Below are 61,854 nucleotides of genomic sequence, written 5' to 3'. Positions count from 1 at the left end.
ACAAAACAGATGATGAAATGAAATCTATACAGATTTGAGATAGATTTAGATCTAAAAAACACAAACTCATACCTTAGTCAACAGCCTATTAACTAAGCTATAAGATAATAGCTTTAAATAAACTTAGGGGTTCTTACACGACTGCATTTTCAGACCATACTGCTTCATAGATTTCAAAGGCAATTTGTAATCCCATATCGACCAAATCTCCACGATCATCGTTACAGCAACTGCACATGTAACACCAGACCATATTTTTCTTGATTGCAATGTTGTCATTTTAACTGTTCCAATAGGTAGATCCCATTGTCCGGCCCCTACTGTGCATCCATATTCTTCAAGATATTCTAGGGAAAAACCTTCTCTAATGCTCTTTTTGAGTCCTCCAATAGCCAATTGAGATCTCTGTAAAGAGGCGTTGAGGCCATTGTCTAAGTGAAGAAAGGTGGGGCTAACCGAGGAGGTGAGAATTTTGGTCCAGGTGTACCATTTTTTGAGGTGTGAGAGAAGGGTTGAGTGGGGTTTTGGGTTTTAGAGAATAAGAAGATGATGAAAAGGAAATAGGTTTATGCAAAGTAGGTCAGACGGTGACTTGGTGCTGCTGACGCAGTTAGTTTTGGCAAACAGGTGGAAGAAGTCAAAGATTGAAGATGCCGAAGTCCTAGTGTAGATTAGGGTGTCGAATGAGATTGAAAAAGGGATTTAGAATTTTTTATTTTAGGAATTGAGTTGAGCCAGTTTTGGCACAAAATCAGTTGGACCAATGGTTTATTACAATAACCTCGATCCAACCGCAGGTCATAACAGGTTAATTGCAATTCCTGGTTTTCCATCTCAACTTACCTGACTCAACCACCAGTTCTCAGTTCGATCAGTTGAACCGACAGGGTTTTAAAACCTTGATTCAATCCCTCAATATCCCAATTATTTTAAACATTTTGGCAGACAGAATCCCTTTGATATAGTACACAAGAGCCACTACGTGGATAACAATGAAAACATGCAGATAAATGACATAAAGAAAATATCTTGTATTCAAAAGATTTAAAAGATTCCTACTTTCATTTACGTCCTTGTTTTCCAGGTTTACAATACTAGTAACGCCATTGAATACAACTTTTTAACAAGAATTCCCGAAAATAGGCATCACAACCATATAAACATAAAATTTATAAGGCAAACCAACAATAAGAAGAAAATAAAAAATTACTGATAAATCTCATGCACCAAAAATGATGCAAAATGTTTTGATGTCACGACTGACCCTGTACTTGTAGCCAATACTGAATGACCCTTTACATGTATTTTTGCTGCATGCTTAATTGATGACAAGGACATATAGAGGGCCATCAATGCAATAACTAACAAGCTTAACAACATTTTCTTTTTTAAGTCTTGATACCATAGAAACCTGTAAAATCATGAAGGACAAAATATTTATTGCAACACAATAGAAGAACTGAAGATAATGCACAATAATAAGCCAAACCTGTGCTAGCAATTCCAGGTCTGGTTGCTTACTGGAATCTAATTTCTTGACAGCTGCAGACTGCCCACTTCTCAGAGCATCTTCTAAGCACTTCAAAATTCTAAATAAACTCAGATTAAGATAGATTAAAGTTCTCAATTACCCTGTTTTAACATGCTGCCCTAGATGATATTACTAATTTTATCGTTTTTCTTTTTTTTAATTTAAAATTAGTAAAAGCAAAAAGTTGGAGGGTCATTATACACTAAAATTATTGAAACAAGAATATATTATTACACATTGCTAAAACGTAATACTCAAGACCTTAATTCAATTATCACACCAACATAAAGCATATGTATAGCAGAAAACATATTTCAATGGCAATTTGAAATCCCACATCGACCAAATCTCCATTAAAAATCGTTACAGCAACTGCATATGTAACACATACCATATTTTTCTTGACCACAATGTTGTCATTTTAACTATTCCAACAGGTAGATCCCATTGACCAGCCCCTGTTGTGCATCCATATTCTTCAAGATATTCTAGGGAAAAACCTTCTCTAATGCTCTTTTTGCTTTGTCTTCATCAACTATTGTTGAAAGAGCACATGCTCATGCATAACTATAATAGAGACAGACCTGGTAAGTTCTAGTCTTATCAGATCTGAACTAAAAAAGAATATATATTGAGAAACAGAAACATGTGAAACACTATAAATAAATCAAGATTTATTAGGCCTGGATAATTGAGAATATCAATGAATGAAGTTAATCAGTTGCAACATATCGTTGTCCAGTAAACTGATTAGCTTGAACATATGAACTTGAGTGGCTACCATTATTGTCGTAGTTGAAGTAAGAACCATTCCACAATTCCTCATATACAAATTTTGCTTACTGAAATTTATAACAAAAATAATCCTCAAACCCTTAAGATCTACTACATGTGCAAATCCAAAAGCAACCTGCAATGCTGCCACCTCTAATATATGTACTTACAACAGAGACAGATCACGTATCATTTGTTTGATCAGGAAAGCTATCATTCTCAATCATCGCTAGCACCATCCTTATCAAATTCGAACAGATGAAAGTGTTTATTGAACCTTCCGCTTACCGTAACCAATATTGAGCATTTGGGCAGCTGGATGAACTTTTGCAGGATTCTGCTCCGAAAAAAAGTTTAATACTCACTAAAGTTTTATCACGTAAACTTCAATTTCTCTTTTGGACAGGAAATTGAGGAAGCTCGTTCAATCATTCACTATAATTTTCGGCCTTCATTAGTAACTGCATGACTAAGGACATTGTACATTCAGTTGGCTTCACATTTCTCTCCACCATCTTATGAAGGAGTTCAACAACTTTTGGTATCTCATTATTCTTGAGGAAACCAAACATAAGCGTACTAAATGTGACTACATTTGGAGCAGAACCTTTTTCCTCCATATATGACAACAACTCATTTGCCATTTCTAGTTGTCCATTTTTACATAGCCCATCGATTAAAATGTTATATGTTACAACATCTGGCACCAGGTTTCCATGAAGGGAAAATTTCTGAAATAGGTACCAAGCAGTTCCCAACCTCTTTGTTTTACAAAATCCATCAATGAGGAAATTCAAACCTTCAATGCTAACTGTGAACTTATTATTTACTAGAGCATTAAACATTTCCACCGCTTCCAAAACATATCAATTCTTGCAAAGTCCATTAATGAAAATGTTATATGTCCAAGAATCAGGGAAAACATTGTTAAGCCGCATCTCACCAACTAAATTCCGTGCATCTTTCACTTTTGCTATGAGAAAAAAGCCAGTTAACAAGGTGTTATATGTAATCACATCAGGCCTAATTCCTTCTGAAATCATCTCTCGATAAAGACTAAGAGCTTCATTGACTTCTTTATTCTTGCAATACCAATTGATTAAAGTATTGTAGCAAACAACATGAGGGCTATATCCCTTTCTAGTTATAGAATCAAACAACTGCTTTGCATCACCAATTCTATCAGATGTTCATTAAAATGCTGTAGGTATAAATGTCAGGAACCACACCCCTTTGAACCATATGTTCCAAAAACAATTGTCTAGCATTCTCAACCAATCCAGCCTTACAAAGACCATCAATTATAGTATTATAAACAACAACATATGGCCTACAAATAACACCAGATTCTTTATTCCCATTAGCCATCTCTTCAAGCAACTTAATGGCAACACTTATCTTCCCTGTTTTACACAATCCACCAATCAAAGTGTCACAAGTGATCACATCGGCCCTACAACCAACAGCAACCATTTTCTTAAACAATTCCATTGATTCCATAATCTTTCTCTCTACACACAGACCTTTAATCAAACAAGTAAATGTCACAATATTTGGGCTAAAACCCAACATCAAAATCGCCCCAAAAACCACAAAACCATCAGAACCCCTTTCAATATTACACAAGCAATTGATCAAAATATTCAAAGACATAAAATCTGGAGACAACCCAGTTGAATTCAACAGCTTATACAGCGAAATCACTTCATAATAATGCTTCTTTTTAGCTAGTGCACCAAACAAATTAGTGAATGATGAAATTGGAGAAAGGGGTTTCGAATTAATCATGCAATAAAAAAAGTACAATGCTTCATTCAGAGTAAAGCTACCTGATCGACAATTTTCTTCGAGGAATTTAGCAAGTGAGGATCGTTCAAAGGGTTTTTTGAAAGAATGCGAAACTTCATTTTTGGAGCTTGAAGATGTGAGGTTGTGTAAGTGAGCTAACAAAAATAAAACATTAACTTTCGAAGATGGGTTTTGAGAGATTGAAGACGAACGAAATGAGGATCTGAATCTCAAAGCCATGTATGAAGAGTGTTTTTGTGGGTCGTTTTTTCCGAAGTAAGGTCATTGCAAAAGCCAAATGCATTAAAGAAATAAAGAGAAATGTTTTGACAAATTTCACAAACAATCTTTAAGGTTTTCAAAAGTGCAAACTTATGTCAAGTATCGATCTTTCCTACTCAAACCACCTCTATGATTTTGAAAATTGTTCATTTGAAGGTTAAAATTGTAAATCCACGTTCAGGTGTTTTTCGGTTTGAGGTGGTTTTCTACTAAATCCAAAATTATCCGTTGATTAAACAAACCAATTTATATAAGCATTCAATTTTACCTTTTTTTAATAAAATTATAAGGTTTAAATAAATCATGCTATTGAAATTTGTATTTAATTTCATTGTTTTTAAACCCGGCTCGGCCTAGCTGGTTTAACCTGTCGAACTGGGACCTGGAAGCTTCAACGGGCCAGGTTTATGTTTTTCCTATTCACCCAAAACCCTAAGATTTAGGAGGATGATTGGCAAACAATTGCCGGCCAGGATGTTGGGGCTTTCGAAGAGAAACTACCGGTGAATGGAATGGTGGTGACGGCGTTGATTTCCGGTGAGTAAATCGACCGGAAATCGAACAAATTTGGCAGCGGCAACAATGGGATTTTGCCTGCTATTGGCTATGCTAACGTGTGTGGGTTTAGGTGGGTTTTGGTCAGAAGGAAGGGGGGAGTAATTTCTTGGTGATGGGGAGGGTTGTTGACGCTGGCATCGATTAGATATGGCTTGGAATGCCGACGCCGGCGTCAATGAGATTTGGTTGAAATCAAACCTATTTCGACCAGATTGTGGGTATATTTTAAGAGGAATGGGCTCAAAGGACGATTGGGGTTGCATCTGGGCTGTCGCTGCCGCCAATCAATCGCTGGCCGATTTGTATTTGGGATGTGCTTGCTAAATTTCAAACCTATAGGTATGCAACAAATTTTTAGCGGTGTATTTGCTTAATTTTAAAAGTTTTTATCAACCGGTTTGACCAGCGGTCAACCCGGGACCAGGCAACTTTGCTGGGTTTCACCTTGGGTTGGGTTTTAAAACAATTTTTAATTTACAATGATATATAATTTTTTTTTTCTATTTGTTCTTCAAACTTTTAAATATACCAAAATCGATATTTCACATAATCGAATGTGATATATTAAAAATTCAAGGGATATTGTTTTTTACTTTTTAGAAGTTACATGAATAATATTTCGTTATCATGTTAATAAGATTATTATGCTAATTGTATTACTGAAATATCTGTATTACTAAAATAATAGTACGTATAGTTTAATATAATTACTAGTTTAGTATTATACAATAGAGTTATATTGACAGCCTTGAGGTTTAATATAATAAAAATAATCAAATTTATAAAATAATGAAAATCTCTACTGTTAAATTATAGGAGTTAAAATAATAGAATTAGGGCAATTTAATAAATATTTGTTAATTTTGTAGATATATGTTCTAGCGGACTAATATTTTATTAATAACGAGGGAAATTTTATTATTTCAAAAACCTTAAGTGAATTTATGTAATTATAATGAAGCTCAAAGGAGTTGATTTGATGTACTTAACACTTTATGATACTATTGTAATGTTCTACATTACCTTATCCACAATGTGCACTATACATTAACATATATGATCAGCACATATCAAGTGATTAGATTGTCGTACATACACATATCTCAGTAAAGAGCTTCTATTATGAATGTGTTTCCTATAACATTGTAATCTCTCTTATGACCCCAATTGCTTGTAAAATTTGGTAACAGTGGTATCCATCAAAACTAAATTCTAAAAACAATTACGAAATTTCTGACAACAATGTTTGGCACTAGGCTTTCAATGAGAGAAATTTCTAAAATAGCTACCGAGTAGTTTCGGATATCCCTGTTTTACATAATCCATCAAAGAGGGAATTCAAGCTTTCAAGGTCAACTGCAAACTTATTATTTACTAAAGTATGAAACATTTCCACTTCTTCTGAAACATATCCATTCTTGCAAAGTCCATCAATGAAAATGCTATGTGTCCAACTAATTTTTGTACATCTTTTACATTAGCTTTAAGAAAAAGGCACGTTAACAAATTGTTATTTGCAATCACATTAGGCCTAATTCCTTCTAAAATCTTCTCTTGATAAAGACTAAGAACTTCATTGACTTCTTTATTCTTGCAATACCATCTGATTAAAGTATTGTAGCAAACAACATTAAGTCCATATCCCATTCTAGTTAAAACTTCTTCATTTATAAGATCAATTTTTATGTTGTTTATTAGAGACTATTATTAAAAGTGCACCATGAGGCAGTGAAGTTGGATTTGAAGTTCATGAGAGACTATACTTCCAATAATAGATGAAATCAATTAGAAGAGAGAAAAATTTTATAGCTATAAGACTTTTCTATTCCAATTTTTCAACGCATCATATTCTACGAGAGAATTATGAAATATGAGACAAAATCTTGAACTTTTCTCTCAATGTTTTGACATGCTAATTCTTTAAATTAATTTCTCTTATTCAATGGTAGTGGATGGATCATTATGTACTTATTTAACATTCGTTTGTTGTTTATTGATTAAATTTTCCATCTTCTCCTCTTTGTTTTTATGTTAATCCTATGAACCACAAATTTTATGAGATAATTTTAATAATGTTTAATCATGATGCTCATTGAAGCCAAGTTAATTTCAATGGAATCTTTGTATTTTAATGTTAAACATTTATAATCAGTGTTTGCTTATTGATTAAAATTTTCTTACGTCAATCGAGAACACAACTACTTTTATAACTTCAATAATGCTTAATCAAAATGATTACTATAAATTTAATCGCCTTTATAAAAATATTATTTAAGTGCAAAATATTTAACTTTAAGCATGCAAAAACTAATTACTTATATTAAAAGAAAGAAAGACCACAAGAAATTGAAATTATAACAAAATTTCAACAACAATTTTGTTGATAAACAACTTGACCTTAAAGCTTAAGCTGAAAAAGGTATTAAGCTCTGTAAGAGGCATCTTCACGTGTTACATAAACCAAGCCCAAATTCAAACAGAAAGACCAACCTAAATATAGCAGGAAGTAATACGTGGGAGTTTCAAATCATGACCTCTACTTTAGTATCTGTTGTGTGTGATTTTTGTCATAAGCTCAAAAGTCTTGGTAGCCCGAAAATCAGTAGATCGACGTGATCTCAAGGTCATGGAAACTTGAAGTCCGACTCAGCATAACCTCGTCGCTACCATCCAATATAGCTATTCGAAAAACTAAGGGATAACGTTATCTCGAACATCTCGAGAGGGATAAGAACGAATCAATATCTGCGCGATCCCAACGCGCAATCACTAAAATCATGAAGTCGCTTGCCAAGTCAGATGGCAATCTCGAATTTCTCTTTACTTCCTTTGGTGTAAACTTGTATAAATACCCCTTCCAAATATGAGAAAGGGGTTAGAAAATTCCAAATATGAGACTCATGGGCGTGAAGTTAGAAGACAAGCTGATTCCAGGAGGCGACATGGGAAAGAGCCCATGGGAGAACAAGTTAATAATGGTCGCCGGGGGAATCTTGCACTTAGTGACTTAGTACATATAGGAAACAAAAAATGAAACATAATTAATAGATCACTTAAACCCTCTCAAGTACTCGCTTAAAATTAAGAAGGAATATCATACAAATACCATGGAATAACATTTAATCCTATTCATGGGGATTGTGTAAATATTCCATTCTGAAAATAGAAAGTGAAACAATCAGATCTTTTTTGAAGATTGGTACTAATTCATGATCTAACATATACAAAGCAAAAACCTCATTCTTGATTCTACAAGAAATTTTATGAAAGCATCCAATAGAATCATTAAGAGTCAAAGTGAAAACAAACATAATCATATGAGATATGGATATTCATTCAAAACAGACAACAAAAATGAATATATGTGTGTGGAAATTTTAATCAGGCGAGCATACATATGATATTCTTCACATTCTTCCTCAGACAATTTCCAGAACAAAGGCCTTTTTTCACATTTTCCACAAGCATGAGATGCAAGGCCATTGTTGTTCCAGTACACAAACTTAATAGTGCTCTAGTGGTCCATCTTTCTGCATTAGGATTTTTATCTATGATAAATAGTAAAATTGATTCTCCGGTAGAATAGAATCAACAGTTACAGAAAAGAAAAGAACCTAATAGTTGCACTGTGAGTATTCAATGTTATTTTAGACCAAGAATAAACCTCTAACCCATAAAAGTTTTCATGATCTTGTTGGATCCTATACCATTGGTCATTTGTCACATAAAAAGGAACTTGATCGCCATCTAATTGGCTAAAATTTCTCTGAATCTTTGGGTAAGGTATTGAGGCTATCCTCATCACAAATTGGATGAAATATATGTTCCACAAGAAACATATTAGAACTTTACCCTTTTGAATAAAATGGGTATAAACTTTGACATATCTGGAAGAAAATTTACAAGAAGGGTACTGATATAGATTGATCTCAATAGCACATATATTTTTCGTACTCAAAGAGGTATCTTTTGTCATAACCTTGTTTACAGAAACATATTAAGGCAAAACCTTACGTTTTTTTTTATAAGAAAGAGAAGTTTGTCAATTACTGTGCTATGCTACTTAACATGTAACATGTAACCCCAGGAACAAACCTCACTTCTTAAGGAACATTTCTCTGAACTCATTATTTGACTTCGACTTCTCATCTTCCACTTCCCCGGCTTTTGGATTTTTCGAGGGGACACCAAGTGGTCTGAGTTCCTTAGGATTGCAAATGTATTCCTCCCCTTCAGTTGAATGTTATCACTACGTTTATTAGCAGCAAAGTGTGGCGCTCTAGACTCCTTGAAAATCTGATTACTACTTTGCTCTGCCATTTAACCCAAAGGAGTAAGAAAATAAAAGGTTGAGGTGGGAAACACAAACATGGAAACGTCTATAGACTGCATTGCACACAAACAAAGACACACAAGTAGATAACAAAGATAAAACATAATTCCACTTAGCCTACCATGTTCTCCAGAGGCCCCATGACCAGTAGAATCCTTCCTTTTTTGCTTCGGATATGATCTTGCAATGCTTGTCCTTCCAAGAATTTTTTTTATTTTTTTTATTTTTTATTTTTTGTTCTTTCCTACAATTGCAGCAAGGTGTGCATCATCGGCAAAATCCACATATGCGAGGCCCTTCAAAAATCAATCAGAGGATATTAGAAATTAGTGTGCAACGATCCCATACAAATGCTCTATAGTTTAAAGGCAAGCTAGAATATGGGTAAATCTGTATGGGACTATGGTTGAGTCTCCTAAGCATATCACTTGCTAGCAAAATGAAAAAAATATGCTCTTAGACAGTTAGACTCTTTATACTTAAAAAATTAAGCAGTTTTACCATAATTATGGAATTCAACGCTTTCTGCAGGTTTATTTGAGACTGCATAATCGTCTCTGGAAAAGACATTCATCCTAAAACAAAAAGCATAAGAACTAAATGATTTATTGATTGCATGCAAGGAAGAAATCAAATTGAAGTTTCAATGAGCACCCCTAAGAAATTTGATCAAAGAGAATGGACTGCAATTAGCAGTTTCTATCTCCTTGAAGCATCGGCCATGCTGATCTCCCAATCTCATTAAAATTAGTTTCTTAGGGCTAATTTATGTGGTACAGTCCACATTATGTGTACATATGTTGAAGTTTAAAGGTCAGGCAATGTTAAATAAGGATTTGACTATAAGACTGATTTGCATATGGAAGGTCTAGTGGATAGCTTCCCCTTTTTCATTTGAAGCATAAAGGACAAAGAACATTGACAAATAATGAATGAGAGAAATAGAGTCATACCCTTGACTTTTCGGTGAACTTGTCCTGCAGAATTCGAACAGATCCAACCTACCAACATCGCTAAAGAATTTTTTCATATCTTCAAAAGTTGCCTAAAAAAAAATTAAAACCATCAGAATTATCTCTCTGTATTTGCCTGCCTAGCGTCGAAAAAGAATAAAAAGCAATCTCTCTTTGAAATACGAGAGAATCTCTACTTGCCTTGAAGTTAAGGTTTGATAAAAATGTAGTACACTCGTTAGTGTATACTTTGGCTCTTCCAGTGGTGGAGTCTTTGATGTGTTAGTCATTTGGATGCTCTTCAAACTTGGGTTTTGCTTCTTCTACTTCGTTTTCTTCAGCTAAGTCCCGTGCTTGTCCCTTTTCTTTCGCATGCACTTTGTTTTGGGTTTTGGGCAGTATTTTTCTTCCGCTTAGCTGGAGACTGTTCGTCAGTCATGTTTGAATATATTTCACTCTTTCCATTAACACTTTTCTTATGTGACTTCTCTTTCTGATCTATTAGTTCAAGAACATATTTGGCTTCCTACTGTAACCTAAATAGTTGCAGCTCTTCCAAGTAGGGTGTAATCTGAGAAAGGGCATCTTTACGCATTGAGTTAAAATAGCAAGGATTGCATACATTCAATAAACCAAGCAGATTTATCATAATTCAATAACATCTTTAACAATGTTACGTAACAACTTGATTTAAAAGCTTAAATTGATAGTTAAGCATTCAACAACCATACTTAAAATTTAACACAATCTCGTGTGCTGAACAATCACAATCACAACTATAAATATAACATAAAAACATATACAAGTTTATAATCTAAATAAGAGCCTATTTGTTATAAATTTTAAATAGTGTTTTATTTTCGAAAACAGGGAATATAAGGAATTTTATGAAAATAAGTTTTTATAAAAATAAGTTGAAATGTTTTCAAAACAATGTTTTTGCATATAATCCTAAAAATTAGTGTAAAACTAGAAAACAAGAAAAATATCATTTCTCAGTCTTTATATAGTTTTTAACTTCAAAAACAATTTTTAATACTAGATATATTTTCAAATATTTAAAATATTGAGATAATGCTTTTAAAATTTTTAATTGTAACTTAGTTTTTTAAAATTATTTTTGAATCACAAACCAAACTGGCCCAAATCTCATAAAGAGATTTAAAATACAAAATATATTTTCATATATTTAAAATTTAGAGATAAAACTTTAAAATTTTAAATTGTAACTCACTTTTTCAAAATTATTTTTGAATTACAAACCAAACTGGCCCAAATCTTATATAGAGATATTTAAACATGAAATCAGGAGAAAACAAATCCTGATGATCTTTTTATTTCAATCTCTTAAACTAGATAACACTTAGATAAATCTTAAATTGATCATATTCTAATCAAGAAATTTTACACTCCCCTCAAGCCAGTGAATAGATATTTATCATTCCCAGCTTGGAAACTGGATTAACAAACAACTGTCTAGGTAGTCTTTTTGTAAGAATATATGTTGTCTACTGACTTGTAGGCTAGTAGGTAACACACAACAACTTATCTTCTATCTTTTCTTTGATGAAATGTCTATCTATTTCAACGTGCTTGGTCCTATCATGATGCACTGGATTGTGTGCTATCCCAATCGCAACCTTGTTGTCACTGTACAGCCTCATAGGCTCCACACTTTGGATTTCAAGTTCTCCCGAGATTCTTCTTAGCCATATTAGTTCACAAATGCCATGAGCCGTAGCACTAAACTCAGCCTCAACACTACTTCTAGCTACCACGTTCTGCTTCTTACTTCTCCAAGTTACTAAATTTCCCCAAACAAAAGTGCAATAACCTGAGGTCGATCTTCTATCATCCACAAAACCAACCCAGTCTGCATCCGTGAATGCTTCTAATTTCTTTTCATTCTTTTTACCAAAAAACAGCCTCTTCCCAAGGGTCATTTTAAGGTACCTTAGAATCCTACTCACAGCCTCATAATGCTTCTCTTATGGGTTATGCATATGCTGACTCACTACGCTCACCGAAAAGGCTATGTCAAGTCTAGTATGAGATAGGTATATCAACTGCCTAACCAGCCTTTGATACATACCTTTATCAACCAGAACATCACAACTCATTTTCTCAAATTTCATATTTGGTTTAATGGGAGTCTCAATTGGCTTGCAACCTAGCATACCTATCTCCTTCAGTAAATCCAACACATATTTTCTTTGTGAAACTAAAATTCCCTTTTTACTCCTAGCAATCTCCATACCAAGAAAACACCTCAACTGCCCCAAGTGTTTCAATTCAAAATCCCAAGCAAGAACCTTCTTAACAGCCTTCATTTCTTCAAAACTATCTCTAGTAATGATAATATCATCCACATAAACAATTAGAATAGTAATCTTACCTACAGAGGTTTTAAGGAATAATGTATGATCAGTCTGCCCCCGAGTAAAACCAAACCTCTTAACAGCCTTTGTGAATTTTTCAAACCAGGCCCGTGGAGACTGTTTTAGGCCATATAATGATTTCTTCAATTTGCACACTTTTCGGTCTTTTCCACTCCCTTCAAACCCTTGTGGCATTTCCATGTATACCTCTTTTGCAAGTTGACAATTCAAAAACACGTTTTTTCACATCTAGTTATTGTAAAGGCTAGTCTAGATTTGCTGCAAGAGACGAGCACCCTGATAGTATTTAACATAGCCACCAAAGCAAATGTCACCTTATAGTCTACTCCATTCGTCTGCATAAATCCCCTTGCCGTCAACCTTACCGTCAGCCTTGCCGTATACATTTCAACTGTTCTATCTGCCCTATACTTAATAGTAAACACCCACTTACACCTCATAGTTGTTTTCCTTCTAGGTAAACTCACCAGCTCCCAAGTCTGGTTTTTTCTCTAGAGCCTCCATCTCCTCTATCACAGTCTTCCTCCAATTTTCATCCCCTAATGCCTCATGTATCGGTGTTGGAACCTTCACAGCTGAGAGATTAGTTCTGAATACCAAAAAATCATCTGCTAACTTATCGTATGCAACATACTTAGCAATAGGATACAACGTACAAGATCTAACTGTTAGAGTAGATGCCCTAGAGCCAATCAATTATTGTAGAATTGACTCTTTGTAATAATGTTCATTAATCAATAATAAAAGGCATTTTATTCTATATCGCGTAAATCATTATTATTGCAANTCTTCTTAGCCATATTAGTTCACAAATCCATGAGCCATAGCATGAAACTCAGCCTCAGCACTACTTCTAGCTACCATGTTCTGCTTCTTACTTCTCCAGGTTACTAAATTTCCTCAAACAAAAGTGCAATAACCTAAGGTCGATCTTCTATCATCCATAGAACTAGCCCAATCTGCATCCGTGAATGCTTCTACTTTCCTTTCATTCTTTTTACCAAAAAACAGCCCTTTCCCAAGGGTCATTTTAAGGTACCTTAGAATCTTACTCACAGCCCCAAAATGCTTCTCTTGTGGGTTATGCATATGCTGACTCACTATGCTTACCGGAAAGGCTAAGTCAGGTCTAGTATGACATAGGTATATCAACTTCCCAACCAGCCTTTCATACCTACCTTTATCAACCAGAGCAACACAACTCATTTCCTCAAATTTCAAATTTGGTTCAATGGGAGTCTCAACTGGCTTGCAACCTAGCATACCTATCTCTTTCAGTAAATCTAGCACATATTTTCTTTGTGAAACTGAAATTCCCTTTTTTCTCCTAGCAATCTCCATACTAAGAAAATACCTCAACTGCCCCAAGTCTTTCAATTCAAAATCCCAAGCAAGAACCTTCTTAACAACCTCCATTTCTTCAAAACTATCTCCTGTAATAATAATATCGTCTACATAAACAATTAGAATAGTAATCTTACCTGCAGAGGATTTAAGGAATAATGTATGATCAGTTATCCCCCAGTAAAACCATACCTCTTAACAGCCTTTGTGAATTTTTCAAACCAGGCCCGTGGAGACTATTTTAGGCCATATAATTATTTTTTCAATTTGCACACTTTTCCGTCCTTTCCACTCCCTTCAAACCCTGGTGGCATTTCCATGTATACCTCTTTTGCAAGTTCACCATTCAAAAACGCGTTTTTTCACATCTAGTGGTTGTAAAGGCCTGTCTAGATTTATTGCAAGAGACAAGCACCCTAATAGTATTCAACTTAGCCATTGGAGCAAAGGTGGCCTCATAGTCTACTCCATGCGTTTGCATAAATCCCCTTGCTGCCAGCCTTGCCTTATACCTTTCAACTGTTCCATCTGCCTTATACTTAATAGTAAACACCCACTTGCAGCTCACAATTGTTTTCCATCTAGGTAAACTCACCAGCTCCCAAGTCTTATTTTTTCTCAAGAGCCTTCATCTCCTCTATCACAGTCTTCCTCCACTTTTCATCCCCTAATGCCTTATGCATCGGTGTTGGAACCTTCACATTTGAGAGATTAGTGGTGAATGCCAAAAAATTATCTACCAACTTATCGTATGCCATATACTTAGCAATAGGATGCAACGTACAAGATCTAACACCCTTCCCTAGTGTAATAGGTAAATGTAAATCATCATACCCTGATTTAGACTCATCAGAAGATAGTTGTTCCTTACCTTATGACTGTGAACCACTGGTTTTTTCTAGTTGGATGATTGCTCATGCAGATCATTACGTTTCCTTCTACTTTGATAGTTAGTTCTTTGAGAATAACATTAAAGACTGGACTGATTTAATCTCTCCAGACCTCCCCTTGGTTCCAATCTTTCTTGAGAGTTTGGTTTGCCAAGAGTGGGCTATATAGTTAGAGTAGGACCTAAATTGGTAGGCTGACTGACTCATCCTTATGGAACTAGTCTAACCTACAAGAACCTAACCTAAATTAGGTTGACTAGGAGACTCACTTATTCTTATAGGACTAGGCTGACCTATAGGAAACTAGGTGACTTTGAACTTGGACCTGGACTAGGAGACTACATTCATGGTAAACATTAAGACTCTAGCTACCTCTCATAGGTGCCTATTCTTTCTTTCAGCTATCCCATTTTGTTGAGGGGTATTAACACAAGAGCTTTGATGTACAATCCCATGATGTAACAGGTAGTTTCCTAGGATAGAGTAAAAATATTCCTTACCATTATCAGTCCGTAAAACCTAGATTTTTTCTCTAAACCAAGTTTCAACCATTGAATGAAAGTTTTTGAACAATTGACCTGCTTCAAACTTGTTTTTCACCAAGTATACCCAACATACCCTAGTGTAACATCAATAAACGTAACGAACCCCTTTTGAACTCTTGGAAGGCCTGTGATAAAATCCATTGATATACTTTCCCATTTTCATTCAGGAATGCTGAGTGGCTGAAGCAAACCTGATGGTCTTTGGGTTGACAAACCATATGAAAGGCGTTCTCTATTTGGTGAGAGCTGTAAGCAGCTTAGCCAACTGAGCAAACCCTGCTACAAATTGCCTATAATAGCCTACTAGCCCCAAGAAACTTCTAACTTCCTTTACTGTCTTCAGCTGTTGCCATTCCAGAATTACCTTTACCTTACTTGGATCCACTGATATACCCTCTTTTGAGACGGTATGGCCCGGGAAGATAACTTGATCTAGTCAAAACTCACACTTAGAAAATTTGTCAAACAGCTTCTTATCTCGCAATCGCTGAAGCACAAATCTTAGGTGTTCTTCATGCTCCTCTTTTGTCTTAGAATAAACTAGGATATCATCAACAAACACCACTATGAATCGATCAAAAAAATCTTGAAACACCCGGTTCATTAAGTCCATAAAGACTGTTGGGCCATTAGTTAACCTAAAAGGCATCACCACAAACTCATAATGCCCATATCTGGTTCGAAAAGTAGTCTTGGCAATATCTTGCTCTGCAACCTTTACTTGGTGATAACCCAACCTCAAATCAATCTTTGAAAACACGGCTGCTCCTTTCAGCTGATTAAACAAATCATTTATGCAAGGTAACGGGTATTTATTCTTCACTTTAACTTTATTTAACTCTCTGTAATCTATACACATCCGTAGAGATCCATCTTTCTTCTTCACAAATAAAATTGGAGCACCCCAAGAAGAATAGCTTGGTCCAATAAAACCCTTATCTAAGAGTTCCTGAAGCTGCTTTTTCAATTCCTGAAGTTCAGCAGAGGTCATCCGGTAACGGGCTTTAGAAATTGGTGTTGTCCTTGGTGCCAGTTCAATACTGAATTCTACTTCTCTTTCCAGAGGTAAAACCAACAAATCTTTCAGAAATACAACTAAAAACTCCCGGACTACTGGCACAATCTGAATCTCTAGTTGTGGGACATCATTACTATGCACTACATGAGCAATATACCGCACCCTTTTCTTAGCATCTTTCTGGCTTTTACAGTGCTAATTAACATACTAAGCTGGTGACCCTTGCCAAAATTAAATTTATCACCATCATCAAGATTAAATCTTGCTTTCTTCTTCCGACAATCAATCTCTACTCCAAATCTCCCTAAGAAATCCATGCCCAAAATAACATCAAAATCAGGCATATCAAACACTATCAACTCCACTGGCAACTCTCTTCCATGGATCACTATGGACTCCCCTAGAAGTATCTCTTGAGTTACCATACTAACACCATCTAGTAACTCTATCTTAATGCGACAATCCACTATAATAGGTTTCAAACCTAATCTCTCTAAAATCCCATGTGTAATAAATGAATGTGTGGCTCCAAAATCAATTACTGCATAAAGGGGAACTGAGTGAAATAATAACTGACCAGTAATTACGGATGGGCTAGCTTCAGCTTCACTCTGAGCTATTGTAAACACTCGAGCATTAGTACCTCTAGGTGTTTGCGCTACGAGTGTAGGAGGGGCTTTGAAATCTCTCATCATACGCCTTGGCTGCCAATATCTATAGCATACATTGTGGCCCAAATCTCTAAGACACTCCCCATAATGATTTCTTCCACATTTCTGGCACTGGGGAACTTCAACAGTTCTTGGCCTTTTGTTCTGCCAATCCCTCATGTTCTTCTTAGGTTGAAATCTTTTCTTATTTCTCACCTCTCCATTAGTGGGGGCATCAGCTCTATCTCTTTGTGGAGCAGAATGTGGAATACTAGGGGCTATTGTTGATGGAGTTGCTAGGGTTAGCTTATTCACAAATATTTCTGCCCGTAAGGCTTGTTCCAAAGCTTCACTGTATGTCTGAGGGGGTTGGGCACCAGCCATCACATCTAAGGCTATTTTTGGTTTCAGCCCATGCACGAACTTATCTCTCCTCATTTCCGGTGTACTTACTACACCTAGCGCAAATCTTGCCGGGGAATAAAATTTCACCGAATATTCTTTCACTAAACTAGTCCCCTACTGCAAACTGATAAACTCCTGAACCTTTTCATGAACTCAATCAACTATTCTATATTCTGCCTCAAACAATCTTCTGAAATCTCCCCAAGTCATCGAGGCTATATTGTGAGTATCCTCCATCAATTCACACCATATATGGGCATCACCCCTAAATAGGAAGCTTGCATACTGAGTCTTCTCCCAGTCTGTCATAAGGAAAAGTGTCATCGTACACTCCACGGATCTAAACCACTTGTCTGCCACTATTGGGTCCGCTGTACCCTTAAATTCTGATGGCTGATGTTGACTAGGCAACCCATATATCGGTTTAATACGATTCTACACTCCCAGGGGTACGGGCCTCTGCCTCTCCTCTCTAGGGGTCGGTACAATAACTGGGGTCTTAACTCTCTCCGGTAGAGAGCCTCCCTGATTCTCTACTAAGACTTGCTGTATAATACTATGGCTCCTCGCTTTATCGAGGATAGGGGGAGTAGATTCTGAAGGGTTGGAAGGTTCACCTGTACTCATTGCCTTCTTACTGCCTGCTCGAGTTCTACGTCTCATCTACATAACACCAACACTTTTAGTCAAAACTCATCTACTACAAGTAAGGAAAGAAATAACTTACAACGGTCGACTACAGAACGTCAATGCGGCGGGAGAGGCACATTCTCAAATCCCAAAACCTTTGCTCTGATACCAAAAATGTAATACTCTTTCTCTAACTAGTATACTCGTAAAATAACAGTAAAACTCACTACATATATATAAGAAAATATACATGTAGATGAATATAAAATAAAGGGCCCATAAATAATTCTTCTTCATATACAAATCTTTATATAATATTATAAAGTCACAAAACATCACTCGACAGTGTTGCCAAACCCTTCCGCTTCTTGACTTGCCAAGCGACCGCATCATACCTACTACCTGCAAAAACGTTGAAAACAACGAGGTGAGCACTAATTGCTCAGTAAGTAATCCCGTTATGCTACTCTTCTCTCTTTATTGTTCACATTCTGAATTTCTTTTCTTTCATCACACTTCTCTGTTCTTTCTCTATTCTTATTTCTCACTACTCATGATAATATGTAATACCCAAGATATCAAAGGTATGTTCCTAACTCAAAATAGTCCTTTAGATGTTAATTTTATGTTAAAAAGCATAAAATCTAACTAAGGGCAAAATAGTCAATTCATTTGGAACGGTATGAATCAATTATCCACAAAGAGGCTTAGGGGCAAAATGGTTATTTTGCCTATGGATAAGCATTGAAAAAGTCAAGGATGAGTAGGCTTCATTGCATTTAATGGCATTAATTAAGTAATAATTATGTCTNAATAGATATTTATCATTCCTAGCTTTGTAAGAATATATGTTGTCTGCTGACTTGTAGGCAAGTAGGTAACGCACAACAGCTTATCTTCTATCTTCTCTTTGATGAAATGTCTATCTATTTCAACGTACTTGGTCCTATCATGATGCACTGGATTGTGTGCTATCCCAATCACAACCTTGTTGTCACAGTACAACCCCACAGGCTCCGCACTTTTGATTTCAAGCTCTCTCGAGATTCTTCTTAGCCATATTAGTTCACAAATCCCATAAGCCATAGCACGAAACTCAACCTTAGCACTACTTCTAGCTACTACGTTCTGCTTCTTACTTTTCCAGGTTACTAAATTTCCCCAAACAAAAGTGCAATAACCTAAGGTCGATCTTCTATCATCCATAGAACCAGCCCAGTACGCATGTGTGAATGCTTCTACTTTCTTTTCATTCTTTTTACCAAAAAACAACCCCTTCCCAAGGGTCATTTTAAGGTACCTTAGAATCTTACTCACAGCCCCAAAATGCTTCTCTTGTGGGTTATGCATATGTTGACTCACTACGCTCACCGGAAAGGCTATGTCAGGTCTAGTATGAGATAGGTATATCAACTTCCCAACAAGCCTTTGATACCTACCCTTATCAACCAGAGCATCACAACTCATTTCCTCAAATTTCAAATTTGGTTCAATGGGAGTCTCAATTGGCTTGCAACCGAACATACCTATCTCCTTCAATAAATCTAGCACATATTTTCTTTGTGAAACTGAAATTCCCTTTTTACTCCTAGCAATCTCCATACCAGAAAATACCTCAACTGCCCCAAGTCTTTCAATTCAAAATCTCAAGCTAGTTGTTGTAAAGGCTAGTCTAGATTTATTGCAAGAGACGAGCACCCTGATAGTATTCAACTTAGCCACCGGAGCAAAGGTCACCTCATAGTCTACTCCATGTGTTTGCATAAATCCCCTTGCCGCCAGCCTTGCCTTATACCTTTCAACTGTTCCATCTGCCTTATTCTTAATAGTAAACACCCACTTGCAGCTCATAGTTGTTTTCCCTCTAGGTAAACTCACCAACTCCCAAGTCGTATTTTTTCTCAAGAGCCTCCATCTCCTCTATCACAGTCTTCCTCCACTTTTCATCCACTAATGCCTCATGTATCGGTGCTGGAACCTTCACAACTGAGAGATTAGTGGTGAGTGCAAAAAAATCATCTACCAACTTATCGTATGCCATATACTTAGCAATAGGATGCAATGTATAGGATCTAACACCCTTCCTTAGTGCAATAGGTAAATGTAAATCATCATGCCCTAATTTGGACTTATCAGAAGATAGTTCTTCCTTACCTTGTGACTGTGAATCACTGGTTTCTTCTACTTGGATGATTGCTCATGCAGATCATTAGGTTTCCTTCCACTTTGATAGTTAGTTCTTCGAGAATAACATTGAAGACCCGATCGATTTAATCTCTCCAAACCTTTCCTTGGTTCCAATCTTTCCTAAGAGTTTGGTTTACCAAGAGTAGGTTATATAGTTAGAGTATGACCTAAATTGGTAGGCTGACTGACTCATCCTTATAGGACTAGGCTGACCTATAGGAACCTAACCTGAATTAGGCTGACTAGGAGACTTACTTATTCTTATAGGACTATGCTGACCTATAGGAAACTAGGTGACTTTGAACTTTGACCTGGACTGGGAGACTACTAAGATTGACTCAAGTGTGTTTGTAAGGGTAACACTACTTCCCATGAATGACCTTCACAATCTCTCAAATTCTCCCCTGAAGGGAAATGGGAAAGAATGGATGTGACTCAAAAAATTTAACATCACTAGAGACGTATAATTTTCTCTTTATAGGACAATAGCATTAATAGTCTTTCTGTGTGGGAGAATATCCAAGCAAGATACATTTAATGGCCCTAGAGTCTAGCTTTCCTCTATTAGGAGACATAACATGTACAAAAGTAGTACATCCAAACACCTTTAAGGGTAAAGTATTTAGGATCCTACAACTAGGAAAGATCTGTAGCAAAGTCTCAAGAGGTGTATGAAAATCAAGAATTCTAGTAGGTAATATGCAGCTGTTAAAATCGCATGACTCTAAAAATACTTAGGTACATTCATGGTAAACATTAAGGCTCTAGCTACCTCTAATGGGTGCCTATTCTTTCTTTCAGCTATCCCATTTTGTTGAGGGTATTAACACAAGAGTTTTGATGTACAATCCCGTGATATAATAGGTAGTTTCCTAGGATAAAGTGAAAATATTCCTTACCATTATAAGTCCGTAAAACCTGGATTTTTTCTCGAAACCGAGTTTCAACCGTTGAATGAAAGTTTTTGAGCAATTAACCTACTTCAAACTTGTTTTTCATCAAGTCTACCCAACATACTCTAGTGTGATCATCAATAAACGTAATGAACCACTTTTGAACTCTTAGGAAGGCCTATGATAAAATTCATTGATATACTTTCCCATTTCCATTCACGAATGCTGAGTGGCTGAAGCAAACTTGATGGTCTTTAGTGTTCTGCTTTCACCTGTTGACAAACCAAACACTTAGTCACATAATCTCCAATATCTCTCTTCATACCTGGCCATCAATAACTTTTCTTTAAATCTTGATACATCTTGGTTCCTCCAGGATGAACAGTATATGGTGTATCATGAGCCTCTACAAGAATATTTCTTTTCAACTCAACATCTTGGGGAATGCATATATGATTCCAGAAACGGAGGACACCATCTAACATGTGAAATTCTGATATCTTGCCCTCAATCACTTGCTAACTTACTTTCTGACACCACTCATCAACAACTTGTTTTTCTTTAATCTCTTCTAGCAAAGTAGGCTGAATGTCTAACCTGGCAAGCCTTCCTAGTATCACCTCTATTTGGTCCTTTATCAACTCTCCCAATAACTCTTTCTGTCTTGTGAGTTGAGACAAGTAGGCCTTTCTACTCAAGGCATCAGCTACTACATTGGCTTTTCCAAGTTGATACTTAATTTCACAATCATAATCCTTTACTAGCTCTAACCATCTCCTCTGCCTCATATTCAACTCTCTTTGGGTGAATAAGTACTTCAAATTCTTATGATTTGTATAAATATTACTCTTTGCTCCATACAAATAATGCCTCTATATTTTTAGTGCAAAAACTACAGCAGCCAACTCTAGATCATGCGTAGGGTATCTCGTCTTATACTCTTTTAACTGTTGAGAAGCATAGGCTATTACTCTACCCAACTGCATCAATACTGCACCAAGTCCCTGAAATGAGGCATCTGTATAAATATCGTAATCCACACCCTCCTGTGGTAACACAAGAATAGGAGCTGTGGTCAATCTTCTCTTTAACTTTTGAAAACTTTCTTCATAGGCATTCGACCATATGAAAGGTGTTCTCTTTTTGGTGAGAGCTGTAAGCGGCTTAGCCAACTGAGCAAACCCTACTATAAACCGCCTATAGTAGCCTACTAGCCCCAATAAACTTCTAACTTCCTTTACTGTCTTTGGCTATTGCCTTTCCAGAATTGCCTTTACCTTACTTGGATCCACTGATATACCCTCCTTTGAGACGGTATGGCCTAGGAAGATAACTTGATCTAGCCAAAACTCACACTTAGAAAATTTTCCAAATAGTTTCTTATCTTGCAATCGATGTAGCACAAATCTTAGCTGTTTTTCATGCTTCTTTTCTGTCTTAGAATAAACCAGGATATCATCAATAAACGCCACTATGAATCGATCAAGACAATCCTAAAACACACGGTTCATTAAGTCCATAAAGACTGCTGGGCCATTGGTTAACCTAAAAGGCATCACCACAAACTCATAATGCCCTATCTGGTTCGAAAAGCTGTCTTAGCAATATCTTGCTCGGCAACCCTTACTTGGTGATAACCTAACCTCAAATCAATCTTTGAAAACACTATTGCTCCTTTCAACTAAACAAACAAATCATCTATCCGAGGTAATGGGTAGTTATTCTTCACTGTCACTTTATTTAACTTTCTGTAATCTATACACATCCATAGAGATCCATATTTCTTCTTCACAAATAAAATTGGAGAACCCCAAGGAGAATGGCTAGGTCAAATAAAACCCTTGTCTAAGAGTTCCTAAAGTTGCTTTTTCAATTCCTAAAGTTGAGCTAGGGCCATTCGGTAAGGGGCTTTAGAAATTCGTGCTGTCTCTAGTGCCAGTTCAATACTGAATTCTACTTCTCTTTCCGGAGGTAAACCCGACAAATCTTATAGAAATACATCTAAAAGCTCTCGGACTATTGGCACATTCTTAATCTCTGGTTTTGGGATATCATTACTGTGCACTACATGAGCAATATACCCCGAGCACCCTTTTCTTAGCATTTTTCTGGCATTTACACTGCTAATTAACATACTAAGCTCGTGACCCTTGCCAAAATTAAACTTATTAGCATCATTAAGATTAAATCTTGCTTTCTTCTTCCGACAATCAATCTCTATTCCAAATCTCCCTAGGAAATACATGCCCAAAACAACATCAAAATCAGGCTTATCAAACACTATCAAATCCACTAGCAACTCTCTTCCATAGATCACTACGGACTCCCCTGGAAGCATCTCTTGAGTTACCACACTAACACCATCTGGTAACTCTATCTTAATGGGACAATCCACTATAATAGGTTTCAAACCTAATCTCTCTAAAATCCCATGTGTAATAAATGAATGTGTGGCTCCAGAATCAATTAATGCATAAAGGGGAACTAAGTGAAATAATAACTGACCAGTTACTACGGATGCGCTAGCTTCAGCTTCACTCTGAGCTACTGTAAACACTCGAGCATTAGTACCTCTAGGTGTCTGCACTATGGGTGCAAGAAGGGCTTTGCAATCTCTCATCATACACCCTGGCTACCAGCATCTATAGCATACATTTCGGCCCAAATCTCTAAGACACTCCCCAGAATAATTTCTTCCACACTTCTGGCTATGGAGAACTTCAACAGTTCACGGCCTTTTATTCTACCAATCCCTCATGTTCTTCTTGGGTTGAAATCTTTTCTTATTTCTCACCTCTCTATTAGTGGGGGCATCAACTCTATCTCTCTGTGGAGTAGAAGGTGGAAAACTAGGGGCTACTGCTGATGAAGTTGCTAGGGTTAGCTTATTCACAAATATTTCTGCCCGGAAGGCTTGTTCCAAAGCTTCACTGTATGTTTGAGAAGGCTAGGCACCGACCATCACATCTTAGGCTATTTCAATTTTTAGCGCATGCACGAACTTATTTCTCCTCAATTCTGGTGTACTCACTACACCTAGCGCAAACCTTGCCAAGGAATTAAATTTCACTTAATATTCTTTCACTGAACTAGTCCCCTGTTGCAAACTGATAAACTCCTGAACCTTTTCATGAACTCGATCAACTGTTCTATATTCTACCTCAAATAATCTTCTGAAATCTCCCTAAGTCATCGAGGCTATATCGTGAGTATTCTCCATCAATTCACACCATATACGGGCATCACCCCTAAACAGGAAGCTTGCATACTGAATCTTCTCCCAGTTTGTCATAGGGAAAAATGCCATCGTACGCTCCACGGATCTAAACCACTCGTCTGCCATTATTGGGTCCGCCGTACCACTGAATTCTGACGGCTGATGTTGATTAGGTAGCTCATATATCCGCTCAATACGATTCTATACTACCAGAGGTACTGGCCTCTCTCTCTCCTCTCCTCTCTAAGGGTCGGTACAATAACTAAGGTCTCAACTCTCTCTGGTACAGAGCCTTCTCAATTCTCTACCGAGACTTGCTGTATAATACTACGGATCATCGCTTTATCGAGGACATGGGGAGTAGATTCTGAAGGGTTGGAAGGTTCACCCGTACTAATTGCCTTCTTACTGCCTGCTCAAGTTCTACGTCTCATCTACATAACACCAACACTTTTAGTCAACTCAATTAACTCATCTACTACAAATAAGGAAAGAAATAACTTACAATGGTCGACTACGGAACATCAATGCGGCGGAAGAGGCACACTGTCAAATCCCAAAACCTTTGCTCTAATACCAAAAATGTAATACTCTTTCTCTTGCTAGTATGCTCGTAAAATAATAGAAAAACTCACTAAAAATATATAAGAAAATATACAAGTAGATGAGTTTAAAATAATGGGCCCATAACTAATTTTTTTTATATAATATAACAAAGTCACAAAACATAAATCGACAGTGTTGCCAAAACCTTCCGCTTCTTGATGTGCCAAGCGACCACATCTTACCTACTACCTACAAAAACATTAAAAACAACGGGGTGAGCACTAATTACTTAGTAAGTAAACCCGCTATGCTACTCTTCTCTCTCCATTGTTCACATTCTAAATTTCTTTCCTAACATCACACTTCTCTGTTCTTTCTCTATTAATTCTCTGTTCTTCCTCTGTTCTTTCTCTATTTTTTCTCTATTCTTATTTCTCACTACTCATGATAGTAGGCATGGTATCATGCATAGGTATGATGTAAATGCACAAATGCATAGGATGTGCATTTTCTTTTCTTTTTTTCTATTTTTCTTAGTCTGTTTTCTGTTTCTTTTCTCTGTATTTCTTTTTTTCTTTCTTTCTTTTCTAGTCTTTCTTTCTTTCTTTCTATTCTTTCTTTTTTTTCTATTCTTTCTTTCTTTTCTATTCTTTCTTTCTTTCTATTCTTTCAATTCTTTTCTTTCTTTCTTGCCGATCGGAGTCAGTTGAGGCATGGATTTGGAATCCTGGCCGTGTGAGTGTATTCTCTAATTCTGGGTACAGTCCTCATCCACATGCACTTCTAACGGACTTTACAATTCTTCTTTCTGATTCTGAGGCTACTCACTAAAGGCGGCGTGCATGCGAGGCTATGTCACTCACAGGTTCCCCATCGCAACAACCTTTTCTTCTTTTATCTTGTTACACTTCTTCAAATAAAATTTCAGATCTTAACTTCTTTAATATTTCTCATTTCTTTCTATTTTTTCTTTAACTTTAATGTTCAATATTGCTCTTTAATGCTCTTATGAGTATGTATGCATGTAGATGGTCTCATGTTTATTATTCTTTCTAAATTCACATGTTTGGATGCAATAATGCAATATGGAATGTAAACATGTCATTCTCTACCATCTACAAACTCATCTCAAGATAACAAATAATCATACTCATACATGCACTTCTGTTTGACATTTTATCAAATAATTTATATGCACACATCAACTCTAATTTGGCTACACTTCTACCTCTCTTCTAAGCCACTAATATTTGGAATAAAACACACCAAGATTAACGTCAAACCTGTCCAGGATTCACACTCCATAAATTCTACTCCAATTCTTCCATAATTCATCCAAACTCTCATCAAACATCAAGTACGCAAACACTATTTCTCATTGATAAATTCTAACCATCATTCAACATCCATTCCATCAACAATTCGTCATATATAAGCACATACATGCATAAAAGCAATTCTCTACACAATATTATTCCAATCATAACTAGGGTTGGATTTACTTACCTTAGATGTGAGCAATCCAACACTTTAGTAGTCTTCCTTGACACAACTCCCTTTCTCTTAACTCCTATGAACACAAATCATAAGAATTCAACACTTTAAAAATTAAATCTCATATCTTAGTACAAGGATCTTACCTAAGGATGCTTGAGATTGAAATTTCACTAAAAATAAACCAAGATCTATGAATTTCCTTGAAAAATGATTGAAGAAATTTGAGAGAACTTGGGTGGTAAGTGACGTGAATGGAGAAGAAGAAATGGCTAGGGTTTCATTCTTCAACTCTTGATATAACAAAATATTATTTCTAGTTTCCCATTTTACCATTTCACTTTCTATGAAATTCTATCTATGTCCCTTAGTCAATTACCATAATGCCCTCATTTTATTGCATTCTCCATGAAATTCTCTCTCTTTTCACTCCCCACTTTTTCAACTAATTATGAGTGAAAAGACCGTTTTACCCCTAATGAAATTTTAAGGCATTTTCTTCACACTGATTCAAGATAACTTTAAGAAAATTGAACTAAGGGTATAAGGGCATAAGTAAAGCTACGTACCTCAATGTGGGCGCTACATAAAATTAGTTAGTCCTATTTTCCTTTGGCATAACATAAGGAAAAAAAAAATAGAGAAAACAAGTAAAATAAAATAAGAAAATAAACTAAATTAAGATCTTAAATTTATCAGGAAAATTATCTTACATAGTATCCATTTTGAAAAGAAGGCAAATTATTTTGGTATTGTTGTGTTTCTCGGATGTAAAAAAGGCTAACCGTCTATTAAAAATGTCTTTCTAATCCTTTGCACCATCATTAATTTGAACAAAACTCCATTAGCGGTAGAATTGTAAGTTTCCATACCCTAGAGGTGGCAGGGTAGCAAACCAAAAATTGTCTAATTATTTAAAAAATATATTTATTAATTAGGACTTATTTTTTCTTGACAAATATATAATAACAAAAATAGAAACAAGACAAAAGGTAAATAATTGTTTCTTTTATGTTATAATTATTCATTTTATTATAGTATTTCATATTTTTCTTTGAAAGAAAAATCTTTAGTATCAAATCCTTTTTCTAAAAACAAAATGGTACATATCATAAATTCAGATGGAAATATGCATATAATAAGTCTATGGGTGATAATTCTCATGCAGTTTACATCATTACATGCGGAATGAAATGCAAAATGAAACTATCGCATGAACCCAACCTCAAATGAAAATCATTGTTCAGCACGATCCTGTGATGACCCAAAAATGCTCACTAAATAGATGATTTTGTAAAGCATTTTTTTTTCTGACATTTTTTTTTTAAAATAATGTCTATGTGATTCAATAATGCTACAGACATCGTATTTTTACACTAAAATCTTGTACCGGCCTACGTGTCCTGTGATTCACACCAGCAAACTAGACACGTTTCATGTTATTAATTTTTTTTTCCAGTGAATGGCCGTTCATCAAAAATAGACGGTCATTCACTTACATGGACTCCCGTCCATATTATATGGACGGGGGTCCATTTACTACAGACGGGCATCCCCATTTAAAGGACGGTTGTCCATCAGTAAAATGAAATAAAAAAATATAAACAAAATTAAGGGATGGCCATCCATAACTTAGGAACGGCCATCCCAAAAAATGGACGGGCGTCCACATATAATGGACGCTCGTCCAATATTTTAATAATAAAATTTTATTAAACAAAATTAATGGATGGTCATTCATATGGTAATGGACGCCCGTCCATTAACAATGCTTTTAAAAAATTAAAAAATAATTGGACGCCAGTCCACAAGGAATGGACGGTCGTCCCTCATGTGCCATCAGTTTGATACAACAAAGAGAGTCAGGATTCCTAAAGATTTTTTACAGCATCTAGGGAAGAAAGGTCGTTTCTGACAGCATTTTTGAGAAAGAAATTGATAAAAGAGAAATTACAGATTTTTGACAGCATCTAGGGGATGAGACAAGTGTTGAGGTGGTAGAGTTGAAGAAGAGTCTGGGAGAGAAGGGAGTTAAATTGGAGGGATTAGAGAAAGAAATTGATGGGTTGAAGAGTGAGAAAGTTGATAGTGAGAAGAAAGTGAAGGAGTTGGAAAGAAAAGTTGGGACTTTGGAAGTGAGGGAATTGGAAGAGAAGAGTAAAAGCGTGAGAGTTGAAGAGGAAATGAGGGGAAAAATTGACGACAAAGAGAGGGAAATTAGTGGGTGTAAGAAGAAAGTTAATGTTTTGGAGTCTGAATTGGATAAGTGGATAGTTGAGAAGAAGTCAGTGGAGGGAAGTTTGAAGGAATCAGAGAGCAAATCCAAGGAAATGGAGGCCAAGATTACTGAGTTGGAGAAAGAGATTGATGAGCCGAAGACGTGATTAGTGGACTCAAGGAGAAGATAACCTCCAATTTTGATTAAGGGACGGCCGTCCAGAAATGGTGAACGGCTGTCCCTTTATTTTATTTAAAATTTTTTTTTTTTTAAGTATGGACTGGCATCCCTTATATGTGGACGCCAATCCACACGTTAGAGACGCCCATCCACAAGTTAGGGACAGGCGTCCAAATTTTTTTTATATTTATATTATGGTCGGGCGTCCTTTAAATGGGGACGCCCGTCCGTAGTAAATGGACCCCCGTCCATATAATATGGACAGGAGTCCATAATAAGTGAACGACCGTCCATAGTTGATGAACGATCGTTCACTAGAAAAAAATTTAATAACGTGAAACGTGTCTGATTTACTTGTGTTAATCACAAGACACATAGGTCGATACAAGATTTAGATGTAAAAATGCTAGTGTCCGTAGCATTATTGTATGTGATTATCGTACAACTATTTGAATTATTTCTTATAAATTGATATTAATAAACTAGAGATATATTATACCTTTCTCTGATTCTGTATTTTTATTGCCTAATAAACGGTACTAAAACTATTATTATTAATTGTTTGCTTTATTAGTTCATTTATGATACATTAAAACTAATAACTGATAAATGATCTGATACCATAAACTAAATATATAATAACAAAAATAGAAACAAGACAAAAGGTAAATAGATTTTTCTTTTATGTTATAATTATTCGTTTTATTATAGTATTTCATATTTTTCTTTGAAAGAAAACTCTTTATTACCAAATCCTTTTTCTGAAAACAAAATAATGCATATCATAAATTCAGATGGAAATATGCATATAATAAGTCTATGGGTGATTAGAGCCGGCGGTGGGTCGTGTCAGCCCACAACACGGCACGGCACGAAAAAAGCATGGCACGATAAGGCATGACACGAAAAAAAGCACGGCACAGCCCGGCACGAAAAATAGTGGGCCGTGCCGTGGACCTTAAAAAAGCCCGTGAGCACGAACATACACGAAAAAATAAAATTAAAAAATAATAAATTAATAGTTTTTTTTAAAATGGTGTTGAAGCCATTCTGTGTATGAAAGATTGGTGGCGTCAGTTTCAAGCTTCAAAATGTGTTGTTGAAAATATATTTGAAGATTTTAAGAATTTAGAAATTAATGAAATGAAGATTTATAAATTCTTAATCCTAATTTCTAAGTTTGTTGTAATTTATAATTGTAACTTTAGTAATAAAAAGTATTGAAATTCAATTATATTTCAGTGTTTATTATTTTATATTTCATAATGTATATATATTTTTAATTAATATAAATATAAAATGTCACTAAATATAACATATAAAATATTTTAAAAATAATTTTAATATAAATCAAAATTACCATTATTATAAATATTAAAATTAAATATTTTTACAAGCACGGGGGGCCCATGGCATGGCCCAAAGCATGGCACGATATTAACGGGCCATGTCGTGGGCCAGCACGGCATGACAGGGCATGAAACTATGCAGGCCTTGGCAAGGCACGGCCCACGGCAAGATGAGCTTTGAATTTTTAGACACGGCACGACCCACAACTACCTCTATGGGTGGTAACCCTAGCAATATACATCATACATGCGGCATGGCACGGCCCACGGCAAGGTGAGCTTTTGCTTGAATACAAGGCCGGGAACACTCTCACTGGAACCTATGAAGACATCCATCTCATGCAGGAGATGATGAAGGAGGAGGCCGCTGGGCATACGGAGGAGCAGATTGATGAGCAGGTGTTGACTTTGCTAGCTAATCGGGGCCTTCGATACTAAGGATGTGAGCGCCAGGCTGCAGGGGCGAGGTGCTAGGGCGGTGATAGGGTGATTGAGTCAAAGATGAGTGAAACGACTCGCACCGATGACACTTACTTTTTTTTTTTTTTTTTTTTTTTTTTTTTTTGCTATTGCTCATGTATTTTGGGGCCTGCGATGCCCTTTCTTGGCGTGTGTGCCTCACATTGTACTTGGAACTCAGCTGCTTGAGGCTTCTTTTGTATTATACTTTTGATTATGTTTTTGGTGCTTTCCTTATAGGCGAATAAGTTGATTGCTTATTTGTTTGTAGATGCACTAGAGGTTGAACCGCATGCTTGTGTTATGACTTTGGTGCGGCCGAGTGGCTGAGTTGTGTGGACTCTCTATTGGGTTGGGTCGATGACTTGTCGATTTTGAGGTGCAAGTACCCTTCAATCGGTTTGGGCCGACTGAATGTGTAAATTCATGAATCGGGCAGGGCCGATCGAAGGTGTAAACTTGTGAATTGGGCAGGGCCGATTGAAGGTGTAAACTCATGAATCGGGTAGAGCCAATTCAAAGGTGTAAACTCGTGAATCAGGCAGGGCCGATTCGAAGGTGTAAACTCGTGAATCGGGCAGGGCCGATCAAAGGTGTGAAAAACTCACGAATCGAGCAGGGCCGATCAAAGGTGTAAACTCGTGAATCAGGCAAGGCCAATCGAAGGTGTGAAAACTCACGAATTGTGTAGAGCTGATCGAAGGTGTAAAATCAGGAATAGAATAGGGCCAATCGAAGGTGCAAACTCGTGAATCGGGTAGGGCCGATCGAATGTGTAAACTCGTGAATCGGGTAGGGCCGATCGAAGGTGTAAACTCGTGAATCGAGCAGGGTCGATTCGAATGTGCAAACTCGTGAATCAGGTAGGGCTGATTCGAATGTGTAGACTCATGAATTAGGTAGGGCCGATTCGAAGGTGTAAACTCGTTAATCGGGCAGGGCCGATCGAAGGTGTAAACTCGTGAATTGGGCAAGGCCGATTTGAAGGTGTAAATTGCTTAATAATGCTTCATTGAATTCGGGACATGAGGCCGACTGTCTGTGAAAGAGGTGGATAGGCCCATTCATCCTTTTTTAAATAAAAATATAAAGAAAACAATTATGTAGATGAATGAGTTCACCTAAAAGTAGTTGCGTTTGAGATGGACTACATTCCAATTGTTGCTGATGTCTTTGCCTTCGGGGGTTTGGAGTCGGTAGACACCTTTCCCTGCTTCTTTGATGATCTTGTAGGGACCTCCTAGGTAGGGCCGAGCTTGCTAGAGTTGATCTCCCTAGTGTTTTGAGAGACCTTGCGGAGGACCCAATTGCTTGTTTTGAAAGTTCTAATCCTGACGTTGCAGTTGTAGTGTCGAGCGGCCTACTATTGATAGACTGCATTGCGGATGTTCGCCCGCTCGCGTAACTCATCGATGGTGTCTAGGTTCTGGCAAGGTTCTAGTTGTTGATTTCCTCGTCCACCCATTGGAGTCTAGTGGAAGGAATCGATACTTCAGCTGGGATGACTGCTTCAGATCCATATGCGAGGGAGAAAGAAGTTCCGCCCATAGATAAGCGGGTTGTAGTTCAGTAGGACCAAATGACTCTTGGTAGTTCATCTGCCCATGCACCCTTGGTTTTCTGCAGGCGTATTTTCAAAGTCTGCATGATGGTTTTGTTCGATGATTCCGCTTGGCCATTGGACTGGGGGTTACGGAGGATAAAGAAACTTAGCTTGATTCCCCACATGTCGCAGAAATCCCTGAATCCTGAATTGATGAATTGGGATCCATTGTCGGTGACGATTTCCTTCGATATCCCAAACCTGCAGATGACATGTTTCCAAATGAAAGCTTTTACCTCTCGGTCTCTGACTTGTGCGAATGCTTCAGCTTCGATCCACTTGGTAAAGTAATCAGTCATAGCCAACACGAAGACTCACTGCCTGGGCACGGTTAGGAGCTTTCCTACGATATCAATTCCCCACTTCATGAATGGCCAAGGTATGAGAGTGGAGTGGAGTCGCTCGGGTGGGAGGTGTGAGACGTGGGCGAACCTTTGACAACTGTCACATTTTTTCACATAAGCTACTGAATCAGCATGTATGGTTGGCCAATAGTATCTAGTAGTGATCACCTGGTGTGCAGGACTGCATCCTCCTGTATGATTTCCACATTCCCCTTCATGGAGTTTGACGAGAACCCGTTTGGCCTCTTCTAGGCTTATGCCCTTGAGGTAGGGATCAGAGAATGACTTCCTAAGGAGTTGGCCCTCATACATGGTGAACCTGGCGGCTCTCGCTCTTAAGCGGCATGCTTCATTCTTGTCGGCTGTGAGCTCATTGTGTTCCAAGTACTTCACTATCGGGGTCATCCAGAAGTCGGCCAGTTCGATGTCCATTACTTCTTCGGGCGACTTGTTTATTAATTGTTCCTTCCAGTTCCATTGTAGGAATAAAAGAGGGATGGATGACTGGGAAGAACATTGAAGGGCTAAGCCGAGGTTAGCAAGGGCGTCAGCATGAGTATTCTCCACTCTTGGGACTTGGGCGATGGAGAATTCTTTGAATTCGGTTTGTAATACTTTGACCAGGTTCAAGTAAGCTGTCATCTTCGAGTCGCGGGTTTGGTAAGTGCCTTGCAGCTGGTTGACCACAAGTTGGGAGTCGGACTTTACCTCCAGCCTCCTTACTCCGATTTCTTTAGCTAGGGAGAGTCCAATGATGAGAGCCTTGTATTCAACTTCGTTGTTGGTGCACTTGAATCCACATCATATGGCCTGCTGGATGACGTCTTCCTCTGGTGTAGTTAGTACTAACCCAACTTCCATTCACATTGCTTAAGCCATCCACTAAGAGAATCCACTTTGAAGGTGACCTGCTATTCATACATAATAACTCTCTTTCTGCTTGGACGGTGATGTTCGGGGTGAAATCAGCAATGAAGTCTGCCAGTGCTTGGGACTTGACGAGAGTACGTGATTGGAAAGATATGTCAAACTCACTAAGCTTTACCGTCCATTACGTGAGTCAGCCTAATAACTCTGGCTTGTGTAGTATCTTCTTGAGTGGGAAAGAGGTGAGTACGACTATGGAGTGGCATTGAAAGTATGGCCTAAGCTTCCTGGATGCATGGACGAGGACGAGGACGAGGACGAGGATGAGGGCAAGGGCAAGGGCAAGTTTCTCTAGCTGACTGTATCGTGTTTCTGCGTCGAGGAGTGACTTACTTACATAATAAACTGGTAGCTACTTCGTATCATCTTCCCAAACTAACACTGCTGAGATTGCTGTCTCTGAGACTGCCAGATAGGTGTAAAGCTTCTCCTAATCTACAGGCTTGCAAATGAGCGGAGGGGAGGTCAAGTATTTCTTCAATTATTGCAGGGCTTCCTTGCAGGAAGGGGTCCACTCGAACTTCTTAGATTTCTTGAGTGTGTGGAAGAAGTGGTGGCACTTGTCAACGGATCTGGAGATGAAGCAGCTCAAGGCGACTACTCATCTTGTAAGCGCTGGACGTCTTTGATGCAAGTTGGTGACAGTATATTGAGGTTCGCTCTGATTTGGTCAGGGTTGGCTTCTATTCTTCACTGAGTTACCATGTATCCCAAGAATTTACCTGACAAGACACCGAATAAGCATTTGGCTGGATTCAGCTTCATGTTATACTTCCTTAGGATGGTGAACGCCTGGCTAAGGTGGTCGAGGTGCTGCTAGGTCATTAGGGACTTGACGAGCATGTCGTCGATGTAAACCTCCATGGTGTCCTCGAGGTATTCGGCAAACATTATGTTGACTAGCCACTGATAGGTAGCCCTTACGTTCTTGTGATCGAACAACATCACCTTGTAGCAGTAGGTTCCCCTCTCTATGATAAAGGTTGTTTTCTCCTGGTTGTCGGTGCATCAAAATCTAGTTGTACCATGAGAAGGCATCCATGAAACTTAGGAGCTCGTGGCCTGCAGTCACATCAACCATCATATTGATATGTGGGAGCGGGAAGGAGTCCTTAGGGCATGCTTTCTTTAAATCTGTGAAGTCAATACAGACTCTCAACTTTCCGTTCTTTTCTTTATGACCACAACGTTTGCTAGCTAGTCGAGGTAGTGGACCTCTCTGATCAAACTATTATTCAATAACTTATCAATCTCCTCATTAACGATCCAATTGTGCTCTGGTGCGAATTTCCTGTGCTTCTGCTTCACTGGGGGGTGATCCACATCTACTTTGAGGTGGTGGATGATTGCTTCTGGGCTGACTCCTGTCATGTCAGCGTGGGACCAGGCGAAACAGTCCTGGTTTTGTTTAAGGAATTCTATGAGTTTCTCTCTTGTCTCAAGCCCAAGGCGAGAACCTATATGGGTCTTTCTTTCGGGGTCTTCTGGGTGTATTTACACTTCATCCAACTCTTCCATAGATGGTTGATCCAGCTCGGTCGGAGGAGTTAGATGAGACTGTAGTTGCTATGAAGCATGACCTTTGCTTTTGAAGGAGTTCTTGTAACAATCTCTGGAAGCTTTAGGGTCGCCCTTGATTTCCCTTACTCCTTATTTTGTTGGAAATCTGATGGTTTGGTGGAAGATGGATGGAACAACTCGCATGTCATGAACCCATGGTCGGCCCAAAATGACGTTGTATGGTGAAGGATAGTCGATCACTAGAAAAATGGTTTGCTTGTTTACTCTGCTGGGATAAACAGGAAGAATGATTTCTTCGATGGTGTATTTCTGCTCAGAACTGGACTCAACCAGTATGGTTGGTCACCTGTTGATGTTTGTTTCTTCTAGACTCATGGCTTTCACTACTTCAAGGAAGAAAATGTTTGCCGAGGACTCCTCATCTATAAATACTCTCCTGACCAGGATATTGGCGATCTGGAGGGAGATGACTAGAGCATCGTGATGAGGGGCGGCTATGGTGACTGGCTCGTCATCTTTGAACTGAATCACCTAGTGGGAGTGTGACTAAGAGGACGGATGGATGGATTGGATTTCATGGTGGTTGTTGGCTCTGGCGTAACATTTGGCTAGGGAATAATAACTGACCCCACTGATCTCTGACCCTTCTGAGATGATTGAGCAGAATCCTTTTGGCGTTGGTTCCTGTGGAGTTGGAGATGTTTCTTTTGTGCTTTTCTAGCTGATGGTATTCTTCCCTTTATCTGTCAACAGATCTCGGAGAAGTCCCCTCTTCAGTAGTACGGCGACCTCCAACCGTAAGACAATGCAATTCGCGGTGTTATGTCTATGGTCGCAGTGGAACTCACACCACTTGGTCGTGTCCCTCCTTGCTTCGGCATTGAGCTTCCTTGGCCACTTAATGCTAGATCCCATTCCTTTCATGATTGCCACGATCGGGGTTGGTTTGATGTTAAGGTTGTACTTTGGGATTTTGTATTGGCTCGATCTAGTTGGTCTGTTGTTGGTTCTAAATGGTTGGCGGTCATATGGTTTTTTGACTTTGTTCAGATTGCGTAGAGGGGGTTGGTGACGATGTTCAATCAATCTGAGCTCTGGCTTCCTATCATTCCGCCTTGGGTCATATCTGGCATGACTTGCCTGATTCATCTCATCTTCCTCCCACCTTATTTGAATCACTGCTCTAGCCAAGGTGTTTTCCATCGTGGTGCAACCAAGCTTCGTCAGTTCTTTGTATAGTTCACCATCCGGGAGGAGACCCTTCCTGAAGGCGTCTACAGCTGTCTCCAGGTTGTAAGAGGAGATGGAGATTTTTTCTTTGTTGAATCTGCTGACGTACTCTCTCAGCGGCTCAATGAAAGTGTCGATGAGCTGTGCAAATGAGTTGATTGAACTGTTCGAGAGGTTAGTGTACCACTGAAGAGCTGGACCAGAAATGCTTGAACCAAAACTCTTGCACATGCAGGCTTCCCTTAGTGTTCGAGGTATTGAGACGATGAACATCCGCTACTTGTACGAGGCTATATGATCATCTGGGTGGGTTGTGCCATCATAGGGCTTCATGCCAGGGATAATGAATTTGTGGGGCATGTCGGCTAGTGCGATAGCATCCACGAAAGGCGAATCGGTATAGCAGTAAGGCTTGCTCTTTTTAGTAGGGATTGACATTCTTGGTATGCGCCTTATCACTGCCTCTACGTCGGCCAGTCTCTTGGCCAATATCTGTTCCATGGGAGAGGCAGATACCACTAGGTCATCCTGATTGACTTGGTTGGCCATAGGATTCGCACTCGATGCATTTTGTTGGGTCAATCCTCGTAGTGTAGTCTGGTGGATCATTTATTCATGTATTGTTTGTTAGCCTGGATCCCCATTCATTCCCCCTGGTTGGGTGACTCCCATTGTAACTGATCAGGTGTTTTGCCCTGCATGAATGGTTAGGAGGGTTATTTGGTATTTGCTGGGTCCATTGGGATGGATGGACTCGAGCGGGATGGTTTAAAGTGGGTGACCGCTCGACCCACGAGGATGAGTCGAGCCGAGCCGAGTGGAGTTTGCATATGGATGGTTGACTAAAGGTGAGGTGGGATGGCGAGGATGGGCGGTTCTTGTTGTAGTGGGTTTTATGCCACTTGGACGCCTTGATCTTGTGCCTAAGGCGGATCAACCAAGAGGGGTTCCATTGGCAGGCCCCGTTCATGGTGAGTTAGGGCTGAATCGTCTACCAACGACGAACACAGTTGACGTGACCTCTTATCTAAGGTCGCAGGTCCGTGCTCTAGAGTTTGGAGAGGTTGCATAGATGGACCTGTGGCGCGAAACCGATTGGGTGGTACTTGACAAGGCAGAAGCTCAAGATCATAAAACTGACTTACCTTCTCTTTTAGAGATTGGTTCTCGCCCGAATGGATGTGTTTTCGGTTCGGATGGTAGTGTTCTCAGCTTCCAATGCTGCCACCTTGTCTGAGTGCTGTTGCATGAGGGCAATCAGAGCCTCCAGTTTGGCCTCGAGGCCAGGGTTAGTGTTGTCAAAATTGTTAGCCATGGAGAGTTTCTTCACGTAGCAGGGTACGTTGAGACGAATGATTGCTAGAGGTCCCACGGTAGGCGCCAAACTGTAGACATGAAAATCTACCTGTACGGAAAGAGGGACTGATCCCATGAGGTTGAGGCCACTAGCAATCAGTTGCACCTATACACGTAAGGAAACAAACGTGAAGCGACAAAAAACACCAGGGTGGTGTTTGTCGTAGGCACTCCGACGCTCAAGTCAGCAAAGCTGAATGAGACTAATTTAGTAATGGCTAGGGAGAAGAAAGGTTACCGGAAGTCTAGTCGGGGACTGTGACTACGGCTGTAATGCGAAGTTCTCAAGAGTAGAAACTTCAGGGTCTGAGGGTGTAATATCGATGTCCCTTGTGAGAGGGCTGGCCTCTGTTTAAATAGTGATTGTATGGTTTCCCAATCTTGGTGGGATTGGGAGTCCTTGTAGTAATCGTTCGTCCTAGGAGTGTATCCTTTGGCCCCCTTATCCTGGCGTGAAAGGGAGTTCGAGCATGACTCGGATACAGACCTTGGAGGAAGTGGGATAGTAGTCGACTTCCTTATCAGAGTTCAAGCTGGAGTGTAATCTGTAGGTGACTGTGGGCTCAGAATTTGACCATAAGCCCAGAAGGTGTGCTAGGATCAAGAGGCCCGGGTCCAGATGGTATGGACCGACTGCACTTCATACCAAATGGGCCTCATCTGGGGAATTCTGGCTTGGGCTACCTCGGGATTGGACCTAGGCTTTCCTTTTAGTCAGTAGTGTTATCCTATTTGGGCCAAAGACATTTTTTGGCCCTAACAGACATCTTTTTTTAAGGCTTTCATTTTTTCCTCTTATGTTTGCTTGTTTGTTGTGGAATGGATATTTCATTATGACTGAAAAAAAAAAAAAAAAAATTAGTATTAGATTTATAAGTATTTACTAAATATACAATTTGTATGTGTTTTATTTATGCTAATTTATTATTTTGACTTAGATTTAAACAAAAAAAAAAAAAATTGACCATCAATTCATTATAATCTAATGTTAATAAGTTGCTGGATTGTAAATAAAATAATTTTCTCTAATTTTCTTTTCATATTTGATGGTTAAGAAGTTGGTTGGTAGTAAAGAAAGGAACTGGGCATCGTTTTAACCCACAGTCCCAAGTTTGATTCCTCATTGGGTACAAAGGCAGTATATTTATCCATAATTTATCTGGGTGGCCGCAACGGTGGGTTACTGTAGGATAGCTTCCCGAGGATTAATCGAAGTGTGCGTAAACTAGTCCGGACACTTCAGTTAACAAAAAAAAAAAAAAAAACCTCTAAATAAAAATTTTAAGTTAATATAGTTTAACCCTTTATTTTATACAATAAAGTATAATTAATTACAATTATATAAAACTAACTCTTTTCCTTATTATCATTATGTTCAAGTAAAACATTGTGTTAATTTTTTTTCACTAAAATTACCTTGAAAATTAAATTAATCGAAATATATTTGAATATACAACTATGAAATATATTTAGTCTATCTTGCGAACATTATAAATTAAAGAAATTATATTGTCAAATTCAACCTTGACAACTACCCTTGGGCGCTTAGTGGTTTGATAGAGAGTTTTGAATATATCACTCAAGAGGTCAATATGGGTAACCATTGAAACTCTTACTCGATTGGTAGTCTCAAGGTCCCGAGAAATTAGTTGAGGTGCACGTAAATTGGTCCAGACACCCTCGATCATAAAAAAAAATCAAACTTGACAATATCATTAACTTTAATCCATTTTTAATTTTAATAATAAAGGTGGAGAAAAGGTTGGTGCAAATCAAATATATGACCTATATTTTTTTTCTTTCACGATAAATATTAATAATTTTTTTTTTTACAAATTTTCATAATAAATTAATAAATAAGTTACCAACCATAGTATAGTTTATCATTCTAAATATTTCATTAAAGTGACTATTTTGAATAAAAATATAAAAACTTATATTATAATAATTTAAAATATTATACTATTGTTATCTTTAAATTATGTATGATCGTATTCTTTTTTCGTATTTTTTTTTTTTTGGTTTCGTTTTTAAGATTGAACATTTTTATTGTTCAGAATTTAAAAACTTTGAGCATAATTTTTTTTTTTTTACTTAATTCCCATAGTTAAAGATATAGGAAAACATTTATTTTCTTATATTTTTATTTTTATTTCATCCAAATAAATAAAATTAAAAAAAACAATTATTAAAAATAAGAAAAATGAACGTGCCGTTGAGCAATTTTTCACGTTGTTATGTCAGAACTAAGCAGTAAGCTGTGGCAGAAAGCGTAATTTAAAGCAAATGGAGCCTCTTTTCGCCACAGAGTCTCCCCCGCTGCAGTTCTCAACAATGCAGAGTTCCAGAAAGCGCTCTTTTCCTTGCACCAAACTACAATTATAGAAGGTAAACTATTTTCTTTTCCATTTATGATTTTATTCTATATCTGTTTGGTTCCCGAGAAATAAACGCTAGAAAGGTAGAAATATTCGAATATTTGGATCTTAGCTTGTTACTTAAAGGTTACATACGAGAGTAGTTCTTATATCGTATTTATTTTTTGTTGCGTAAGTTTTCACATTCGGAAATCGAAGTCAGCTTTTGCTTCTGCTTAGGATTTAGATTCATGCTACAGTCTGATTTAGATCGGCAGTTTCGTTCTCAACTTAAACGTCACGAGACTTCGTACTGTTTTCTTTTTATAAAGTTTATGATCAGCTAGTGTATTTTACTTTTAGTCGGTTTGTTTGTAGTGAGATTGGAAGTGCTTTTGGCATTTTCAAACGTGAATTAGTTGAATGTTTGTGTGTTCTTTATAGCCTTTAGCTTAAGTTTGCATAAGCATCGTCCTGGATCAGAAAGCATAGACAGAGTTTCTTAGAGAAAAACTTGATAGATATATGTTATTTTTTTTCTGGAAAGCACTTTGTGGATAAGCGTTTGATATGTGATTTTTCTTTTTTTGTTATTAAAGTGTTTGAATGCTTTTATCAGTTTATGTAAGTGTTTTTGCTTGAAATAATTTTTCACTAGATCACTCCCCAACATACCATAATTTGTTGGTGCAGCTGTTTCACCAGAGTTTTGGCAAGTAGAATTAGAATAGTAGAAGCAAGGCCAAAAAAACAAACGAGTACTCATCGGTCTTCACTTATGTGATGGAATAAAATGGTATTCATTGGCTTATTAGGATTATTTAGATGGTTCGTATGAAGAAAGATAATGCTACTTTTCAAGGAGTGATGTTCTTTTTAATTTATCACCGAATGAATGTCCAGAATGTATGCCAGTCAAGTTACTGGTTTAATTGTTGATCTTATAACTCTTGATTTTCTTTTGAAAATAAAAGAAAAACTGCCTGTAAAAGAAAATTAAATAATGAAAGATTCTGTGTATTGTTACATTTGGTAAAGGCCTTTGGACTTTACAATCATTCTTCCCAGTTTACCACTCTTTTCCTTCACTATGTTGCATACAACAAGATCATACTAAATTTCTTATTGCCGCTCTTTCTGCAGGGTGTCTTGATAAATGCAGTTCTGTGCATAACTTCCTGAAGGTGTCTATTATGGTGGAGGCATTCTTAGGTGAGCAAGTCACTGCTTGGTTTCTAGGGACTTGAAATTTCAGTTCTCAAATACAAGTGCCTGCCATTGGGAGTTTGATTGTCTCTTTATTATTTTTCATAAATAATGACCCTGTGACACCTAAACATACTGTTAATATATATTTATCTGAGGCAGTGTATCTACCTCTGACAAGTTTCTAATCAGATTTTGGGGCCTATGGAACTTAGAAGCTCCAACAATGGAATAAGGCATCGCCCAATGACCCTGCCAAGGGTGTTTAGGGGTCTGATATGTTTACTGGTGTTACTTGTGACAGCATTTATGATGTTAGTCTATTGGGGTTTTCTGAGTGCTGTCATGTTGCGACTTTTTAGCATACGTTACAGCAGGAAAGCAACGTCCTTTTTCTTTGGTGCTTGGCTAGCTTTGTGGCCTTTTCTCTTTGAAAAGATAAATAAGACTAAAGTTGTTTTTTCTGGAGAGTTTGTTCCGGCAAGGGAACGTATTTTACTTATTGCAAACCACAGAACTGAGGTTGATTGGATGTACTTGTGGGACCTTGCATTGCGGAAGGGATGCCATGGATATATTAAGTATATCCTTAAGAGTAGTCTGATGAAATTACCTGTATTTGGTTGGGGATTTCACATTTTGGAGTTCATCTCAGTGGAGAGAAGGTGGGAAGTTGATGAATCAAACATGCGCAAAATGCTTTCAACTTTTAAAGATCCTGGGGAACCCCTCTGGCTTGCTCTGTTCCCAGAAGGCACAGATTTTACGTAATTTCTTCTTTCATTCATTTTAGCGGTTCGATGCTTCATGTTCACTCAATTAGTATTGTTGTATATAAACATGATGTTTTGAGAAGTTTAGCAATAACATTTTCTGTGTATATGGATTTTACCAATTTTCTTCAACAGCATACTCTTTACTTTATTGTTGCTTTTTGATTCATTTAATCACTGAAGTTCTTTCTTTTTAACTAGTGAACAGAAGTGCATAAGAAGTCAAAAATATGCAGCTGAAAATGGCTTACCTATCCTGAAAAATGTGCTGCTCCCAAAACAGAAGGGATTTTGTGCCTGCTTGGAAGATTTGAGGGGATCACTGGATGCAGGTTTGTTTTATTTTTGTTCTTTGCTGCGTAATGATATTTAAATGCATATGTTCTGTAATTATGATACTTTTTATACATTAGAACCCCAACCAATTGATTTTGGTTTGTAAGGAGATCATTTTAAGTGCAACTGGATTGAATTGAACAAGACTTACCAAGGAACAAAATAAATCTAAATAAATCTATATTTAAGGGAAGAGGATTATTCTACTGGCTGGTATAACTTGTGGAAGCCTATGTCACCAGTGTTCCTGTGTCAGTAGAAAGAAACGAGTTAATAATTATTTGCCAAAATTGTGTTTGAATTTTGCTTCTGGAATTCAATTTATTATAATTTATTGAATTTTATAACTTTCAGGGTAGTTTAGTGATGATACTCATTCAATATAAATAATTAGGGAAAAATTACAAAATTAGATTGAGGAGAAACAGAGAGACGCATTCCCCATTTGAATCGTCTTGAGGTGCTTGTATTTTTATTTTTAATCTACAAAAATTCACGCAATGATATATTGGATAGGCATGACACTATACTAGAACACTTACACATTAAGAACACTAGTCAAATCCCTTGTTACAAGGGGCCTAAGCTTATGCTTATCTGTCAGCTCATATATGTCAGATAGTTGGATTTGGTTGAGTTCGCTTAATTTCTTTTTTTTTTTCCCTTATTCCTTCTGTTGGCCATGCAATGTGATAATCAACTAATAGTTGGCTCTAAAATTTTGTTAGATCTTCCATATTACTCTCTATTTTATCCTGTCATCTTATCATTACAACATATTCTGTTTCACTCTACATTAAACTGTTGATCACAAGATTTAGTTTGTCTCTTCGGTTGATTAGCTTGTCTTACTACTACACAATATGACATCAGATCCTTATTAAATCCAATCCAGTCTATGTTTCTAAAATTTTATACAGCATCCTTGTGACTCTTCATTTACTGGTGTCTTTTCACAATTTATTTGATTGTTTTCTGTACTGATGCAGTTTATGATGTGACCATTGGCTACAAGCATCGTTGCCCAACTTTTTTAGATAATGTCTTCGGGGTGGATCCCTCCGAAGTTCATATGAATGTCCGACGTATCCCTATCATTGACATCCCAACATCTGAGGAGGAGGTTAGTGCTTGGTTGATTACTACATTTCAGCTCAAGGACAAGTTGCTTTCTAATTTTTATTCTCAAGGACATTTCCCTCATGAAGGAACAGAAGCAGAGCTCTCCACAGTTAAGTGCCTTGTAAACTTAACGGCTGTGATTGCCTTGATTAGTGCAACTACATATTTCACACTTTTCTCATCCATTTGGTTTAAGATTTATGTTTCCTTAGTTTGTGCCTATTTGGCATCTGCTACCTATTTCGATGTTCGCCCTATGCCAGTTCTCGACTTCGTTAAAGCTATGTTTAATCACTAGCCATACAACTTTTGAACAGGCTTTTTCCATTGGGATTTAGGAAATCTATATCCGGCCTTCAAAAATGTCACCGGTGAACTTATTTTACTCATGCTTTTCAGTATCTCTCAATAGCTATCTTTATCTTTATGTGATAATTTAATGTTATACATAATTCACACTTTTCTCATCCATTTGGTTTAAGATTTATGTTTCTTTAGTTTGTGCCTATTTGGCATCTGCTACCTATTTCGATGTTTGCCCTGTGCCAGTTCTCGATTTCGTTAAAGCTGTGTTTAATCACTAGCCATACAACTTTTGAACAGGCTTTTTCCAGTGGGATTTAGGAATTTAAATCGAATGCTTATGCTTAAAATCTGAATTTAAAATCTCACATTAATGATATTGCCATGAGTAGTCAGCTACATTAAACAGAGACTGGAATCAAAAAAGAATTTAAGAATTTAGTTCAAATCAGTAATCTAGTACAATTGATGATTACAATACACAATGTCAAGCTAGAATCTGAAAGCATCTATTGCCTAGGAAAGAATAAAAACAAATAACTTAGCAGTCTTGCATTTTTTTTTATTTTTTTTTTCCTAGATCCAGATATGTGTATCCAACATACAGTCTAAGAATCAATGAAATTCAGCATCTTCTTGTTATAATACAGCACATGGAAATTAGAAATCTGTCCAGAGAGAAGAACACTACCTACCAGCAGATTCAATGGTTAGGATGCTTTATGATCCTCTGGAGAACCACAGTCCTTGCCCTCCGAATATCGCGGCTGCATGTATCAGCCTGCACTCCCAGATCTTCAACATTCTTCATGAACACACCCAGCTTCTTCTTGATCTCCTCGATTCCAATCTTCACAGCTTCTTCCTCGATCACAAAGTCCACATTCTGCAGAAGAGCTTCAATCTCGATCTCTATTCGATCGATTAGAACCCGAATGTTGTCCAAGTCCTTGATAGCTATATAAGTACCCACTTGCATTGAAGTGATCACCTCCTTCTGTCCTTTCAATGCATTCTCATAGTTTTTCCACAGAGAATCAATCCATTTCCCCATTGAACCCAGAGGGATAGAACTAGCAGCTGCAAGCGCTGCTGCAACAGGCGGGGCAGCCATGGCGGCAGCCACGACTGAGCAAATCAACACAGTAGCACAAGTAGCAGCAAATATTATACTCGAAACCTTCCTCCAAGAATGGATGTATTTCAGCTTCTTATCAAGCTTGTTCTTCCTCAATTGCAATTTCACGAGCATCGATACCTGTTGCTTATAAACAGATTGAAATATCTGGAAGAAATCTTCAGTGAAAGGATCCCCAGCAGCCTTGAAATTCTTCAATTCCTCAAGAGTCCTCACATACCTCTGCCCAGCTCCCATCTCGTTATTCTCCTCCTCGAATTGTTGCAGCGCCACCAGAATCAGCAACTGGCTATCCCGAGCGCGCTTCAAGCACTTCTCCAATGAAGTACAGAAATCCAGAGTCTGCAGGCTACTCTCGAAATACTCCTCGACCAGCTCGAACAACTCCTGACTCTTCCAGATATCTTTCTTACATTCCAAGATAACCTTAACCACCTCCTGGTTCATCTCCAGAAGACACTCAGTAACCTCCTTCAGAGAATCAAACGACAGCGCCCGAACTTCAACGCCAACGGCGAGAGTATTGATTACGTGACTGGTTCGCTCCTGCAAGGTGGTGTCGAAGGTCTGCAAGTCGGCGTCAAGACGGCAAGCGGCCTCATAGGAGATGAGTTCAGTTGTGAATTGGGAAGAAGAAGCTTCAGCGGGCTTCTTGCTCATATTGCCCCCCATAGCTTGGATCAAAAACAAAACCCAGATAAAGAGATAAGTGAGAAGAAGAAGAAGATGAGAGAAAAGTTTGGGAAAGATTAGAGAAGCAAAGTGGTTGATAAAAAGGGAAGGAAGAGAGAAAAACAAGAGGTGAACGAAGAAGGAAGAAGCTTAAAGAGAATTAAAACCGTTAAGGGCCAAGAATTAATGTTGGAAATTATCGAGATTTGAGAATAGCTTGCACGCATGAGAGAAATGGTGAAATGGGAAGGTATTTGTATATATATATATATGGATGGACATGGTGGAAAACGCGGAAAGCAATATATTTCTCACACTCTCTCTCTATAGAATACCTCTTTTCTTTTGCAGTTTCAAAGGGCTAAGCAACTATTACCAAACCAAAACCACGCAAGCTGTAACTAGCCAGACAGAAAGAAAGAAAGAAAGAAAGCACTTTTTCTAAAAAGTGCTTTTACATTGTCAAAAGCAAAAACAACCTGAAAGTAATTTAATGTATTAGGTTAAATTTTATGAAAATATAAAATTTTGTAAAAATTTTTGATGTAGTTAATATCCTTAACAGGATTTTAATATATAGAAAGATGGAATCTAATGTGTGTGTATATATATATATATTTTGGTGATCGGGGTGTTTGGGTCAGTTTACGTATACCTCAACTAATCTCTCGGGGTCTTGAAGTTGATAGCCAAGTAAATTCTCTCAATGGTCATTCCTATTAACAATTCAGATGGATCAAACTTAAAATCTCTTAAGTAATACACTTAATAGTCCTAGTTGATCATTTGGTCATCCAGTGGTGGTTAAATGGAATCTAATATTAGAAATACACACCGAGACTACAAACTGACAAAAAATTAATTGCATGAATACATCTTAAATTAGGTTTTACTATCTGTTTATAAATAAAATGTATGAAAATAATCTTTTTTTTTTTTTCCTTAGTGGTGTTAACATGATATATTACTGAAAAGATTTTCGATTTTCCTTGGTTGTTAATAGGAGTGACCACTAGAAAGTTTAACGGTCGTTAACTTTACAACTCCAAAAGATTATTCAAAGTACGTATAAGCTAGTTTGAACACCTTTGATCACCCAAAAAAAAAAAAAACAAAAACATATGCTCTAAAGATACAAGGTAAGATAACTCATAGTTTAAATATACTTAATGAAATAGCTACAAAATTGGAGAAAGTGATTTTACTTTTTTTTTTTTTTTTTTTTTTTTTAACTATAAAAGTTTAGAGTGGTAAGGAAGTTGGTGGCTTGAGCTCCAAGAAAAGTGGTAATAACTAATAAAACAACAAAAGACAGCCGGAATATTTTTTTTCAAATGACGATAATACCCTTATATGTGGTCAAGCCATATGAATATCCACTAATTCAATTAAATTAAGCTAATCCAACTAACCCATAACCTAATCCAAGCTATTACGTATTATTAATTGCATGTTGGGTCTTTTTCATAATCATAAAATTTATTCTTAATTACGTAATTTAATTAAGCATGCAAAATAATATAAAACTATGAGTTTTAAAAACTTTATTATAACGATAAATTTCAATATCTTATTTTTTTTTTTTTACTCAAAATTAGCTTAATATTATTACTATACTATGACAAATTTTAATGTACTGAACATGAGATAAAAGAGTCTGCATTGCAAAATAATAGCAAAAAATTAAAATATATCAACATAAAATAAATAAATAACCTATAAATTTTGATAACTAATCCTTAAAGGAAATTATTCCATAGCAACCCACCATCGTGACCCTATAAGTAAATTATGGATAAAAGTATTACGTCTAGGGTGGAACTGAACTTGGGACTGTAAGTTGAAGTCCTACACAGTCCCCTTGGTCGGCCTTTACTGTTGGACTACCGTTGATAGTTTAGAAGTCATTTTTCTTTTCGGAAATTAAAATGCTTAAACTATAATAGAACACAAATGATTACACATTACGTAAAAATCATAAAAAGAATCAGGAAATAAGAAGAATATACCTGATTTTGATCGATGTTTACTGTGATAGAGTCGTTGAAAAAATTCACCAAAATAAATATGTTAAAACAATTCAAGAATTAATAGAAATATATACTATTATGAACTTGATATAGAAACTTGCTGACCAAGAAATTTAATTAAAATTTTAATAAATAATAAAATAATATAATTAAAATAATATCATGCACTAATTTTGACGTAGACGAAACAAATTATTTCTAATTTTTTTTTTAATTATGTGCTTAATTAAAATTAATGTTAATTCCGGAAACTGTTTGAACGTAGTGGCAGTTATGTAATTAGTGACGAAATCCAGGGGGCGTTTATACGGAGACTCATGAGATCAGATAGCCTTTTATAAAAGCCTAAACGAAAGCGAGTTATTTATTATTCTCCGCGTGCATTTTGCCGAGTCACAGTCAGGTTGACACGTCACAAGCGTGGAAACACGTGGCGGAAATGTAATGGTTGAGAATTGAGGCCGCCATTTGTGAGAGACAATATAATAGATTTTGATTCCACGCTACGTCACCTCACACAGAAGAATCTGTTTCCCGTCACGTGCTTGGTAACACCACCTGCTCTGTTGCCTTGGTCTCCATAATCACGTGAATGATTAGTCTTCATCATCAATAACCCTCTTTTTTTTTTTTTTTTTTTTTTTTTTTTTTTTTTTTTTTTTTAGGTGTTTGAGTTATTTTATACGTATTTTAATAAATTTTTTGGGACCTTAAAATTAATAGTTGAATAAATCTTCTCTGTGAATATCCCTATTAACAACTTAGATAGATCGAACTTATAACCTCTTAAATAATATATCCAAAAGTCTTAATTGATTATTGAACCACACCTCAATAAATTTTCCAGGACCTTAAAATTGATAATCGAGTAAATCCCTTCAGTGATTACCCTTTATTAACAACTTAGGTGAATCAAACTCATAATCTCTTAAATAATATATCCAAGAGTGGTAATTGATCATTGAACCACCTAGTGATGGTTAAAGTCACGTGAACGATCTCCCTCTTCATCATCTTTTTTCTTCATCCTCATCTTCATCCTTGGAATTATGGATAATGGTTCCTGTTATTATGCAAAAATTCTTCCACATTTTCTCGGAATCTGTTTGGTTACTTTGCTAAGCCTAAAATTAGGTGTGCAAGCTGAATATATATATATTAAACTCAACTTGCACTAATAATTAATTATTTTAATTTAAATATTATGTTTACGTAAAAGAATCTCTTAACTGTTAAATACTCCATTTTACAATAATAATAAGAGCAAACGTCTTTTTCCCACCCAAGGTTTACCTTAATGACAATCTTCTACTCAAAAAGTTTCAAAATACTACTTTCTCACCCAACATTTATATTCCATTAATATCAAAAATACACTTTACTTTCTCAGCCAGTGTTTGATGAGTTACCAAAAGCTAGCATAAGAGGGTTTTTGTAGAGTGGAGGCCAGTGGATCAAATGGCGGTGGTCAATTGAATATTCGCCCTTGGAATCATCCAGAAATTAGCTAAGAACATGAAACTCTAGCTTTGCGGTGGTTGACAATCGACGAGAAATCAGGTACCGTAATGAGAGGGATTTTCTAGAAAGGAGATTAGAAGTTTAAATGGTGATGATGAGGAGAATTTTTGGCATCGGAATCGGTTTTAGGTAGTAATAAAATCTTAACTTTGGGTGAAAAAATAGTATTTTGAAACTTTTTAGATAGGAAAGTGTCATTAAGGTAAACCTTGGTGAGAAAAAGTTGTTTTCCCTAATATTAATAAAAAATAAAATAAAATTCCGAAGTGAGACTTATGACATCACCAATTTTTGTGGCGGTTGATCTCCAACTTTCAGACCGCCCTCCGCCGACTGTGTGTCGTATAAGTTGAAGTTGAAGCCACATAAACCAAACGCCTCGAAGATCGCGTGTTTCATGGGCTTCAAAGCCCAGCCCATTAGATCCCACATCTTTCTTCAAGAATCCGCCAATAATAAACTGTAATCTTGGTTTCCATCACCATTTTCTCCCAGGCTTCTTCTGCTTCTTTGTTCTTTCCTGGCCACTTTTATCAAACACAGAGGTGGCTTTTGGATGAAACACTTTTATGATGACTTCATCAACTAACCCTAATTCCACCACTGATCAACTCATTTTCGCTACAAAAGTTGGTAAAGCGGCATCCAACTAGAGAATACAACTTGGATCTTCCATGAGAGCTCTGTATATAGTTGTTGGAACCATCCCCAATGATCGGGATACAACCGTTTTGTATAATACAATGAATGGTCATTAGGGTTAAGGTGACCAAACTCTTGAACTATGAAATCTTCATTAGGGTTTATAAGACCCAAAGAAGTGGTGAGACACCTAAACCCTAATAAATGGTGATAATATCAAGACCTTTGTAAACTTAAATTTTGTTAGAATTGATAATTTCCATTGGAAAATAAGTGGCTAGCAAAATGGAAAGTTTGGTTTTTTCCAGTGCCCGTTGATCCCATTAGAAAAATAACCTTGTTGTGACCTTCGTTAAAGGAGTCCATATTGACAATACTGCAAAAGAGTCTCCCCTTGTGGTCGAATAGTAAACCCTTTAGCCACTAGAGTTAGTTATACTCAGGGGGTCTTGTGTTTGAGTCGCAGGAGAGGTGTCTATCACATTTGTGCAATTACCTTGGTCCACTGAGCTTATGGGATGTTCTAGGGCCCTAAGGACTAGGCAAACTCCAATGTGGGCCTGGATACCTCAAATACCCTAAAAAAAAAAAAAAAAAAGTAATTCGTCATACCCACATTATAATCTTTATATAATTGAAAATTAAGAAAAAAATTACTCTACACCAAAAAATAAATAAATAAAATAAAATAAAGAATGACTAATGATATAAGAGAATAAAATATATTGCATGGAAGAGACTACCTAAATTTTTTGTGCTTTGAAAAGATTAGTGGAACGCACACTTGGTAGCTCAAGTGGTAGGATGAGTTTTTTTTTTTTTTGGGATCTGTTGTTAAGATGCGCAGTCTTAAGTTCGAATCCCCTGGCTCCCAGATTAAGTAGAGTTGTCGTAACAATAGGTTCCAGTTAGCCCCACAAGGATTAGTCTAAAGGATAGGTCGAGGTGTTTGTAAGCTGGGTTCGGACACCTTGGTTCAAAAAAAAAATACAGTGATTTGTTTGCCCATATTATGGTGATTATAATTAATAAAAAACAAAAAAAATGGGCATATTCCAATTACAAGGAGTTTAGCACATCTTATATCCCTAAAAGTCATATATGTTTCATTATTTTTCTTAAAAGTTTTAATTTTTATTTAACTCTTCCTTTTAAAAGATTTCATCTTTATATGTAAGTATTTTAATTAAAATATAATATTGAATATAAGTACGATTATAATACTTTATAAAATTCCTTTAAAATTAGGGTGCCCAAATTAGGGGAAATTACTTGCTTCTTTTAAGTAAAAGCAATGAGAATTTTAAGAGTAATTATGATAATTATGTATTATATTAGATACATTGAACTTCGGTTTTGCCCCTTGATTTATATCAGAACTCCTTCATTTAAACCTGGCCTCTCCCGATAAGAACATAATCAAACCCAATAAAAAAATAACATATATTGAACAAAATACAACTATTAATTAAGGAATTTACAAGTAATATCTTCAATAACAACATTAAATACATGTTCTTAATATTGTTTGTCACATATATTAGGTTATTGTCTCTTGTATACCCTCAGTTTTAAGGAAATATAGAAGTAGAATTTATCATGACCCTCCTCTCGTATTTCATAATCCCGCAAGGATGATACCCCTTGTGTGTGTGTAACCTCTCTGGGTGATATGAGAGCGATAGAGCACTCTATGGAGTATTATTCAGAAGTCTTTATTGATTCTTCCAATTGTAAAGGTGACATTAGGTCTTGGATGTATTTATAATATTTACAATTTGACCCCATAAAATTTATGTTAAATTTATTAACTTAAATGTTTTACTCACTCTCTAAAAATCCTAGATACGTAACTTCTAGAAGGTATCCCGAGTCATTCACTCAGAGCCCCCAAGATTATTCAAGATGCGGCACAACGAGTCTGGCACCTCCAATAATTAAAAAAATAAAACAACCGCAATCATGTTGTGTATATCGAAATTCAGAAAATCTATTAAACCAAATAAAATATATTGTTATTGTGGACTCATGAAGACACATCTTCTTTTTTTTACAGGACAGGAATTAATCCATACATTATTACTCACTAGTTTTACATAATAGAGATACTGATATTCCTATCTCATGTCCGTTCTAATTCGCCATTGAAATTCCCTGACGAACTCGACAATAAGACTTGAAAGTTAGTATGTAGAAGACGCAACATGAGACTTCTTCTCTCATTGCAAAAAATTTCCAACTAATCTTCAATCTAGGTTTCACACTTGCATGCCTCCAAGCTTTCTTCTGCTTTCTTTCTTCCATTGTTTTCAATACGAGTCGCATCAATCCGTTGAACTCTCCCACCCTAGCTCATCTCTCAGTCTTACGAATCTCTCAACTGACAGTTCACCAATTTTACGGTGTTATCTTTGAATCTCTTCAATACAGCATTGAGTACTACTTTTTAAGTGGCTTCATCAAACCATGTCATGACCTTCAATTTCCAGTCTGTGCATCTCCGGAGCCCCAATAGCTCGTCAGGATTCCCCGCGTATAGTCTGCCTCAGGAGCAAACTATCTCTGACTTCAATATCACAACAAGAAAAAAAAAAAAAAAAAAATTCAAAAAAACAAAAATCCAAAAAAAACAAAACAAACAAAAAAAAAACTTCCAGAAAAACAAACAAACAAAATTCAAACATTCAACATTAAAAAAAAAACAAAAAAAAAAAAAAAAAAAATCAAAAACAAAAAAAACCAAAAAAAACCCAGAAAGAAAAAGTTCAAAAAAAAACAAGATTCAAATTCAACCCAAATTCAACAAAAAAAAAAAAAAAAAAAAAAAAATTCAAAAAAAAAAAAAAAAAAAAAAAAAAAAAACAAAACATAAAACACAATCAAAGAAAACACACAGCCTTCAAATTCAAAAACAAAATCAAAAAAAAAGTTCATATCAAAAAAAAACAAACACACACAAATAAGAAACAAAACAATTCAAAACGAGTTCCACAAAAAATTCAACACAAAAACAAACAAAACAACAACATTCAAACAAAAAAAAACAAAACAAAAAAATACATTCAAAAAATTCAAAACAAAGAACAAATAAGAAAAAACGTCATCAACACAAAAAAAAAAAAAACCACAAAAAATCAAAAAAAAAAACAAAAAACAAAAAAAAATTCAATTCACAAATTCAAACAGAAAAAAATCAAAAAAAAATCAAAAAAACAAAACAAAAAAAATCAACAAAAAAAAAATTCAAAGAACACAAAAACACAAAAAACAAAAAAAAAACACAATTCAAACAAAACAATCACAAAAAAAACAAACCAACAAAACAAAAAAAAAAACATTCATTCACAAAAAAACAAAACAAAAGATTCAAAATTCAAAAAAACTTTCAAAACAATTCAAAAAAAAAAAAAAAAAGAAAAATTCAATTCAACATTCAAAAACAGAAATGCAAAATTCAAAACAGCAACAAACCAAAAAAAAAACAGACAAAAACAAAAAAAAATCAAAAAAAACAAAGAAAAAAAACGCAAACAATCAAAAAAAAACATTCAGAAATGAAAAAAAACAACACAAAAAAAAAAAAAAGCACAAAAAAAGTAAGTCAACAAACAAAAACAACATCAGACTTCAACACAAAAAAGACAAACATTTCAAAAAAAAAACAATATAAAAAAAAAATTCAAACAAAAAAAAACAAAAAAAAAGTCAAAAGTCAAAAATTCAACAACCAAAAACAAAAAAAACAAAAACTTCCAAAAATCAAACAAAAAAAAAAATCAAACAAAAATACTGTCAAAAAATTCAAACGATACTGCCTACAGGAAAAAATTCAAAATCTCTACTTCATCACTTAACCCCAATCACCATGTTATCAACCCGTTTGCCTACGTACCTGTGCAAAACAGGTAATGATACATCCATCCAAAGAAAACAGCAATCAAAGTTTTTCCAAACTGTATAGTTGGATCTTCTACGAGAGCTCGATATAGTTGTTCGAACCACCTACGATGATCGGGATACGACCTTTTTCTATATACGATGAATGGTCATCATGGTATGTCGACAAATTCTTGAGCTGTGAAATCTTCATCAGGGTCCAGAAACCCTAACAAATGGTGAGGTACACCGCGAGTTTCATGGGAAGAGACTTTGTTGGTTATGATATCCAGCCCCTTGTAAACTTGGATTTTGTCAGAATTGATAATCTCGGCCGAAAATTGAGTAGCAAGGGCGACAGAGAGCCTGGTCTTTCCTGTAGCAGTCGACCCCATTACAAAGATAACCTTATCGAGCTCGACTCCGGAGAAGTTCATGTTCACTACAACAATGTCAAACAACAAGATAAATTAATTAATTCAATAACATATATTCCATTACAAAGATCATCTTATCAAATATAAAGCACAATGCAAACCACCATTGGGTGGCCATGATTGAATATGGACTCTTGGGATATTACTCAAGAGGTCTTGAATTCAATTTACTTCAATAGCCACTGGAGGTTTATCCGGCCATTAACTTTAGGACATCGAGAATTAATTGAGATGTACGCAAACTGGTCCAGACACCCCATCACTAAAAAAAAAAAAAAAAAAAAAAAAAAATAGCGCAATGCATGGTTTGCTCCCATGACTAGAGCTACATTTAGCATGAAAATTGGAAAACATTCAAGAGACTTATCGAAGTCCTAAGTCGATGCATATATATATATCACGAAAATTTTCAAGTGTCAAAGTCCAAAGTTTTAACGTGCAGACCAAAAGCGTACCAATGGTTAGCTATTGGTTTCTAGTTGTTAACCTTTAGTCCGCATGTTAAAAACTTCAGGACGTTGACAGTAAAAACTACTGTATATACCATTGAAAAAGCAATATCAAATAGATGAAACTCACCTAAATTCTTTGTGAGTTTGAAGGATTGATGATACAAGAGAATATAGTAGAGAAGATGTAAATAATGGAGAAACGAGCTCTGGTTTGATAGATATATATAAAAATCTCCATTTTGCTCTTGATTTTTTTTTTTTTTTTCCTGAGTTGGTTACATGAACGTTAACTAACATTTTAGATTCAATGTTTCTTCATATTATATATATATATATACATTTCATTAAATCAAATATGGTAATATCTAATCATAATGCGATTTCTCTGACCTGAATTTCAAGTTTTAATAGTTTTGCCATGTGTCAGTTAATTATAACTTTAAGGGTCTAGATTTAATGTTTAACTTTCTCTTAATTTTTTACTAATTTTTGGATTAAATTGTAAGTTACAAAAAATAATTAGGAGAATCAAAAATCATTTAGAATTGAATGATTAGATTTGACAAAAGAACTGAATAAATATTAGTGCTTCTTTAATCATCCAAATGAGTAACAAGTCATGTATGCTTTAACAACAAAGAAAAAATCATTTCTACAATTAAACAAGAAGAGGAAAGGAAATAATACGAAGATAATAGCATAATATTGTCCCAAACAACTTCATAAATATTTATTTCATCTTAAACCTTAAAGTAACATATCTTATTTTTTTTTGCAATATACAGATAATTATTACTATATGGAGGCAACTTTCTTAAGACGGGAATTAGAAAAATATAACTTATTACAATAGGAGTTTATTCTTATTTATACTATCCCAAATTGGAATATAATTTTTTATGACTATATAAAGTTTATTCCATATAGAGTATCACTACAAGAGGTTTTACTGTATATATGAGTAACAAAAATGGGAAATTTATAAAAAAATAAAGAAAGAAAGAAAAATTAGCTCATACAAACTTTTTTTTTTTTTTTTTTAATGATCAGGGGTATTCAGACCAACGTATGTGCACCTCAACTAATCCCTTGGGACCCTGCAATACTGATCGGATAAAAGTTCTAATGACTACCGCTATTAGCAACTGAAGAGGGACTCGATCTCAAGATCCTCTTGAGTAATATACCCAAGAGCCTTTATAAAACTACTCGGTCACCCAAAGGTAGTAACTCATACAAATCGATGTGTTTAAATGTGATCGGATGATTTTAATTAGTGATAAACTTAACATTGAGGAGACGAGGTGTCAAACATACAGGGCTGTCATATCAGTTTGTAAGAAATAGTTTATATTCAATAATGTTTTGCTTACAATTGAGTCATACAAAAATACAAAAATTGTACAAAACTTATGTAAATGACCACTCTATTATTGTTTTTTGTCCGTTTTTATGATTCAGTTGTGAGCATAACATTGCTTTTTTTTTTAGATATAGGATTTGTTCATGAACCTAATAAGTATTTATTGTACTAAACAAAAGGGTCGTATTCCAATTACCGTGGATAAACAAAGCTGAAAATGAATTTAAATTATGCATTTTACTACATAATCCTAGATTTTATTAATAATTATTAATTAGAATATGAGCAAACATATTAATTAGAATATGAGCAAACATATCAAGACGACTATGGTATTTTAGTGATGAATTTGGCATATTTACCTCGCATACTAAGTATGACATTGTTGTTTCTAAAACAAAGTTTAGGTTAGTTTTTATTCAAACTGCGAACACACACCATCTCATTCGAGCTTTTTTTTGTCAAGGTCTTCCTCTTATCCCACACGCACAATTCTTAAATCATATAAGAAAGAATAGTAAAATTAATTACAAATTCTCATCAAGTTTTCTATTCTAAGGATCCACGTATTTAAAATAACATATAGTATTTTATTTTAATCTACAAAAAGTCACGCAATGGTATATTGGACAGGCATGAAACACTAAAACGTTACACATTAGAACACGAGTCAAATCCGTTTTACAAGGGGCCTAAGCTTATGCTTGTCTGTCAGCTCATATATGTCAGATAGTTGGATTTGGCTGAGTTCGCTTAATTCTTTTTTCCCCTTATTCCTTCTGTTGGCCATGCAATGTGATAATCAACTAATATTTGGTTCTAAAATTTTGTTAGATCTTCCATATTACTCTCTATTTTATCCTGTCATCTTATCATACAACATATTCTGTTTCATTCTATAGTATCGAAAGCTTAAAATCCAATTTAAAATCTCACATTAATGATATTGCCATGAGTAGTCAACTACATTAAACAGAGACTGGAATCAAAAAAGAATTTAAGAATTTAGATCAAATCAGTAATCTACTACAATTGTGATTACAATACACAATGTCAAGCTAGAATCTGTAAACATCTATTGCCTAGGAAATAATAAAAACTGTTGATGCTGGATTTTGACACCACTATTTGCACGTGAGAAATACTAAGCAGGCTTAAAAGTCACAGGGTTATGGAAGTATTTAGTTGAATAAAGGGTGAGAATAATGTTTAAAGTGGTTCGGATGCTCACAAGGCCAATCCTACGTCCACTGATATTGTATAATGAGTAAAGTCAAGTTGTGTTCAGTGAGCTGAGTTACAACGTGAGGATACAAGAGAGAGAGAGAGAGAGAGAGAGGAGAGAGAAAGAGGAGAGAGAGAGAGTATGCTATTCCAGAGTGAAATTAGCCAATCCCACAAATGGGAGAGAAGAACTCTATTTATGTGGGATGAATCAAGGTAATGATTACTAAATCTGTGAGCGGAATGGATACTGTGCAAATCCTTCTCTGCATCCCATTGCTCATCTACCCGGTGATTTCCTCGACTTGTGTAGGGGTTGGACATGTGGACCACTTCCAACCATTTGCCAACCTGGCGTACACCCACTACACTGGCAGGAGCATGCTACTCCATAATCACGTGACGCGGTCGCATCTGAGCAGTCGTAGAACATTCTTAAGTTCTGACTACCCATGCTGACAAGACTCTCGGTCAGCCCTACTTTTCCAGGCATAACAGAATCCCCTAGTTTTTGAGGTTTGAAAATCAAACCTTGAGAACTTCACAATTTGCCTTGATTTGATATGTTCCAAATGAGCCAAATCGATCCAACCTGGCTACAAAGAGGTCGCAAGACGTTTCCATAAGAGCGACCTGAAGTGGTCTCCTTTTGCAGGTCTACGACCGGACCAGACCTTTTCAATGCCGTATTAATGCGCCTCTTATCTTGACCGAGGTCCGCGACTTGGTTATACTTAGCGTATTTTTTGCTGAAGGCAAGGAGTCACATCGTTCGCAACTAACCGTCACATCGCTTCACAACCGACATGTGATGAAGAGTGTTTTATCTAACTACCTCTTCAGATGTTATCCGTTGTGCTTTGGCAGCTAATCCATTAATGAATACCTTTTGCTCTGACAGACTTGTCCATGTGCAATAAGTGCTAGCCATGCTGAAGCGACATTCATTTTCAGGGTATTAAATGAGGTTGAGGGTGCATTTAATGTGGAGAAGGGAAACGAGCTGTCGCTCGATTATTTCAACTGAGGGAAGCGACGATTTGATTCTCGAAGTGTGAACATTACCTCCTTCCATGATTGACGACACGTGTCACGATCAACGGCGAGAGATGACTTTCATCCAAACGTCGCTTGGCTTTGGGAAAATCATCGCCATTCCTTTCACTATAAAATCCCAGGCTCCCCTTAAGCAATGTCACAATATTCACTTTTTCAGAAAAAGCAAAAGCTTTGTGAGACTAGTTTTCATCTTTCAGATTGGTGCGCACTTGACGATCACAGAAGGTAGTCCAATCTTCACACTCAAGAGGTAAGGATGATTCTTTCATTACTTTCTTTTTCTGTTTTGATGATAACCATGTGATAACGATGGGCGTTTGCGGGTGGTTGATCGAGAATAGGCTTTCCTCTAGGGTTTGAGTCTTTAGGGGTGGCCTCCAAGGATTCTTAGGGTTTTTCTAGGTTTAAGGAAGATAGTATTTATATTTTCTTCATGTCATTGTATGAAACTTTGTATGACGACTGAGTATTCCTGCACTTCGCCCTTTTTTAGACCGCAGAAGAATGGATCCTTTAGCCAGAACAGATGAGGAACGAGCTCGCCGGTGCAGGACACCCCAACGGTCCCTCACAAAATCCTATCAATAGCCATAGTAGAGGAAATTCAAAAAGTGTAGACCATACGCAATTCCGTCGATGTTACTAGCATAGACGTATACAACTCGGAGTCTGCCAGAGGGAATGGTTGCGATCTCCAAGAGCTATTCAAATATGCACATTGATTCCCTTCCACCCTTTTACAAGGTCGATCCTCATTCACGTCGGGGTCGCACCGTTACAACTTACACCAAATACGTATATGATAACAGTGGCTATGTATATCGCATACGGCGAGAATGGTCTTGGCGAGCTGACCATGCGAGACCTCGGCTGCTGTATTACATAAAGAATAGAAAAACAATGACTCTTTTTACCTCTCGAAAAAATCTACGATCGAGGGAGGGATACACAGTTACCCTAGTAATGTCGGCATATGAGATGAAATTTTCTTTTTTCATTACGATGGCATTTGCCACTTTAGGGAGCTGAGTAGGTCTTCCTTTCTTTTACTTAGCGAATTTTCTTTCTTTAATCTTCGCTAATGAGCTTTTTTGTTTCTTTGCAGAAACAAACAACCAAGTTGTTGGCTCTCGTTGACTTCAATAGAAACTGCCTTTGGTCTTCTGCCAAACAGAGTCGCGATGTGACTGCTCATGACAACTGCAAACTTGCGGAACCACGACTTCTTCAACCCTGAAGCGACCTTGGAATCTTTACCGAGTAAGTATCCGTACCTTACCAACTTTGTGTTTTGCATGACGAACTGTTTTGCTAACCATGTGCACATGCAGTGACCATGACATCGAAGGTGCCCAGGTCACTGAGAGCTAGACATTTCACATTTCCTCTAGTCATGGCCACGGGACTAGCAGGGCAGCCCCCACCATTCCCCTCGTCGGAGACATCGACAGGGGTGCCGCGCTCAGCAGCTGATGCTCCCTAACCTGTGGCTGCCCAACCTAAGCAAAAAACTGTGGCCCAGAAATTGAAGAAGAGGAAAGCAGCTTCGGTTCGAGAGTTAGAGTCCGGCCGAAGGCTGGGCATTCAGCCTAGGGGGTTACAACCTTATCAGGCCTTTTGCTCGGGAGGCCCTCCGGGGGAACACTGGCATTACACTTGCTCTTGAGGGTCCGCACGGGGGGCAAGGTTAGGTCGCAACTCTCGAGGAGAGCGGCAAGGAGCCGCGGGCAAGTGCCACCTACTGCGGGAACAGGCACTCCCATGCTATACTCTATGGGGCAATTCCCTAAGCATTTTGAGCCGTGATGTTTACCCTGTTACAGTGTCAACTCGCAGAGGCATTTGAGCAGTTCGTGGCCTCTAACCCCGTGGACTTGATGACCATGACATTTCAACTATAGCGCAGCTAAAACGTTTGTCCTCGTTAAGGACTTTCTTACATTTCTTACTTTTTAATGAGAAGGAATTTAACCCCTGTTCTCTTCGCTATGCAGTCCTGCTCGCCATGCACCTGGCTCAACAGAAGACTCAATTGGGGGCCACCGAAGGGCTTGTCGAGCTGAGAGAAGAGAACGTGTAGCTGAAACGAGACTTAGAAGCCGCACAGACAGATGAACCTATCCACCGTTCAGATAACCATATTTTTCGAAGAGAAATTCTACGCTCTGCATGGTGGATTTCTAGAAGGCCGAGCTGGAGAAGAGAGAAAGAAGTTAAAGAGCTCTAAAGGACAGTGGCACCACCAAAGAGGCTGGCGAGAAAGAGCTAGAGCTATGAATGACCTCCGAGCGGGCCTTGCGAGCAAGTAAGACAGAGCGCAGTTGTGAACCTTTGAGAAGCAGAGGTGGGCACTTGAGAAAAACTCCAATCGTCCCAGGGATTGGGCTTCGTTAACTAAAGAGATAAAGCGACAAGAGCTGGAAATTAGAGAGGGCCACCGACTAGTCGATCTAGTCCATCTTGACCTTTCGACCAAAGAATCCAAATAGACCTCACCGACCTCTTGGACGATTACCAAAGGATCCTCTCTTCCACGGCACATACTGATGATAAGGAGGAAGGTCAAGGCCTGATCCGAGAGTACGTCCTGGTGGAACGATAGCTAACAAGTGATCGGCGACCAACCTGGAGATACTGAGGTCGCGCCTGGGCCTGGAACGAAGCCAGTAATGCTTTTGCTTCTGCTTTCTATAACTATCCCTGTGCTCACAAATTTGTACTTTCTTTTTTAATTTCAAATAATAAAAAATTATTTCTTTAATACTCATGAGTACTTATAATTTTTTGTACTTCACAAACATTCATGTGGCCACAGGTCACTTTTCTAACATATACAATAGTATTTGCACAAATGATATATGCGAACAGAACGGCACGCATACGAGAAACAATGTTACTTTAAGCTTATCTTTTTTTACAAGGCTTAAAAGAGTAGTCTTTACAAGAAAATTAGAAAATGAGTTCGAAATTATTGATAATAGAGGCGAAGATGTTCAGCATTCCAAGCTCGCTGTACTTCGAACCGTTCAGCCTTTTAAGGTGATAAGTCCCCGACTTATCACTTTAGCGACGTGATTGGACTTCCCAATTCGGCCCCAATACTCCCGTACTTGGTTCTCTTGTATCGAGAATGACTTCTTTCATAACAAAGTCGTCGACCTATAGTCTTTTCTTCTAACTTGAGTCGAAGAACCTTTTAGCCACTGTTGGTAGGCTACTATCCTTAGCTGAGCCTTGTTGAGATCTTTTTCAACTAAATCCAGACTTGCGCGCATAACGCTTCATTATCTGTTTCATTGAACAGGTCTCTCCGAAGTGAACTAATTTCTACCTCCACAAGGATCATCGCCTGTAGTCATATGCTAGCGAAGGGTGTTTCTGAAATAGAGGTTCTCGGAGTTGTCCTGTAAGCCATAAGACTTCAGGGAGGTCGTCGGCCCAATTACCCTTGCAGCGCCAAGTTTGGCTTTCAAAGTATGCTTGATGGTCTTGTTGACAGCCAATTACAGCTGAGGTGAACTTTTTGGATTCCTAACTCATCGCAAACTGCTTGAATTCCTCGTTATCGAACTACTTTTCATTATAGAGAGAGAGGGTAAGAATTCCATAGCGGCACACTATGTTTTTGAAGATAAGTCCTTGAGCTTTTTAGTAGTGATCGCGACCAAGGTTCGCCTCGGCCTACTTGATGAAGTAACCATTGCGACCACCGCATACTT

At 36.9% G+C, this 61,854-nt stretch overlaps 6 protein-coding genes and 1 pseudogene across 6 annotated transcripts; 2 read left to right on the top strand and 5 right to left on the bottom strand.

The window, feature by feature from the left end:
* Positions 1-1,318: 1,318 nt before the first annotated feature.
* Positions 1,319-12,798, bottom strand: LOC116125470 (pentatricopeptide repeat-containing protein At1g62910-like). The gene is made up of 6 exons (XM_031411181.1): positions 12,312-12,798; positions 3,508-3,963; positions 2,899-3,158; positions 2,583-2,642; positions 1,490-1,579; positions 1,319-1,411 (listed from the first exon to the last, which is right to left on the bottom strand). Exons 1-6 carry the CDS (start codon positions 12,796-12,798, stop codon positions 1,319-1,321), a joined length of 1,446 nt encoding a protein of 481 aa, XP_031267041.1.
* A 15,368-nt stretch (positions 12,799-28,166) lies between these two features.
* Positions 28,167-28,821, top strand: LOC116125469 (peroxisomal and mitochondrial division factor 2-like). Its single transcript, XM_031411180.1, has 2 exons — positions 28,167-28,181; positions 28,405-28,821. The coding sequence occupies exons 1-2, from the start codon at positions 28,167-28,169 to the stop codon at positions 28,819-28,821; spliced, it is 432 nt and encodes a 143-aa protein (XP_031267040.1).
* Positions 28,822-32,209: 3,388 nt separating this feature from the next.
* Positions 32,210-33,232, bottom strand: LOC116125468. The gene is made up of 2 exons (XM_031411178.1): positions 32,679-33,232; positions 32,210-32,447 (listed from the first exon to the last, which is right to left on the bottom strand). The coding sequence occupies exons 1-2, from the start codon at positions 33,230-33,232 to the stop codon at positions 32,210-32,212; spliced, it is 792 nt and encodes a 263-aa protein (XP_031267038.1).
* Positions 33,233-35,755: 2,523 nt separating this feature from the next.
* Positions 35,756-36,541, bottom strand: LOC116125467. The gene has a single exon (XM_031411177.1). The coding sequence runs from the start codon at positions 36,539-36,541 to the stop codon at positions 35,756-35,758; it is 786 nt and encodes a 261-aa protein (XP_031267037.1).
* Positions 36,542-39,986: 3,445 nt separating this feature from the next.
* LOC116125481 (probable 1-acyl-sn-glycerol-3-phosphate acyltransferase 5) lies at positions 39,987-43,824 on the top strand. The gene is made up of 4 exons (XM_031411192.1): positions 39,987-40,012; positions 41,125-41,954; positions 42,162-42,292; positions 43,286-43,824. The coding sequence occupies exons 2-4, from the start codon at positions 41,392-41,394 to the stop codon at positions 43,714-43,716; spliced, it is 1,125 nt and encodes a 374-aa protein (XP_031267052.1). The 5' UTR covers positions 39,987-40,012; positions 41,125-41,391; the 3' UTR covers positions 43,717-43,824.
* Positions 43,825-44,134: 310 nt separating this feature from the next.
* On the bottom strand, positions 44,135-45,595 carry LOC116125482 (UPF0496 protein At4g34320-like). Its single transcript, XM_031411193.1, has one exon. The coding sequence runs from the start codon at positions 45,529-45,531 to the stop codon at positions 44,425-44,427; it is 1,107 nt and encodes a 368-aa protein (XP_031267053.1). The 5' UTR covers positions 45,532-45,595; the 3' UTR covers positions 44,135-44,424.
* Positions 45,596-52,183: 6,588 nt separating this feature from the next.
* On the bottom strand, positions 52,184-54,037 carry LOC116125466 (annotated as a pseudogene).
* Between the last annotated feature and the right edge of the window lie 7,817 nt (positions 54,038-61,854).

This window comes from Pistacia vera, unplaced genomic scaffold (assembly GCF_008641045.1).
Source record: "Pistacia vera cultivar Batoury unplaced genomic scaffold, PisVer_v2 Contig166, whole genome shotgun sequence".
NCBI classification, from domain to species: Eukaryota; Viridiplantae; Streptophyta; class Magnoliopsida; order Sapindales; family Anacardiaceae; genus Pistacia; species Pistacia vera.
This window is presented reverse-complemented; position numbering and strand designations above follow the sequence as displayed.

Excerpts from the sequence above, each read along its gene's own strand:
- LOC116125470 (XM_031411181.1), bottom strand. The coding sequence starts at position 12,798 with ATGGAAATGCCACAAGGGTTTGAAGGGAGTGGAAAAGACCGAAAAGTG. Across the intron at positions 2,643-2,898 it reads AAAAAGGTTCTGCTCCAAAT|AATCCTGCAAAAGTTCATCC; the intron begins GTAGTCACATTT and ends TTTTCGGAGCAG. Across the intron at positions 1,580-2,582 it reads TTGGTTACGGTAAGCGGAAG|TGCTTAGAAGATGCTCTGAG; the intron begins GTTCAATAAACA and ends AGAATTTTGAAG.
- LOC116125468 (XM_031411178.1), bottom strand. The coding sequence starts at position 33,232 with ATGACAGCTTACTTGAACCTGGTCAAAGTATTACAAACCGAATTCAAA. Across the intron at positions 32,448-32,678 it reads AAATGTGACAGTTGTCAAAG|GTTTGGGATATCGAAGGAAA; the intron begins GTTCGCCCACGT and ends TGTCATCTGCAG.
- LOC116125467 (XM_031411177.1), bottom strand. The coding sequence starts at position 36,541 with ATGTTCATCGTCTCAATACCTCGAACACTAAGGGAAGCCTGCATGTGC.
- LOC116125481 (XM_031411192.1), top strand. The coding sequence starts at position 41,392 with ATGGAACTTAGAAGCTCCAACAATGGAATAAGGCATCGCCCAATGACC. Across the intron at positions 41,955-42,161 it reads CCAGAAGGCACAGATTTTAC|TGAACAGAAGTGCATAAGAA; the intron begins GTAATTTCTTCT and ends CTTTTTAACTAG. Across the intron at positions 42,293-43,285 it reads GAGGGGATCACTGGATGCAG|TTTATGATGTGACCATTGGC; the intron begins GTTTGTTTTATT and ends GTACTGATGCAG.
- LOC116125482 (XM_031411193.1), bottom strand. The coding sequence starts at position 45,531 with ATGGGGGGCAATATGAGCAAGAAGCCCGCTGAAGCTTCTTCTTCCCAA.